Raw genomic sequence first — 72,089 nt, forward strand, 5'->3', positions numbered from 1 at the left:
GTGGTATGGGTCATTTAGACCAGTGCTTCTCAATCCTGGTCCTCGTGGGCCCCTGTCCTGCATGTTTTAGATGTTTCCCTGCACCAACACACCTGATTCTAATTAAAGGTCCTCATTCGCTTGTCACCAAGGTCTGCACAGCTCTGTTGATGACACAGGTACTTTTATCACGGTGTGCTGAAGCAGGGTAGCATCTAAAACATACAGGACAGGGGCCCACGAGGACCAGGATTGAGAACCACTGATTTAGACTATCACTGGGCATAAGTTGTTAACGCTGGCAACAATGACTGCATTTATATGCAGTCAATAACCCTTTTAAAACCTGAATATTAGCAATAACCCGGTTTTGCACGGCCATGTAAACACCAATAACCCCTTTGAATAACCCGAATTTGCTCATATTCCGGTTTTTAAAAACCTGAATATGACCCCTGGGTTACTCCTTTTAAAACCCGAATATTTGGTCATGTAAACGTCTAACGGGATTTCCCCATCAAAAGCAGCAGGAATCTGTTTTCTGCGAATGTTCCTTTCGCAAGGAATCCTGGTCTTTTGAGTCCAGGACGTACGATGTTCTCCGCGCGTCACTAGTTTGATCCAGATATCCTAATAATTAATCACCATGTATAGAGGGATAACCCTGTTAGCTCACGCATGTAAACGGAATAATCCGAATGTTTCAGTAACCGGAATATTAGCAATAACCCGAATTTTGACTGCATGTAAACGTAGTCTATGAGTCATCTATACATTATTGAAACGTTCTACATAAGTAATAAGTTATATTTACGTCCAACTCGTTATGAAGAAGGTTCGCCCAGAAATGAAGAACAGCTCAGTGGAAACCAGCATTTTAGAGAAACGGTGATACGTCGGCGAACACTGGCTGCATCATCAAGGCATGACAGGGCCTTTGCTTCATCTTTCTGTTGCTTCACAGCCCGTCTGTATTTACACAATATGAATAACAAGTTGCTTAAAGCTTTTGGACATAGGACAAAAAGACCCAGCTCAACAACTCCCTCTTGAATTTTCCACCAATCCCTTAGACTCAAACCCGTCATCCAACCTAGACCCAACTATCCAGTGAGCTGGTTCTCCTCCGGCTCAACCATGGCGGGTTGCTTAGAGAACTCCCTTCTGCTTCCCAACTTACTAACTAAAGTTTTTTTAAGTGACTCAATCTTTAATCATGTCATGCTGTGTATTATTTTAGTGTACTTATTATACAGCTGTGAGCACAGAACTGTACAATATTTATTGAAAACATGAAAGGAGGAACACTGGTGGATTGATTTACCAGACTGCTCTGACAGCGAAACTCGCTGATTTGCTTCTGGGAGTCCTGGCGCAGCGATCAGTGACCTACAGTAAATCACCTGGCCAAGCGCAGAGCTCCGCACACATGCTTTTCATATCTGCACAGAAAGAATGCACGGCGCTGAAAGGGCTGCGGCCACAGCGCTCCATCTCTGCTACAACACTGGTCAGGATCCCACCAGGCTCCGCCCCGACGGGGTGGAATTTAAAAAGGCACGTGGTGGATGAGGGTGTTTCTTGTTTGGCCGAGTTTTTAGCGCAGCCCAAGGGGGCCAAGGGGCCGAGTTTAGGCCCGGTCTGAGCTCTCTTCTACCCCTATTCCACTAAACCGGTTCCAGGGCTGATTCTAGGCCAGTGCTGAGTTTGGAACCGGGCTTTCTGTTTCCACGGACAAAGAACTGGCTCCGGGCCAGAAAAAACGGTTCCAAGGTAGCACCAACCCTTTGCTGGGCTAGAGCAGGGGTCGACAACCCGCATGCGGCTCTTTAGCGCCGCCCTAGTGGCTCCTGGAGATTTTTCAAAAACTTTTTTTTCCTTTTTTTCTTCTTTTTTCTCTTTCTTTCTCTTTTTTTTCTTTTTTTTTCCTTTTTTTTTCTTTTTTTCTTCCTTTTTCCTTTCCTTTTTAATCTCGACATTTCGACTTTTTTCTCGACATTTCGACTTTTTTCTCAACAATTCAACTTTTTTCTTGAGATTGTACTTCAACATTAATCTCAACATTTCGACTTTTTCCTCGTCATTTCGACTTTTTTCTCGAAATTTTGACTTTTTTCTCAAAATTTTAACTGTTTTTTCTCGACATTTGGACTTTTTTCTCGAAATTCTGACTATTTCCTCGACATTTCGACTTTTTTCTCGACATTTCAACTTTTTTCTCGACATTTCGCCTTTCGCCATTTGCCTTCATTCTAATACCAGACTTTTCATTTTTTGCGGCTCCAGACATATTTGGTTTTTTGTGTTTTTGGTCCAATATGGCTCTTTCAACATTTTGGGTTGCCGACCCCTGGGCTAGAGGAAAGCACTGCTTACGTAAGCGGAGGGGGCAGAGTTGTTAAGCCCAACGTCAATAGCAAGACTGGGAGATGGAGACATTTTCAAATAAACAATGAATTAATCTGGATGCAGCAAAGTGGTCTAAGGAGGAGACAACCTTTCTTTTAGTGTAATGGTCCACGGACGGTGCTACACAGAGCAAGTTCGTATAAAAGCAAATATGTTGTTGTTGCTTCAACTTTCGCGCAAACGCAGCGACGTAACTGACGTTTGCAGTGACGTAATGACGTGGCTCCCCTTAGCACCCTGGCTATGGAAAAGCAAATTGGTTCTCAGCTGGTTCGCAAGTTTATCGAGTTGTGAACCATCACCAGCACTGGAACCGGTTTGGTGGAAAAGGGGTATTCTTGCAGAAAAACATGACTACAATTACTATTTTCATTTCACTTTTCCAAAATGTGTTTGTTAAACGCATTCGGCCTCACATTTTCCGAGCTTTTGCACAAATGTTTCAGGATTGTGGTGCGACCAAGGACACAAAATACTCAGGGGTGTCTTCTGATATTATGTCTCTCTTTTTTTTTCTCCCCACGACAATTTCATTTCTTCTTTCTTATTCACCCCAAAACTTTCTGGACCCCCTTCTGTGATTCAGATGACAGAGCTCCACCTTAACGCTTCATGTGGGATGCCTGACAGAAAGCACTCTGCCTTACACTCCCCGAGGCGGTGTTGCCTGTTTCTCAGACGACATGAAGAAAAGAAACTCCTCTGTCTTTGATTGCTCCTGTCCGTGTGCGTTTGAGGATTCTTTCCCCCCACAGAACACAAGGGAGGCAGATAATAAAGTAATCACGGTACTCAGGAGGGGTGCTGCAACAAAAAAAAATGATGAATCATGATAAATCATGTGACAGTTCAAAAAGTCATTCCTGTGCCTATTTTGTCCCGACATCAAACAGGAACATCATGAGCTGGATTGAGTTTTACGAGCACAGTGTGCTGCCTCGGCTGCATGTTCCCCCTGGCAACGGGGCGACTCGTCTTTGAGCTCTGTTGACTTATTACCGTAGTGAGATGATGGTGTCTCTATTCCTGGCAAGGCTCCGGGAACCTATCATTTGGAATCCAGGATGCATTCAGGATTGCTGGTGCGATGCTGAAAAGAGGACAAGATTCTGAGATGTAAAAGGATGAAAAAACAAAAAACAGAGAGCTCTTACCGTTGGCCGGGGTGGATTATTTTATGCAACAGTTCCATCAAGTGGTAGCTCGACCAAACTACAACCATCTTGGTCGGGCCTGCAGCTTCAGTCAGGTTCCACTGACTGCATCTGCTAAAACTTGAAGAATCTCTTTTAAATGCGTTTCAGACATTATAAATGTCTGCTTTTTCAGACTTTATAATGTCTGAAACACAGAAATGAACTATATGGCAAAGACATCAAATGTTGATGTTTCCGGCGTGTGGAAAACCACATTTAAGCCCCCTTAAATATATAGAAAAATGTCCAAATACACTAAGACTGCTTCAAAAACATGAGGTGGGTGTGTCGAGCAAACTCCCTGAGCCCTGTTGGTGTCTGAGTGCAGTTTCCAGTGACACACTTCATTGGCTGCCAGAGGTTTTTTTGCCTTTCATTTGACAGAAATAGTTTCACTTTCAGAAGTGGAATGAGGAAGAGGTAGGTCTGAGTCTCTGCTGAAAATATCTGCCCAAAACACAGATAAGGGACAGAAAGCTAGAGTGTTAGTACATGTACTGTGCGTGCTGTGCCACGAGAAGGAGGAACGTTTTAAACCTATCCTGTGCTTGGATCCTCCACCTGGATAAGGACATGTCTTGATGACAGGATGTGAGGGTGGACGCAGCAGCAGGACTGTACAACCTGAGGACGCCGAGCATGGGAACTGGCATGCCAAAAGAATGTTTGCCCAAGAGCTTGTGCTCAAACGACGCACAGAAATCCTCAATGCTCTCTGCAGCAGCGGCTCCTCCGAACACCTGGAAAAGGTTCTGGATATACTTCTGGCGCAAGGGAGGCTGACGTGGGAGGACTACCAGGGCGTCCAGGCGCCAGGGAGGACGCTGTACGCCAACGGGAGGCAGCTGCTCGACCTGATCCACACCAAAGGTGCAGACACCTGTGGGCTCTTCCTCGCTGCTCTGGAACAGGTTCTCCCAGAGGAGCAGAGAGCTGCTTTCTCTGCATCAGGATGCTCCGCTTCTCTGGATGAAACAGAAAAAGCCCAGAGCTCCTCCGCTGAGACGCTCCTGACTCAAAGGCCGAGCCTGGTCTCCAAGCTTCAGGGGCGCGTCGATGGCGCTTTAGATGCTCTCGTTGAATCGGGCCACTTTTCCTCAACAGAGTACGATGACGTGCGGCTGCCCATTCACACGCCCGCACAACAGGTACTGTAACGGCACGCGGGCTCGATACACATCACTGAAATATCTGGACTTGTATGTCATACTGAAGTCAGGCTGTTTCAGGCTCCATACTTGTATGAGTCACAACTACAGTATTTGGCAATAAATATATATTATTACATTCATGAGTAGAAGCAGAGGTGTCAAGTAACAAAGTACAAATACTTCGTTACCTTACTTAAGTAGAAATTTTGGTTATCTATACTTCACTGGAGTAATTATTTTTCAGATGACTTTTTACTTTTACTCCTTACATTTTCACGCAATTATCTGTACTTTTTACTCCTTACATTTTAAAAACAGCCTTGTTACTCTATTTCATTTCGGCCTTTAAGAAAAACTATCCAGTTAAATTGCTCCATCCGGATAGAGTGAATTTGGTTGTGGTTGTGGCACAGATGTTCTTGTCCAGTTCTGTTCTGCCCTCAGATTCCTGCAACTAAACTTGGATGTACATTCCAATAAAGGTTAGGATAAATGATAATGTGCCTCTGAAGTTTGACTTTTTGCACCATTACAATACTTATAGGCAACTAGTCATCATATCTCCTGCTCTCTGAAACACATGTTAATGCTCAATAGTACACATATATGGTTCTTTAATATATTTGCATTATACTAAGATGCATTCATTTTCAATGGCTTTTGTCCTTAATTAATTTTTCCCCCTTACATTACTTGTACTTTTATTATTTAAGTAGTTTTGAAACCAGTACTTTTATACTTTTACTTGAGTAAAAAACTTGAGTTGATACTTCAACTTCTACAGGAGTATTTTTAAACTCTAGTATCTATACTTCTACCTGAGTAATGAATGTGAATACTTTTGACACCTCTGAGTAGAAGTACCTTCTTTACAAAAAATATGAAATTGACACGTGTGACTGGTAACAAATAACAAAGAGGAGTTTTACCTTGCCACTGTTTATGTAATAATTGCTCAGGGGTTCATGTTCTGGGTCTCTGGAAAGATCCTAGAGACAACTTCCGTTGTAATATATAAATAAAATTGAATTGAATTGTATTGAAAATACACTCGTCCTTTGACCTGACGTGACATTAATGTAGATGCAGGCGTGCGTGAGGCAGCGCCTGGGCTTAGTGGGTTAAAACGCACCAAACGTCACAACATTTACTTCTCCACCATGAAGGGATTTCCCCGAGGTCTTATTTCTGTGACACTCATATCCTTGTGCGTAACCTCATGTAAGCTGCAATACATCCTTTAAAATGGGATTTTTCCACTATGAATTTAAATCAGACAGGAAGTGTGGAAGGTGCTTTACTGCCTTTCGACAGAGTCCGGTTAGCTGCCTGGCCCAAAGTTTTGGCAAGAGAGCAAAAAGCTTTAAAATCCAAATGTTTATATGTTCTTTTAAAGTGGGATTTGGTTTTCTTTTGGAGTGGAGCTGTGTGAAGTATTTATAAGTAGTTGGAGTTTTACCTCCAGTGGACAGCGGTCACGGCGCTGGAGGGTTGGAGGTTCTGATGCCGAGCCAGGCTCATGGCTCATGCTGAATCTGAATGAAGGACATACAAGTGTGACATTTCGCCAAGTTAACCAACTCACACTCATAAATGTCATCGTGGTTCGAAGAAAACCTACATCAGACATATTTACACCATGTCACTTGTGCACTGTTTTACTGTTTTAATTTTCAGCATTTGTAACGTACTTGTAGATCGTTTCATGATTAATTATCACTGTAATGGAATCCTATTCACGTTTACAGTTTAGTTGCACTTACGTCTCTACAGTCTACAGTTTAGTTAAATACTCCGATCCATGATGAACATGCTGAACAATTGTGACATTTCTTTTTTTTTTGTCTTTCAAGAGAAAAATAAATATACTTGATAGGAGGAATTTAGTTTGGGCTTCACGTTAATTTGTTAAAGGATTCATATCCAAAAGGAGTGGCCACGTCGGTAACTTAGATTAAGAAAATAATTTAAAAAATAAAAATCTTTTTATTTGAAGGAAATTTTGCTGTTTAACAGATTTTTGTCCACATTTGCTTCATATGTGTATTAGGCCAGGCGTCTTCTTGACCACGTCAGGTCCAAAGGTGAATCTGCAGCATCACTGCTCCTGCAGTTCATTCAGCAAACACCAGAATCTGGGTCCTCACTGAGCCAGGACCGACCAGCTTTCCCCAAAGGTACGTTACCTCAGCGGTTATTTATTTATTTAGCTTTTTAACACACACAAGGATAAAAGTGTTATTCTACTGAAATGAAACCTAGCGAGAAGCCTTGAGGGGGAAAAAAAATCTATTTTTGGTAAAAAGGTGTATTTACTGCTTTAAACGAGTTATTTAGTTACTTGGTGAAAATCATTGAATCTTTTTAATGATAAACCTGCTGCAGATGGACTTTTACCTTGTTTTACTCTGAACTAAAATTAAATATTCAAAATGTGCACATTTCCAGTGAAAATAGGGAAGCAGTGACATTACAAAACAGAAGCATGAATTAAGAGGTTACTCACTGAAAAATGTGACCAGACTAGTTTTTTGTGTTCCACATTTGACAGAGAAGTGAATGAAGAGATCATTGTACTTATCAATACATCTGTCGGATCTGTCTGTCTGCTTCAGTGCCGTCATCTAAGTCGTCTTTGTTGTTATGCATGTCTTTTTCTGTCGTTGGTGTATATGTAGTGTCTGTACAGAAATGTACAGAAATGTACTATCAGTGAAGACAAATCTCCCTACGGAAAAATCAAACAATCAATCGATCAATCAATTAATCAACGCAGAAACTAACAATTTTCAAACACACATTTTTTAAAGGACATTTTTAACACATTTTTTGACTGGAAAAAGTAAAAATTGGAATATAAATAGAATAAATAACAACAACATTAAAGAACAAAAGAGAAAGTCCAGCATTTCACCACACATTTCAAGAGAATTACGATATGTTTTGGTTTTTTTCTGCTGATTTGTGTAATCTTAGACTTTTTTTGTTTGTTGCACAAGATTCTGTTTTAGTTTAGTTTTTCCTTTCCTTTTGTGTGTCGCCCACGATTCTCATGTGTTCACCTCAGTAAAAGGCCACGATGTGAGAAGTAAATTAAAGGACCCGTATCTGATGCACCATACAGAATAAAAAAACATATCAGATAGTGGCACATCTTACTGTTTCATAAATACATTGCCTATTTTAAATTAAATGGGCGGAACCCGTCAGATAAAAGTTTGGAAAATGCTGTAAAAATACAATAAGTCTTGCAAAAACACTTTGCATCTCGTGGGGTTAATTGGCAGCATGTCATATGATCCTGTTCATTGTGTATAAAAAGATCATCCTAGAGAGTTAGAGTCATTCAGAAGCGAAGCTGTGCAGGTTCACCTTTCTGGGAAAAGCTGCACCCAGACCAGGGCCCCTGACCAAATTGGGGGCCTGGAACCGGTTTGGTGGAAAAGGTGTGAAATGTGAAATGTTATTCTCAAATCTAGACAGACTGGAGACAGAGATTCCCATCTGAGTGGCAGCTCAGGTGTCTGTGCCACAAAATTTTATTCCAACAACATACTCAACTTCAAAGCATGCAGGTGAACAGGGCAGTGTGTATGTCTATGTGTGTGTGTGTGTGCGTGTATGTATATGATCATGCCTGTGTGTGTGTGTGTGTGTGTGTGTGTGTGTGTGTGTGTGTGTGTGTGTGTGTATGCGTGCGTGTGTGTGTGTGTGTAAATGTCTTTGTGGCTATGTGTGTGTGTGTGTGTATGTGTGTGTGTGTGTATGTATATGTTTGTGTGGCTGTGTGTGTGTGTGTGTGTGTGTGTGTGTGTGTGTGTGTGTGTGTGTGTGTGTGTGTGTGTGTGTGTGTGTGTGTGTGTGTGTGTGTGTGTGTGTGTGTGTGATTATCCAAGCTAATTGGGGCCTGGAACTGGTTTGGTGGAAAAGGAGTGAAATGTGAAATGTTATTCTCAAATCTAGACAGAGACTGGAGACAGAGATTCCCATCTGAGTGGCAGCTCAGGTGTCTGTGTCACAAAGTTTTATTTCAACAACATACTCAACTTCAAGTGAAGCATGAGTTTCCTTGTGTTTTGTCCTTTTTTTTCTCTTGCTCGCTCCTGCTCTGTGATGTCTTTTGGACGATATGTTGAAATTTCACCTTCTGTAGCTCCGCAGGAGGCTGCCTGCCCTCTGATTGGTCAGATGTTGAGTGCTGTCAATCATTGCGTGGTCAGATTTCAGGTCCCTTTTCTCTCCTCTGCCTCACGGTTGCGCATGTGCACTTCTATTGCGCATATGCACAACCATGCAAATGCGTCCCCTGACTGTACCTACACATTATGAAACAATTTCAGAATAATGTCCTTCAAGTGAAAAGTGCTGACTTTATAAAAAATCTTTTCATCTACAGCACAGTTCAGAAAATCTTCTAAATATTCTCAGAATTTGGAGAAATCTCTGTATGCACCGGATAAGACCAAAGATCAAAATTGCTCAATTTTCCCCAGTTAAGATGGTACATTTCCTCAGTTTTTATGTCTTTTTAAAAGAAAATGAGTGAATGACATTTACATTGAATGAATGAATGAATGAATGAAGTTTATTCAGTCATTGCAACACAAAAAACACCAAAAAAAAAAAACATTGTACACAGCATTAACTATTAAACCAAAAACATGTGTTGAACAATAACTGAAAAGGCATAGGCAGAAGCAAACTGCTGATAAAAGCCTATCCTATATTAACAACTTTCTATTTTTGGCTACCGACCTCCAGAAAACCAAAAAGAGAATAGAAAAGCAAAGAAACAACAAAAGGCAAAGAAACAATAGAAAAGCAAAGAAACATTGACAGATGGTCAATTGCACATTCTGTTTGGAATTAAACTTGTGTCAATTTTTCTTGAACGACCATTTTTCTGTTCTCCTTTTTTCTCAGAGCTCCGGAAATACCAGAAGAAGCTGAGCAGTTCTGTGTCGGCCCAGTCCTGCTTTCTCAGTACGTATGGAGGGACCAGCCACATGTCTCTGGGTGACATCTTCACTGAAGTCCAGATAGATTTACCTCGTAACAGCAACAGCCACAGCCCTCTGGGGCTGGAGGACGTGGTCAGCCCTGTGGGCTCAGTGAACGAGGAGGCCGATACGGTCCTGGTGTTGGGGGAGGCCGGCAGCGGGAAGAGCACGCTGCTCCAACGGCTGCATCTGCTCTGGTCTCAGGGGGCGGCCCTTCACGACTTTTTCCTTCTGTTCCCATTCAGCTGTCGCAGGTTGAACTCTGAGCAGAAGGAGCTGTCTGTTCAGGAGTTACTGTTTCAACACTGCTGCTGGCCGGACAGGGGCCAGGAGGAGATCTTCCACTTCATCCTGGACCATCCACATCTCATCCTCTTCACCTTCGACGGTCTGGACGAGCTCAAGGAGAGATTTTCAGATGAGTACAGGGTCTGCTGCCCCACCCAGCGCGCCCCGGTGCATGTACTCTTGTTCAACCTAATCCAGGGTTCCCTGATGAAGGGGGTGAGGAAAGTGGTCACCAGTCGTCCAGAAGCAGTGGACCCCGGCTTGAAGAAGCACCTGCACAAAGAACTCCTCCTAAAAGGCTTTTCCCCATCTGGTATCGACTGCTTCGTGAAGAAACATCATAGTGATCCAACTGTTGCTGCGAAGGTTTTGGAATCTCTGCAGGCAAACACGGCTCTGCTCGGACTGTGCCACAGCCCCGTTCTCTGCTGGATAGTGTCTCAGTGCCACAAGGAGCTGCTGGGCTGTGGAGAGGGGGGTCCTCAAACAATCACAGATGTTTACATCTTGATCTTACAGCACTTTTTACAGCACCAGAGCCCCCTACAGAACAGCAGGGGTGCAGGTTGGCTGCAGGAGCACCTACAAACAATCCTACATCTAGGGCAGCTGGCGTTTCAGGGGATAGCCAACAACTGTTATATCTTTTCAGCTTCAGAACTGGAGACGTGGGCCGTGACTGAGAAGGATATCAGCACGGGTTTTCTCGTACGAAGCAAAAACATATCTCCAGCAGACTGTGCACATTATGAATTTCTTCATGTGACAATACAATGTTTCTTTGCAGCTCTCTACATCGTGTTGTCCGGTAACACGGATCGTTGTCCCATTCCTAAACTCTTTGAACTGCAGAATACGAGGAAAACATGCGTGAGAGGTGCATGTTTCCGAGCCTGCTTCCATTCTCGTTACGAACAAGAGCCGTCTGTGGGGAAAGGTGCGACTGCAGCGGAGACGCCAAATCTGCAGATCGCAGCCACCTTCGTGGCTGGACTGCTGTCCCAGCGGCACCAGGGCCTCTGGCTTCACTGCTGCTCCGATGCTGCGTTGCAGAAGAAGGGCAGACAGGTGGCACGATGCCTTTCCAAAGGGATGCAGAAACATTTCAGGTCCATCCCACAACCTGTGCAGGGGGAGGCGAAAAGCATGCATGCAATGCCGGACTTTGTCTGGCTTATCAAATGCATCTATGAGAAGCAGGAGAGCAGGATCGCTAAAGACGCCATGAGTAAGCTGGAAGTGGACCACCTGAAACTGACTTACTGCAACATTGGACCCGTCGAATGCACAGCTATTGCTTTTGTTCTCCAACATTTAAAGAACCCAGTCGGCCTCCAGCTGGACAACAACTCTGTAGGGGATGTCGGAGTGGAGCAGCTTCTTCCCTGCATGCACATTTGTAACTCCTTACAGTGAGTGAAAGTGTAATGCTCCTTTTGTTAAGTTTCCATCATTTGGTCTTTGTAATTTGCATTTTACATCATTACACAACTGTGCACATTATTTGTTTTTGTTAGCCTCAGAAATAATAACATTACGGACGAGGGCATCCGCAAACTGATTGCTAAAGGTATCCAATGTGACAACTTCCAGAAGATTGCGTAAGTATTGTCAAGATGATTGCTGTTGCGGTGTTACAGATGTCACGTTGCATAGTCACTGTGGTTTTTCTCTCCAGCCTCTTCAACAACTGCCTCACTGATGGCTGCACACAGCACTTCTCTCATCTTCTGAAGACCAAGCAGGATTTCCTTTCTATAAGGTCAGCACACTCAATATTTGCCACAGTCGTCACATTTGGCTATATCATACCGCAGCACTAACAGCTTGTGTAGTGCAAGGGAAGAGCAGGTTCACTCCCTCCCCCTTATTTTCAGGCTGGGCAACAATAATATTACAGCAAATGGAGCAAAGCAGCTGGCAGAGGGACTGAAATTCAACCGTTCACTGCGATATTTAGGGTAAAATGGTTTTCATTTTTTTTTTTTTTAGCAAGCAGATTTCTCTGCACTTCTGTTATTAGTATTCATCCTGACCTTTCTTGTGTTTGAAGGCTCTGGGGCAATAAGATAGGCGACGAAGGGGCAGAGGCCCTTGCCAGTGCTTTACAGAGCAGCAACTCTCTTGTTTGGCTCAGGTAGTATTTCCTGTGAACACCTATTACGTTTTCTTTAGTATGGAAACTAGCAGAAAAAAAACAAAACAAGAAAAAACGTACACATGAAAATGCTGTATAAGCATTAAGTTTCAATACAGCTGAACCTTGTTAATGAGTTGCAGCTTCTTTGACACTGAAGTACTTCTACATGCATGTATTGACAGCCTGGTGGGCAACGGTGTGGGGACCGCAGGAGCTCATGCCCTCTCCAACATCATCAGGAACAGTTCATCCCTGGAGGAACTCTGGTATGTGTTGGACAAATATTGTTCTCTGTTACATTTGGATTAACTGAAATTGTCATTTGAGCACCCAAAGTGCAACAGTGCTTAAAGTGCCCCGCCTTCTTATTTCCTGTTAAAGGTTAACGGATAACAGCATCACCAGAACAGGAGTGGAGTCTCTGATTCAAGCTTTAGAGAAAAACACGCATGTGAAGTCAGTGTGGTACGTGATGCGGCAGAACAATACGCCCATAAATGTATTGGCTGAAAAAGCTTTATTTCCATTTTCAGACTGTATGTTGATTGTCAGTGAATACTTTTTCTTATTTCTTTTTCCTTTGTTCTGCAGGTTGATAAACAATGACCTTAGTTTGGAGGAGATTGAAGAAATGAAGAAACGTGACTCAAGACTGGTTTTCTGAATCTGTATGCCATCATTTAAGGACTACAATGCACTTAAGCTCTGACTTTTGTATGAAAGAAAGGTTCTGCCCAAAAAATTGTTAGTGTAATTATGTGCAATTATTATGTAACATGTGCAATTATTAGTTTTATAATCTTGTATTTGACTAGTGTTTCTTTGTACATTTCCAGATACAACTATATTACACCATACCACATTACACCCGCACTTCTACTGGTACAGTAAAGAGTACACATAATATATATATATATATATATATATATATATATATATATATATATATATATATATATATATATATATATATATATATATATACAAATATGAAATATTTCTGATTCACCACTTTATCTTTTATTGTGATAAATGATTTCCTCCACATCCAGAGATGCAGGGCAGAATTAAATTGGGCTGCATTTGGCCAGGATACAAACAGTTGAATAAACTATAAGCCATACAGTTAATAAATATAATAATTAAAAAAAAGAAACCAGGTGAAAGAAAGGAGGCAATCATAAGTATGTGTGTGAATGTGCAAAACAACTGTAGTAAATAGATATAAATAGATATATGGAAGCAGCCAGTCTGGCTGAGGCCTACACAGCGTATTGCACAAGAATAAAAAAGAAGAAGAAGAAGAAAGAGGAAGAAAGTGCTTTTTTATTTTTATTTATTTATTTTTTATTATTTCATTTTTTTAATTGGTGTTAGAGTCTGAGGTCTTTGCAGGTACTAAAAAGGTTGTTCTGTCTGGCAGGCTGCAGTGGTAAATTGCAAATCCACTATTAGGGTTAGATTCTTTTATGAATAAATAACTCTAATATCACATAGCCTATAAATATGTGGAACATGTGCACAAAATTGGATTCTCTGATCCCGAAAAAATATATGCAACTTCATTTTGCATCTAATGGAAGACTATATGTAAAGGGTGCCCTTTATACTAATATTCCTGTTTCAGACTCTTCCCTCTGGCCTGAGGCTGCGGTCCATCAGGACCAAAACCTCACGCCATAAAAACAGTTTCTTCCCGACTGCAGCTGTCCTCGTCAACAAGGCCCTGGTCCCCCCTCTCCCCGTCTACCACAGACTGTCCCCCCAACCCACTCTACGTTACATTAACGTAAAGACTCCAATCCTGACCTTATGCGTCACATTAACGCACATCCCAGGTCACCTTTGTACATTTTTTTTCCTACAGACTAATTACTCCGGAACTTTAGAACCAACTTGTTGTACTTTTTTTTTCTTTAATATTATTTGCTCTTTTGTATTGCACCAATCACCGGAACAAATTCCTTGTGTGTGTTAAACTACTTGGCAATAAACTTCTTTCTGATTCTGATTCTGATAACCTTTAATTGCAGACATGGTTGAATCTCAGAGTGACATGTTTGCATAAGTTTTAATTAATGAAATTTAACTTTAATTTAGTAATGTTTTGCCTTTCATTTCTGCAACTTGAAATGAGAGTTTGCTCTCAGCATCATCTGCCCTGCAAGCTGCTGCACACGCCAACCAAAAAATATATACAACTTCATTTTGCATCTAATGGCAGACTATATGTACGTACCTGTATGGGGTGCCCTTTTTTAGTTTCCTTTATACTAATTCCATTCTTTTAATTAATGAAATTTAACTTTATTTTAGTAATGTTTTGCTTTTCATTCTGCATCTTGAAATGAGAGTTTGCTCTCAGCATCAAGCTGCTGCACACTCCAACCTAACGGCGACTTCTGCCATTCACGATATATAGATATATGGAAGCAGCCAGTGTGGCTGAGGCCTGCTCAGCATTTTGCACAAGAAAGTGCTTTTTTTTTTCTTTTTTTTTTTTTTATTATTTCATTTTTTTTTATTGGTGTTAGAGTCTGGCGTGTTAAAAAGTATGATGGCTGTTGGGTAGAAACTGTCATGGAGCCTTGCACTTCTGCCTGGCAGGGAGCAGAGGTAAGTTGCACATCCACATCTATTAGAGTTAGAGTATCTTTATGAATAAATAACTAAAATATCACATGGCCTACAGTATGTGGAATATGTGCACAAAATTGGATTCTTTTGATACAGAAAAAATATATAGGCTACAACTTAATTTTTCATCTAATGGCAGACTATATGGGGTGCCCTTTTGTAGTTTCCTTTATACTAATATACCATCATTTTAATTAATGAAATTTAACTTTAATTTAGTAATGTTTTGGTTTTCATTCAGCAACTTGAGATGAGAGTTTGCTCTTGACATCATCTGCCCTGCAAGCTGCTGCACACTCCAACCAAAAAATATAGGCCTATACAACTTCATTTTGCATCTAATGGCAGACTATGGGTGCCCTTTTGTAGTTTCCTTTATACTCATATTCCATCATTTTAATTAATGAAATTTAACTTTAATTTAGTAATGTTTTGCTTTTCATTCACCAACTTGAGATGAGAGTTTTCTCTTGACATCATCTGCCCTGCAAGCTGCTGCACACTCCAACCAAAAAATATATACAACTTCATTTTGCATCTAATGGCAGACTATGGGTGCCCTTTTGTAGTTTCCTTTATACGAATATTCTATCGTTTTAATTAATGAAATTTAACTTTAATTTATCAATGTTTTTCTTTTCATTCAACAACTTGAGATGAGAGTTTGCTCTTGACATCATCTGCCCTGCAAGCTGCTGCACACTCCAACCAAAAAATATATACAACTTCATTTTGCATCTAATGGCAGACTTGTAGTTTCCTTTATACGGATATTCCATCGTTTTAATTAATGAAATGTAACTTTAATTTAATAATGCAATTTGAAATGAGAGTTTGCTCTTGACATCAGAAACATCATCTGCCCTGCAAGCGGCTGCGCACTCCAACCTAACGCCGACTTCTGCCATTCATGGGAAAACCCCTAAGGACCGGGGCTTGAAAAGCTGACAGCCTATCAGCGCTCGAGAAAACGGCGCTCGACCAATGGCAGCGGGAGGGCGCGGTGACGTCACGCGCCCACCGCGGCGAGGTCGTCTCCGTAATAAGTGGCACAGATGCAGGGATTCTCTCCGGCATTTCATGCATTTTAAAAGCCCAACATACACCCCCCCTCAATGATTTCAGCGCACTTTAGAGGGTGGCAGTCTGCCGCCGGCCTGTTCGCGGCTCACCGGCTCGCTCGGCTCACTTTGGCGTGATACTTCTCTGGTTAGCATCAGCTAGCCCCGGAGCTAATCAGAGGTGGTCACCGGAGTAAATATTGAGTGTTTGTGCTGATGTCTGGCTGCTGTCGGGGGTGAAATGACACTGATCCATGGGCTGTGAGTGACCTGACACGTATCCGAGGTAAGCTGCCCGTTTCCCTGACGTGGGACGCTGTTTGTGTTTAGTTTGCACTTCCCTCTGATAAAGGGCCTTTTGAACGACAGCTCCTGCTGAAACACTTAGTTATTGTGGTTTCTATCTATCTCAAACATGGGTTTATTCAACTTTTAAGTGCATTGTTTGTGTGATTGAAAGCTGGGAAATAAACACCTGTCATTGTCAGTCACGTCTTTTTGACAACCTGCACTGCGTTTTAGGCAAGGCAAGTTTAACCAGTAAATACCTCAAATACCTCAAGTATTTTTGAAAATATTTGTACATTTTTTGTAAATATTATCCTTTTTTTTGTGATCACATTTTTATTTATTTTTTTCCTTTTTCTGAAAAAACAACATGGTGCAAAAAAAACACCAATACATAACAACAAAAAATGAATAGATAAATGTAATAACAAAAAAAAAACAAAAAAAAAAGTAATGCCCATATTATTAAGTATAACAATGCAAAATTAACACATAAATTAAGAGCAAAAATAAATAAATGAAAATAAAATCATAACCCCAGACATTACCCACCCACCCCCTGGATCCTAGCAGCTCACATCACATCAATGTGTTTATAATATAACTTTTAACATGGTATACTTAGTTTTCCTTTATCACACTAAGGACATAGAAATTATGTATAATGAATAGTTCAATATATCAAAATCTAAACACGACAGAAACTAAATAATTCCTTTATTTCCAGGCTTATCAAATGCCTTCATACCTGCTGCTGCTTGTTTTTTTTTTTTTTTTTTTTTTGGTGTTTACTATTTTTTTCTCTCTTGTACATACTCTTTTTCTACTTTTTATATTGCTCTTTTTATTATTTAACCACTTATTGGTTATTTCTATTTACATATTTTTTTTTGTATAAAGTGTGTGTGTGTTTTGGCTGCTGCACGACTGAATTTCTCCTCTGGGGGATAAATAAAGTCTTCTATTCTATTCTATTTATTTGTATAGCACTATTGAGGTGTTATGTCTTAATCTTAAACGAAGTTAGGACTGTCTTCCCTCAGGATTGAGTCCTGTATATTCTGTTTTCTCCTTTTATTGCTTTTTATTTATGTTTCAATCTCTTTGACAAGCACTGTGAATCACCTTGTTGTTGAATCGAGCTATAGAAGTAAACTTGCTTTACCAAAGGTCAATGGGACTCTGTTATCTATCTATCTATCTATCTATCTATCTATCTATCTATCTATCTATCTATCTATCTATCTATCTATCTATCTATCTATCTATCTATCTATCTATCTATCTATCTATCTATCTATCTATCTATCTATCGCCTGCTGCAACACTTAATTTTTGTGTTACCCCCCACAAACATGGGTTTATTCAACTTTTAAGTGCATTACTTGTGTAATTGAAAGCTGGGAAATAAACACCTGTCATTGTCAGTCACGTCTTTTTGACAACCTGCACATAGGGTTGCCACCTTTCAGAAATAGAAATAAGGGACACCCGAATTCAGCAGCGCAGGAGCCAAAAAAAAGCCCCAAAACTTCTAAATTGCATAAAAAAGTGTTTATTTTATATGAAAAAACAAAATGCTTTGATTTAAAGTTGAAAGTGCTTTAATAGCATTGAACTTGCCTGACTGTACAGACAGCCAACCATACTAGTATCTGAAATATCCTCCTATTCTATTTATGTCCACATCAGCCCAGATGTATAATATATACAGGTGAAGAATATGGTGTAAAAGTTAATTTATTTCAATAATTCAACTAGCAAATAGTGTAAAAGTTAATTTATTTCAATAATTCAACTAGAATACTGTGTAAAAGTTTATTTATTTCAATAATTCAACTAGAATACTGTGTAAAAGTTAATTTATTTCAATAATTCAACTATAATATACAGAGCGCAGCAGGTCCTGTTGTCCTGCCACAAAGATTTTGCTGGCCTTAATGTTTCCTGTGTTTTTATTTTGTTCAGTATTGGTAAATTTAGTGTTGATGTGTGTGTGACAGACGTGTGTATGGGCGTTAATGAAAATACAGGACAAATCGCGTCCCGTATTAGTTCAATACGGGACGCAACATTTTTTTCTCAAATAAAGGACAATTCCGTATTTTACCGGACGGGTGGCAACCCTACCTGCACAGCGTTTTAGGCAAGGCAAGTTTATTTGTATAGCACTATTGAGGTGTTATGTCTCAATCTTAAACGAAGTTAGGGCGGTCTTACCTCAGGTTTGCGTCCTGTATATTCAGTTTTCTCTTCTTTTATTGCTTTTTATTTATGTTTCAATCTCTTTGACAAGCACTGTGAATCACCTTGTTGTTGAATCGAGCTATAGAAGTAAACTTGCTTTACCAAAGGTCAATGGGACTCTGTCTGTCTGTCTGTCTGTCTGTCTGTCCTGCTGCAACACTTCGTTTTTGTGCTACCCCCCCAAAAATGGGTTTATTTAACTTTTAAGTTAATCACTTGTGTGATTTGAATTCTGAAAGATAAACACCCGTCATTGTCAGTCATGTCATTTTGAAAACCTTCACAGCGTTTTAGGCAAGGCAAATTTATAAGGTAATTCAAATAGCTTTACATCAACATTAAAAACAGCAAGACACAATTAAACAGTAAATAACAAATAAAATGATAAGAAAAGAGGTAAAATAATAAAAAGCACAAGTTGTTCAAAAATAACGTACAGCAAGTAAGTATTACATTTAAGAGTACGCTTGAATAAACAGTAATGTTTTTAGCCCTGATTTAAAGGAGCTGACAGTTGGAGCTGACCTCAGGTCTACAGGAAGTTTGTTCCACCGGTGAGGAGCAGAATAACTGAATGCTGCCTCACCTTGCTTGGTTCTTCTGGTTCTTGGGAACCACAACAAACCAGATCCAGATGAACCTCAGGGGTCTGGGAGCTTCATAGGAACTAACAGATCCAGCATGTATTTTGGTCCAAGACCATTCAGTGCTTTGTAAACCAGCAGTAAGATTTTTAACTCTATCCTTTGACTCACTGGAAGGCAGTGTAGTGATTTCATGAACGGTGTAATATGGTGCAGTTTCCTGGTGTTTGTAAGAACTCTGACGTTAAGGCCTGTAAAGATGCCATTGCAATAATCCAACCTACTGAAAATTAATGCATGAATACGTTTTTCCATGTCTTGTTTGGACAGAAACCCCTTAATTCTAGCAATGTTTTTCAGGTGGTAATAGGCAGATTTAGTGATAAACTTTAGATGGTTGTTGAAGTTCAGGTCTGAGTCAATAATTACACCAAGATTTCTGGCTTGATTTGTAGCTGTCAATGACATGACAGCTACAAATCTGTCTGTCTTTTCTGCATTTAGCTGGAGAAGATTCTGGCACATCCACTCATTGATTTGATGAATACAGTTACTCAATGAGAGTAGGGGACTGTAGTCATGTGATGACACTGAAATATAGATTTGTATGTCATCGGCATAAGTATGATAGAAAATGTTGATGTTCCATAATCTGAGCTAGGAGTAACATATAGATGTTGAATAGAAGCGGTCCGAGAATGGACCCTTGAGGAACCCCACATTTAGCACTGACAACAGTGGCCAAATACTTTGTTTTGATGCATATGTCACTTTTGAAGAAAACAACGTCACTTTAGTAAAACGCTTAAGATAAAACGCCTAAATCCGCACTAGCCTCCGCTGTCATGGCTGATGTAGAAGCAGGGTTGGCTTCCTGAAGTGTCGAGTGACTGAAGATGACATCCGAGGTGTGATCAGGGGAAATCCAGCAGTCTGGCATGAGCAAGTCAACAAGATGCTCACTGTGTATTTATAGTGCATTCAAATCAGTAGACATGACTGATTACACACCAGGCCCTGCTGCAAACAGGGTCGATGCACAGGAATGACTGGGCTGTGAGGGAGTATGTAGAGCCAGACAGTCGAGTCCTGGTGGCTCTCTCATCACAAACCACAGGAAGAAAAGTAAATTTCAGACGTGTGGGTTAAAGACCAGTGAGGAGCTGAGACGATCGAGACCTTTTGTTTTACCACTTTTTTGAAAACATTCGTCCCCATCCAGCATTATTGAGATATTATGTCCTTATCCTAAAGTTCGAAGTTCCGAAGTTAGGACTGTCTTACCTCAGGTTCAAGTTCTGTAAATTCTTTGAATCACCTTGTTGTTTGAGTTTGTTTTTTTATTTCGGTCCATTTGGATACAACATAGTACAACATAAAAAAAGGTCCAATAATTTAAGAGGCACCGAAAAGTTATAGGCTGAAGCCAAGGCTTATTATGCCTACCCTTTTATGAACCTCGACTCAGGAGGTTTTATACAAAACAAAACTAATGATTTGGGTTCAAACATTGAAAAAGAATGGATATATTGGACAAGTAACAGGTAAGCAAAGACAAAAAAACACAGACGAAAACAAAACTAAAAAACATACTATAAATTGCAAAAAGTGATAAATTAAGTGGTTCTTGGCAAGAGACTGTACAGCGCGGAGAACAGAGGTTAAGAGTAGGGTGTGAAAAAAATAAATAAATACATTTTTAACATACCAAGTGGCTTACAGGGCACCTGGTATGATGTGGTGCTGCTTCACCACACTCCTCGGCTAAACGGCCGTGGAGAGCGGTCATGCAAACACTTGCATCATTTTGCTACTATCATGGTATTATTATAATATTATCATATCAATGTTTTATATTTATTTAATATTTTATTTTTTGAATTTGGTTACAGTAGTGCATAGTTTTAGTTCATTTTCCAAATTATTCCATAGCTCGACCCCCTTTATTGATATACAGTTGTTCTTCGTATTGGTCCGTACACCCATTTTCTTAAAAATACATTATGTTGAATTGGACTATAGAAGTGAACTTGCCTTACCAAAGGTCAATGGGAATTCGTAACCCCCCTTCTTATTTGTGTCTGTCTGTCTGTCTGTCTTTTTATTTTGATCCATTTATAATACTTTTTGTAGCATTTTTTTTTTTTTTTCAATGGAGGGACAAAAAAAGTAAAAAAAAAAAAACTTTTATTTTCTCCATGTTCATGAATGTCTTGGCTTGAATCTGTCTGACGTGTCCCTGTGTTTCGCTCCAGACCACCAGTCAAGCTTGTCTTGGCGCTGGAACCGCTGCCTGCCATGCAGCCATGAGCTCGGCCCTGTGGAGCCAGGAGAAGCCCAGCGGGGGCTTCAGGGAAGACTGGCGCTTCTACATGGTTGTGAAGGAATGCACCGTGGAGAAGCCGGCCCAGAAGACCCTGCGGATCCCCCGCGGTAGCCTCGGCCAGTCCTGCCAGGAGCGCAACAGCCTGGGGCGACCGCTGCCGCCATGCAAGGGCAAGAAAAGCCTCCGCATCCTGGACCAGACCAACGTGGTGCTGAGCCTGGACGAGCGGGACGTCTTGGAGCTGGACGAGAAGCTGGCCGAGCTGCTGTTCCCCATCACCAACTGTGAGGAGCGGTACGCCCTGCTCTGCGACAAGTCGCGTCTGGATCGTGTCCGGGACATTGACTGTGGTTCCAAGGTGCGTGTCCAGCTGCGCACCGGGGACGACCCTCTGCCCGGCGTGGTGCGCTTTAAAGGCTCCCTGCTCCCCGACCGAGCCCTGTCTGGGATCTGGTTCGGAGTGGAGCTGCTGGTGAGGACGCTTGCACTTTATCTCTATTTATTTCTTTGGGAGAAGGAGACTTTGTAAATTCTTACTCCGTGTTTTCTTTCTATTTTGCATAAAATTTCAACCATAGTTAACGTATATTAATATTAGTATTAACAATTTTGAAATATTTGTTTTAAATAGGGGACATATGAGTACAAAAAATATATCAAACAATTTTGTTGATTTTGGAAAAAGATCAAACTTTTTCTTTCTGATGTGTAAACAACAGAGGAAATAGTTTTAAATATTAGAGCCACAGCTCATAAACGTGTAAATGTGGAGCTGAGGATGAATTGTGTTTCAGAGGATAACTTCCTTTATACATAAAATACTACTTGTTGCCTCATCAGTCCAGGAAAAGGCTTATTTATTTATTTATTTATTTATTTATTTATTTATTTTCCTACTAGTCTCTAGGTTTTAGATAAGGTGCGAGTGTAGCGGCATTAAAGTGGAGTCAGATGAGTAAAATTGGGGATTTGAACCTAAATTTTGAAAACAGACCCGGATTTCCCCAAATCTCTTCACACACAGGTCTGATGGCTTTGCAGCTTTGTGTGAAGGATGTTTTGATTAATTCAGATGCTCTTCATTGTGCATTTTCATTGTCATTTTTATAATTACTGACCTAATTGCAGATCTAATATATGAAAATAAAAATATTCAAAAAAAGAACCTTGCATCTAAAAAGGTTTATTGAATGAAAATTTGAATATTCAGATTTAATCTCAGTGCATTATATCACAACTATACATATATTAAAATGTGTTAGTACAGGTATTAACATAATTTTTTTCTCTGGCAGCAATATCATTTTATTTCTGGGATATTATTATTATTATTATGATTATTATTAATCTTTTATTATTAATCTCTCTTTAATTGATTTATATCTTTGTGGCTTCAGATTTAAAGAAAAAAGAAAGTATACCTATGTATGACTTAAAAATTCTCAAGTTGTTTTCCACATTCTTTTAAGTGTGGGTTAATTTACTTGTATTACAGCTCTATAAATGTTGCTTTCCTCTTGTGAAAGCCGAACAAAGCTGCAGTGTTGTGACCAACGTGAATGTAAGCAGATGATGACAGCATTTCAATTCCGTTCATGTAATCTCAACACCAAATCTGAGTTCTTGATGCCATGCCATTAATTCAGGACTGCATGCACAGTACAATCAGTGATGAAATACAAAGGGGGGCTTATTGCAGCACAAAGTTGTTTGTATCCTACAAAGTCCAGCCATAGTCATCTTGAGTGGGCTGATGGAGCAAAAGCATCCAATTACAGCTCAGAATTAATGTTACGCAGTATGTTTGAATGTCAAATGCTAAAAATCAGAGCCCACATGGAGGGAAAATATACACGGAAATATGTTTGAATACAGCTTGTGAGAACATGCAGGGTTTATAATATGAATAAATGTCATGGCAGTAAGTAAAGTCATTTTCCTGCTGCAGTAATCAGTCAGATGCTCCAGCAGCTTCAGGATATTGACTTCCTTTCACGGAGGAATGCTGAGCATGCAGCCTCACTACCTGCTCTCCTTATTATGACAATAAGTTACCCATCTCTCTTGTCGCTGTTTTGCCTGGCGCTCTGAAATTGTTTCCACCATCCTTCTGCTGCCTTCCTGTTCCAGGAGGAGGGTCGAGGCCAGGGCTTCACCGAAGGCTCCTACCAGGGCCGCCAGCTCTTCCGCTGTGAGGATGAATGTGGTGTGTTTGTGGCCCTGGACAGGCTTGAACTCTGGGAGGATGATGAGGATGAACACTTGGGGGAACTGGAGGTGGATCACGTCAGGCTGGTTGAAGACGATCAGGACAGTCCTCCACTGGAGATCAACTCCAGGGTCGTGGTGCAGACCAGAGAAGGACCCGAGAGGGGCACCATCATTTTTTGTGACCTGCTACCAGGAAACGAGAGCCTGGGCTACTATGTGGGAGTGGACATGGTAAGTAAAGCTCCCCATTACTGGATTATTATACCAGCTACTATATAGCAGGAGGGATGTAGGAACAAGTAATACTTTTGAAGTGCTCTGCTGTGATGAAATCTTTTTAAAACTGTAGAATTTGAAGCTAACCTGGAAACTAAACTGGATTATATGAATTGGTATATATTTAACTGTTTTTCTTTATTAAGTGCTTTGAGATGACTTTTGTGAGTTGGTGCCGTGCAAGAGAAGTGATTTGAATTACAACAATAGGTGATGAAGAAAATCCACAAAAATCTTAATTAGTGGTATTGCCATTTTAAGAAATGCATAAATATTAGCATCCCTGCTTAGGCTACTGCCCCCGAGACCCGAGCCCGCATCAGCGGAAGAAGATGGATGGATGAATCTAAAACATTTTTCTCCTGTGCTGAAGCAGATGTGCAGTGACAATATAATTTGTGCAAACTGCAGGATAAGATTGACTTTCAAGCTAATTTGGTTTGACAAACTGTGTTTGAGTTAACGCTGCCAGGATTCGTTCTGTAAGCCAGACGTGAAGCTACAGCAGGGTGTCTGAAGTAAGATAAAAGGTCAGAGTCTGTGCAGACATGGTCTGCAGCTGTCCACTCGCATGTAAACAGTAGAATGGGAGGTTCTCCTACTGAGATGTGTGTTGTCGTAACTGGAAAGGTTTCAGAGTAAGCAAGAAATATTGTATAGGAGGCGCTTCATGTGGCAAAAACACTTTTGTTGAGAGTACACTATTTATTATTATATTAGTATTTATTTATTAAACAGTATTAATATTATATTATGTATTTTAGTCACTATCAATACAACCTGCATTGTTGTTAGAGCAATCAGCTCTAACAAGATGCATGAATAAAAAGCAATACACAAGTAGGCCTGAAAAGAGTTGCACTGTGCAACTCTCGCTCTGTACACGCGTGGGCTTTCACGTTCGTTCTCTGGCTGTACTCCAACTCAGATTCAGACATTCGTGTTGTCACACGCTCGACATCTGGATGAAACTCAGAAAGTGAGATGCAGGTGTGAAAAAGGCTTTTGCTTGGCTTTAAATCAACCAGTCTGCCAGATTTCTGCCACTTTTTTGTCCGTCATTTGTTTTTCTGCATCCATCTTTTATGTGTCTGAGTTTTAGAAAAGAGAAAAGAAAATGATGACTGCCTCAAAATATTTAATTGTCTTTTTATTATTTTCAATTTGGGCCAATAAAACTATTGTACCACCAAACACGCCATTTAAAACCTATTGTTGTTTGGCGAGGCTCTACTCTTACTGTACAATTTTATTAAAGGCCATAAAAAAGCTTTAATTTCATTATTGTTGACTTAACATTTAAGTAGATACCTGTTTATAATGAGCGATTGTATTTATCAGATTTATTGGATCGTATATGTCATGACTTGTCTATTTTTTATTTATTATTTTTATTTAAGGAACAAGTCTTGTTGTCTTGGACTGCCATAGTTTTGCATCCATGGCTACTGTTGTCAGGCAGCAGTTGTAGTGTAGTCATGGTGAGATTGAAATGCATAACTGGGGCATTTGACTGCTGATCGCTAGCAGCAGCAAGTGCAGCTGCAGCAGCAGCCCACTCAGTGCATCTGAGCCTCCCACACAAAGGCAAGGCAGTCACGCGGGGAGTGAGGTAAAGACTTAGTGCTGTATGACCCAACTGCATGGCAAGGGGCCAGCAAGCAGCTGAGGAGAGCCCACTGCTCTGCCTCACTCTGCGTCCAGCCTTGCCCTGCCTTCACAAGCTACTGGCACCGGCCTCGCACTCATCTCACACCGTCCATCTGGAGAAGGATCCCGGATCCTGAGCAGAGGAGGAAGAATAGCAGAGTTGTGCCTGGAACGAAGGTGGAGTCTTCAGGGGAGGATCCGAGTTGGAAGAGCAGTTGTTTTTAGGTGGTGAAGAAGACAAGATGACCACATTGGATTATGCTAGCAGAGCTGGAACATCTTTAGGTTGAGCTGCAAGACAACTGGCTTGATTTTTAAGATTTGGAAACATACGAGGAAGTGGAATCTGCGGCATCAACTTTAATAAGCGTAACAGTGATGAGGAGTGGCTGAGAGGTTTGCAAGGTTGTCATGTCTCCAACTCTTCCAGGACAATCCTATCGGGGACTGGGATGGTGTGCTTGATGGGAAGCTGCTCTGTAATTTTGCCAGTTTGGAGCACACTCGACTCGTCCCCATCTGCGACGTGATGCCAGGTGAGTCGCGCTGTGTTTGCACCGTATGTCAATGTCATTCAAAGTTTTTTTTTTTTCTGGAAACATTGCGCGGTCCCTCCCTCGGACCAGCACCAGCTCCTGCTGAGCAGTCGGAGTTTGTGTTTTGCTTGCAGTGGGAACAGAGAGCCTTTTGTGGCGATGGCTCACTTGTTTTTGAAAGTCAAGTGAGATACTCTGACTCTTTGTTCTCCACAGTGGCATATTGATTTGTTTATGTGTTCTGCAGCCTCCTCTCTGACGCATATTCAGGAAATCGTCAATATTGACATTGTTAATTTGCTAAATCTGTTTTTTTTTTTTTAAACATTCCTTTAGTGCTCGCTGGATAGGACACAGTACATAGATTTTTTTGTTTTGTCCAAACAGGAATAAAATGCATCCATTAACAAAGTTTGTCATGTACTTGACACTTCAGAGAAAAGAAAAATCTCCCTGTGCAGAGTGAAAAGCAGGGTAACCTCTTATGCTACCTGCTTAGAGTTGTATACAATATATTCTGGCTAAAGTATCATACGGTACAATAATCACAACTAAGGGAAACTTTTTTTATCATATATTTTAGTCTGTGGAGGAAACTCAATGGATAAACGCATGAAAACGTAGAAGTTAAACCTGAACTCTCTTACATTGGACGTGATCCTGAAAATGTTTATTGCATAACAGTCAAACATGCACAGAGGAAAGTTTTGTGGCTCTAATGTGAATGCTTGTTTCCTGGGCAGAATATTCCATGCAGGACCAAAGGCTGCAAAAGCACAGTTTTTCCCCCAGAGGCACCAACAGCGACAAGCCGTCCTCTGGCCAAAGCAAACCAAAGAGCAAAGGTACTGCGCTGCGGTTGCAATGCTAAGATAAGATGCATCAGTTTGGTTTGATGATAGTTCTCAATGCAGCTTTTCATCACAAGTGTGTGGCGATCAGAGCAAAACTTTAAAGGAGCAATGTGTGATGCAAGGCTGAAAATTAAATTCATACTCCAGTCAGATGGGGGCAGCATAGCTGCCAAAGTACGTTGGTCTACTCTCGCATAAGAAACCTAACCCGAATCCTTTCTTATGGCGCTTTACCACTAGCACCTACTCAGCCCGACTCGCCTCGGTGCGGCTCATCCTGGCTCCACCCGTTTTGTCCCCGTTTGTTTTTCCCACAGCCAGGTGAGAAGTGGGCTGGTTGGAGTGAAGCTGCTGTGACGTACTCGATTGCGCAACCCCTTTGTTCGTGTCGGCGCAGATGAGAAATCAGCTGGAGCCGCGAGCGGCTGAGAGTAAAACAGAGCTCCTGGTGGATCTGATCATTCCTTATCACCCGTCTACATCCCTTTTTTAATTCTCTCATCAGCCACCAGGTTTATGAACATCTGCACCTCAGAGTTGGATCACCAAACAGATGTTTGCGCTGTATAATAAAATCGCAGCGAGTCGCTCTCGCGCTGACTCCCGCTTCCTGATTGAAACATCTGATGGCCCCGCCCCCCGACCAATCGGTGGCGTGGAGGGTGGTGACGTCAGATATAGTGCCGGCTCAGCCCGGTTAGAACCTCGGCAGAATGGTTACAGAAAAAGTATCTGCTTGGCTCCACTGAATTAGCCTGAATTATGGTTCCGCGTTACACCAACGCAGAGCCTACGGCGTAGGGTACGCGGCGACGTACAGCGCGCAACTTCATTTCTTTGCTGGCCATGAGCCGTCTCCAACGGCATAAAACACTTACGATATTTACTCTGGTTTCTGTCTTATTTTTATTTGCTCTTGTTTTCGGTTCCAAACAAGGCTTTTTCACTGTTCCCGAGAGCTTTGGCCATCTTTGCTGTTTCTGTTAAGCTGTCCTAAAATATTACCTGATGGGCGGTGCCTACATGATAGACACGTACGACCACAAATCGTGCAACTTCTTCGTATTATCCTGTTGTACTGAGGCTGCTATGTTGCTCACTACTGCCACCCATGGCAGAAACTGGCATTACGAGACTGGACTGCCGAAGCCAGTTACTTAACACACTAACTCGGCAGATATCTCAGCAACCAAATACACAGTTATCATTTTGAGATATAACTGCACTTATTTCTTCTCGCTCTCTTGCTGTTTCTAGGTTATTTGGGATATTTGAACCAACAAGCTCATACATTGCTCCTTTAATTGTGTAGATTAAAAATGCTTCTCAAAGGCAATTCTTAAAAAATGTAAACACTTTATGCCAAGCAAAGAGAATAACAGCCTACGCACCACTTTTGATGGGAAGTCCTGACTTGCAGTTACTTAATAATTGATCTTTCTTCTATACAATCTCCCTTCCCCCTTTTTATGTGTTATTGGAAGATAAATTATCCTCAGAAACACTCGACTGTACATTTCCAAATGAAGAGTATCTCTTTGTGTTCTTTATTGTCTCATGTACTTGTGTTACTTGCAGGATTAGGTCATCAGTGTGCCAGTAGGAGCAAGTCTGAATTTTACTATACTTTAAATGGCAGCTCTCTTGATCCACCCCAGTCCAAATCCAAAAGCACATGGTACATTGATGAAGGTAAAGACTCGTGGGATGTCAACCATCTTACCGGCAAGCTCCTGTTTACAGGCTACAGAAGAATCTCTTTCCATTCGGGCACTTTTCTTGGTGCTGCTTTTTTATCATTTAGTTATTAGACATGTTCATTCTGGTACTGTTTCATTTAATTTAAAAGCAAAATGTCCTGAAATTGTTGCAGGTGACCTGATTCGGGTCATTAAAGCCTTTGGAAACAGAAACTTTTTAAAGTACCTTGAAATGTATGACTCCAAACTTTCCTAAATATATGACACGTGATTGCTTTTAATTTCGTTTTAAAGCTTTTTGATAGGTTCTGACTGTACGAGTAAAGGTTTATACTTGTTTCAAATATAAATGAATTTGAGAACAAATCTCAAGATTTGATTTATATTAATGATTTAGTGTCATATTCTTAGTTTTTGCATCGTTATAATATTATAAAACGTAATTCATTCACAGTCATTATTTTATTCATATGCGTTTTTTAATAGCTGATGTAGATTTATTTGATTTGACATTCAGCTCACAAAATCCACATAAGACGTAGGAGATTAGTGTGGATTAGCTCAAGGTTTCTCAACCTTTGTAAGAAATCCGAGGGGGCTGCATATTGACACGGTCTCTGAGTTGGTGTGGAGTGACATATTTGTGGAAGAGAGGTTGAGATGAGGGACTCAAACCTTTCAGTACCAGGATGGATTTGTCTAAAAATCTTAGACATGTGATTGTAGCTTTCCAGAATGAACCTGAACTCCATAAAGTGATCGGGACTAAGTGAGTTGTTCTCCTTAAGAGTTTCCTCTTCTGGCTGATAAATTGGTGTTCGGTGCAAAATCTTCTTGTGATTGGTGTAATGTAATAACTGAGGGCTGGGACCTTGATTTATTTATTTTTTACTCTTCCTCTCACTTGAAGAGATCGACTCGGTCAGTGGTTCCAAAGTTCTGGACAAAACCATTCAGATTCGCCTCGCTCTAAGTAAACGTGAGCCTCGGACAGAAGCCTCGGGAGTAGAAACCCAGTCTGTAGTGTGTTACAGTAGCTTGCCACAAAGACCTTTCCACCCTTCATCACCATTTTAGTGTTGTGTTGTTCTGGCATGGCATTATGGGTGTTCAAGAAGGCTTTTAATAATGCTCCGTGCTGCAAACGACACCTTCACCGTTTCCTTCGCCGTCTTTTGCTGCGGACTTGGTCAGTTTATGAAATTCTGAAGCGATGCGAGAGTGTGACGGAGCATTAGTAAAAGCTTTCCTTGGTGGTGTCAGAATCGGTGGAGTCACTCAACACCTCGTCTTTTTTGTGTTTACACTGGTTCAGGGACTTGGATTCTGTTGCTCATGTTTTATGAAAGTCCACCGCTCACATCATCACCATCGCTCCCCAGTTGTGAAGCAACTTCATGATTTGAAATGAGTTTCTTCTTCTTTTTTATCAGACAGTTTGTATGTGATTAAAGCACCATGCTTTATTATATTCTGAACCTCTGATATAGATATTACATGCAAATGCTCAGAAATTGAACTGAATATACACACGTACTCTACAAATGAGTGTCATTACAAACCAGAAACGGGTGGCTGCAGAGGTGTTGCAGCGCTGCTTGATGTTATCGCTGTCTGTTGAATTTAGAAGGTCAGTCATGAATGCTGACGTGCTGTTTTCACAACTGCTCACTCATCCTGTGATCGTGTGCTCATTTATGATTTCTTTTTTCTTGCTTTTTATGGTTCAAGTCATGTTATTGCTGTCATGTAGTCTGCAAAAAGGCTTTTGGGGTTTTTAAATGCAGTTATTTAACATTTCATACACAATCTGTTCTTGGCCTTTTTAGAGTGCTCCTTCGTCTTTATTGTGTTATTTTCTTTTTTTTATGTTTTTGTTTTGTTTTGTAGAGCCTTTCACAACATATATAGATTACCTTCCTGAGTTCTTATGAAACATTGGGAGCATTAAGTGGGCGTAATTGAACTAATTAAGAGATTTCTAAAAGTAACATCATCCAGTTTAAAAACACTTCACTTATTTCTTTAAAATTCTACATTTCTTTAAACAGTTTGTGAAATTCCTTCTCATAAAAACTCAAACATTTTATTTATGAGGGTGTAATATTGTGTACTGAGTTGCACCCGTACGGAGAAGCGGAGCCAGACAGTGTGAAAGCTGATGGAGAATCGTTTCTTTGACTTCTCCCTTTTATAAATAGTTGCTTTGTAAAGTTCCCAGTTCCACTTAAAGGATTTTCATTCATGGATTTGCATAAGATGTTTCATTTTAGACCAGTGCCAGTACATAATGAATTCCAGTGACGACATAGTAAGCTTCCTTTTTTACCAACAGTTATTTATTTATGTGTATGTATGTATATATATATATATATATATATATATATATATATATATATATATATATATATATATTTTTTTTTTTTTTTTTTTCCCTCCCTTGTCTGCATATATATTAAGGGTTAATACCAAGTTTGGTAATCCCAAAATCCACATGTATGCATTTTGATTTTCCAACAAAGGTTTGTTTATTTATTTAGTGTGTGTTTACCTAAAAAGTCAGACCTGCTGGCTGGTGTCCAGTGATTTCTTCACAAATCTTGTTCTTTATTTCCAAGCACGTAGTTTCAATATGACCAGTATTGAAAAGTCTGCTTAGTTTCACAAAGTACTGGTTCACATTTTATCTTAGCTCAGTGATTTAAAGATGCCTGGTTCAAGTATTATCAAGTATAGGTATAATATAGTATATAACCAAATATAGAACATTATTTCTTCATTGATCGACACACTCTGAGCCTTGAACATAAAAAGTCAACTAGGAAAAAAGTATGCAGCCTGTAAGAGCTTGACAAGAAAATATTACTTAAGATAACACATTGGGATGATTTGTAAAAAACACAAGTCAAAATGGAAAAGGTGTGTGTGAAAATTAAGTCCACCCTTTCTGCTTCCCAAGGATTAAGAGGGTAAGTAGCAGGCAGGAGCTCCTGATCCAAGCGATTTCATTAATTGATCATCAGCAAGTGTGGTCGTGTCTAGAAAAGCAGAGGTTTGGGAATTTGCTGTTCTGGAGTTTTCAGGCATCTGATAATACAATGCCAAAGAGGAAAGACAACAGCAATTATCTTAAGAGACACAGATGTTGCTGCCAGTCAGTCGGAGAAGACCCATAACTCTGCTTCAAACAAGTTTGGAAGACCATTTTTTGTGAGAAAGATTATTTATTATTATTAAAAAATGATTTGCTGTAGAGATAATTGGCTAGCTTCCCAGCAGCAGCCATCCCACCAAGGTTATCTAAAGGTCAGACTGTGCAGTGGTTAAGAAAAATAGCTAATCTCAAGAATTTTTAAGATAAAAAAAATTAGAATCTAACTAAAAACATGTCGTTACGACCTCTTTATTGACCTTTTTTAATTATTCTTTTCAGATTTTTCACGCATTAATATTCTATTTTACTCTTTTCTTTTTTCACTCGTTTATTTCCTGGGGGGCGAAATCATCTTCTACTACATTCTTTTGTTTTAGTCCGAGAAATCAGCTGACTGCCAGAATTTTAAGTTCTAACTTTTCTAGTGATTTGATGTTACACGATTAGGCAAATAGGGATCTTTGGTTCACTTCCTAAAGACAGCTCTCTATGGCTTTGGACTACATATTGTTAATTTAAATATTATAAATGCTGTTTTTTTTGGTTTGTTCCCTGCAGTTGGAGAGGATCCCGCCAAGTCGCTTACTGACACGCCCCCAGACTTCAACCAGTCCTCCCCACCCTCCAGAGCCCCGGCCTCTTCCTCGCTGTCTAGTGACAAATTCCTCTCGCTGCCCTTCAGTCTGAACCGCAAGACAGGGCCCATTGACAGTATGAGTCCTGGGCCTCTCTCTCTCTCCGTCCAGTCTGTAATGGGAGAGCAGCCTGAGCCCCCATCTCCTGCTGCCCCTCCTTCGCCTCGGCCTCTGACGCCTCCGCGAGGGCAGCCGGGCCTGGAGGTGGGCTCTCTGGTGGAGGTGAAGGAAAATCCCCCTCTGTGCGGCGTCATCCGCTGGGTGGGTCTGCCTCCCGGTCTGCTGGAGCCTCTGGCCGGGCTGGAGCTGGTGAGACATTACAGGAAATTAAACTTGGAAATTAGATTTTATAAAATGATAGAAGTAGGGGGGAAAAAGAGAAACATCAGATAATTGGCAGTTTGTTTTACATGATTGAACCAAAGCTCTGCTCCATCTGCGATGAGGTGAGGTTCCAGTTCATCACAGAGCCAGAACTTCACAACTGGCTTTGTTTAATCTGAATAAAGAGAAGAATCTGTGGTATTGCAGGGGCTTTTGAGTGTCTGCTATTTTTTCTTAGCTTACCTCATTGACCCACTGGATTCCCTCCTGTTTGCTTGGCAGCTCGACAACACTAAGGGAAGTTACTGTGTGCAGGAGAAAAAAGGAAGAAGCAAATTTCCTTAAATGCTTTCTTTTTCTTGTTATCGCAGTGGACCATTAACATTTTACAAGGTGTGAGTGAAATACAAATTGTCAGCCAGGAACTGTTGCCAAAATACATGAATCACTAGGACTGGCTTTTTTTTTTTTTTGGATAAAGGCACAATAGGAGACACAGAAGTTTAAAAAGCTTTGTACTAATATGCAGTAATGACATCACGCCACCTCTCACATCTTCCTCAGGAGGAAGAGTGCCCCGGCTGCACCGACGGCACGTTCAAAGGCACTCGATACTTCACCTGCCCCCCTAAAAAAGCGCTGTTTGTGAAGCTCAAGTGCTGCCGGCCCGACTCCCGCTTCCCTTCACAGCACCACTCGTCCAACCCCATCGAGCGGTGCAACTCCATTGGTGAGTCGGTGGGAGGAGCCTGCAACGGATCGCCAGTCCAGGGAACTCTGTGTTTACTGTACTGTCTGCGTGTTTCTGCAGCGTTTGGGGGTTATCTGAGTGAGGTGGTGCACGAGAACACACCTCCACGCACAGAGAACGATGGTCTGGATGTGATGGTGGGAAAGAAGAAGGGCATTCAGGGCCACTACAACTCCTGCTACCTGGATTCCACTCTCTTCTGGTCAGTGCTCACCGGGTCAGGCGTGACCTACTACCACCCATTTTTCTGATAACGTCTGTACACTTTCAGGTCTACACTGGCTAATGATTAATCGACTGATGTCGTTTTTTTGTGTACTCTGTCCTGCAGTCTTTTCTCCTTCAGTTCTGTTCTGGACACGGTTCTGTTGAGGCCACAATCAAAGACCGACGTAGAGTATTATAAAGAGACCCAAGAGCTGCTACGCACAGAGATAGTCAACCCCCTGCGCATGTAAGGCTGGCTGTGATGTCAAAGTGATGTCAAATTTGTAAAATGGAAAGTAGTTTTTTAGTTATTTTTATCTCAAACATTAAATCCGCTGTCGTTCTCCATCCTTCCCAGACATGGGTACGTTTGTGCCACTAAAGTCATGAAGCTCAGGAGAATTTTGGAGAAAGTTGAAGCAGCGTCTGGGTTTACTTCTGAAGAAAAAGGTCTGTTTTTATTTCCTCTCCTCAACGGGAGTTTTATGCATAAATCCTCCACTTTTCTGTGCTATATTCCTCTTGAGAGTTTGATTTTCTGTTTTATAATTTAAAGTATTTTTCGCACTATAAGGCGCACCGCATTATAAGGCGCTACAGTAGAGGCTGGGGTTACGTTATGCATTCATTAGACCAAGGGTCGGCAACCCGCGGCTCCGGAGCCGCATGCGGCTTTTTCATCCTTATACTACGGCTCCGAGTGGCTTGGGAAAATAAATTACAAAAAAAAAAAAAAAAAGTATTTAACTGAAGTGTATTTTATTTGTGTTAGTTCTTTAATATTTTAGTTCAAAATTGGAAGATTATTGTGATCTTGACATATTAGAATAAATATATTTTATTGTTTTTCGTCGCTCAAAATACGTATATATATATATATATATATATATATATATATATATATATGGTTGCGAGACCTGTTGCAGCTCAATATTGATCCATATATAAGGCGCATGGTCAGCTTTTGAAAAAATGTAAGGGTTTTAGGTGCGCCTTATAGTGCGGAATATACGGTAACTGGTAAAGTTTTTTTTGTTGTTGTTCACTGCACCAATATTTTGTGAAATTGAATGTTTTGTTCAGAAAAACGGTCAATAGCAGCTGCCTGGAAATATTACCTCAAATCTCACCTGAGCTTGTTTCCCCAGATCCTGAGGAGTTCCTCAATATCCTTTTCCATCACATACTGAGGGTGGATCCGTTGCTCAAACTGAGGTAAGGTGAAGTTGGCTTTGGAAGACCAGTTGTAACGTCTGCAGTTTTACAGCTGTGTCCAAAGCAAAGTCTGTAAAAGAAAAAAAACCTTCAGAAACCAACGGGTCACGTGACCTGTTTTTTTCTGAAGAGGAGCCTCAAAGCCAGTTGTTGTTGTGGAAGCCAATGGGAACACGCCCAGCATTCGTCAATCAAAGTTGGCTATCAGGTCCTTCGGCAGATCCCCTCCGAAATATCTCCAGAGATGCCGGTGGACGTTTTCAGCAGAATATAACGTTTATACGTTCTCGGCGGTGAAATCAAATATTACTGTTACCCAGCGCCACTTAGGTGACACTGGGTTCGTGCAAACGGCTGTTTGCTTCGCTCAGCGCGGTAGCATGATGATTACAGTTGAGGAAGTGATGACGGCTAGCCATTGGCTGAGCCAACTGTTAATCAGTCATATTAGAAATAAATGTAATGCTTTTATTTGAATTTTCCCAGTGTGGTACAAAAAGTTCACCCTCAGTTATCATGGGTCTAAAATCCAATGATTGGGACAAAAACCAGCCTGTAAATATGTTTATTTCTGCTCTAAAGGTGGACATTTTAACACACGAGTTGGTGGAGATTCACTCTGATGAATCTTACTTCTGCATGAGACTCCACCCAGAAGTTAGATGGGTGTGTGTTGGTTTAAAGCAGCAGGTCTTGGAGGGTGTCAGAACCCCTCCCATGAAAGATACGCCTCTTTTGAAATTAGTGATGCAACTTGACACTACGTCCTTCTGAGGAACAGCAAATGCAGCCTGATGTGAAACTGAAAAAGACATATAATGTCCCCTCTACGTCACACGGATCTCCTATGAAATAACATCAGATTCAGTAGTTTGTTTTTGCTTATAATGGCATTCACAAAATAGTGATGTACTAAATACAATGAGATGAAAAGCATGACATCACAACAACTCCAGGCATTTTGTATGTATTTGTTCATTTGTTGGGGAAGAAGTTGCATTCCTGTATTGACCTGATGTGATAGATTGTGTGACAGCAATGATGCTATTCACATTACTGAGAAAAATGAGCCAATTACTGTCTGAAAATGTACTTTATATGTGATGATGAGCCCACTGTACCGTACATACCGCCACAAATTTAGTTTTACTGTTTATATGATCAAAATTGCTGATTGATGGAGCTATATGTCACCATTTAAACCCTTGAAGAGAAAAGCCACATCATACCTGCAGGGTTCTGTGCAACATCAACACTATTGGAGAGCAGAAAGCATTGCTTGCAGGTTTGTTTGTCAGAGTCAAGCTCCTTAAGTCAAGCGCTTAAATTTAGATTCAAATGGCCTTGAAAAATTTTGTCCTCTTAACACAAAGAAAGACAACAAAAAAAGGTTTTGCCCTGAACTAAATATTGTCCATGTCTGTCGTGTTTACAGAAAGCTCAGAGACAAGTACTTTTCCTTTTTCTCTCCGTCTAAACCCCGGTGATAGATGACTTATCAAGGTGGAAGCAGACTCGTGATTCTCTACCTGCGCCTTCGTAAATCACCAGACTCCATTCAAAAATCCTGACATTTTAGAAGAATCTTGCTTTTTTTTTACTTTTTTCAGCCTTGTTTTCAGCTGGTCTGTAGTTATGTTGTGCTCTCTGACTTGTTGATCCTGATTCTGGCAATTTAAGCTGCTGACTGAAGTTTACTATGAACCGGTATGTTTGAATCATTGAACATACTTTTTTTTTTGTTGTTGTTTTTTTTTAGTCCCTGTCTTTTATGTTCACAGTGTCTTTTGGTGGAGAACGGCAGCAGATGCTGCAGGAAATAGTTTATCTCCTACATGCTTTTTGAGGATGTGTAGCTGCCATTATTTGTCAGCCTCTACATCTGCTCTGTCCACATCTATTGTTATAAATACACGAGAAAATGAAGCAGCAGTAGTTACTGGCTTTAATACATCTGTAGGAAATATATTGGTTTATGTTTGAGTATTAACTACATGATTTTATACTCAAAACATTCTGGGAAGGACAAGATGCATGGTGTGTTTAACTGAATAATTAGTTTTTATTTTATTTTAATTTTTTTTTTAAGTTTATTTGCACATAAAAATATACAACAGTTTTAAAAAGTACAGACGAACAGTATGTAGAAAAAAAGGAAATAAAAAAAGAAATACAATATATCAGAAAATGTGCGGAAGGAACCAAAAAAACCCATAAGGGCTTGTCGAGTGGTCCTCCTATAACTCTACTCTAACTATATTCATCACTATGTGAATGCCACATAAATATCCTCTAAAACCATCCAGCTACGTTATCGTTTTTCCTGCAGAAATGAAGATGTGACTGAAATGTGAGCGTAGAAATGAACAAAGACTCTGCTGTCGTGTTGCAGGTCACCGGGTCAGAAGGTCCAGGACTGTTACTTTTACCAGATCTTCATGGACAAGAAGGACAAGGTTGGAGTTCCCACCATCCAGCAGCTCCTGGAATGGTCCTTCATCAACAGCGACCTGAAGTTTGCAGAGGTGAATTTGATCTTTCTTTCTTTCTTTTTCCTACGACTGAGTACTAGGGCCAAACTAAGACAAAAAAAAAATGGAAATTACGAGAATAAAGTCGTAAAATGACGAGAATAAAGTCGTAATATTACGAGAATAAAGTCGTAATATTACGAGAATAAAGTCCTAATATTACGAGAATAAAGTCGTAAAATTACGAGATTAAAGTCATATTGGTGCGAGAATAAAGTCGTAATATTACGACTTTATTCTCGTAATTTCCAATTTTTTTTGTGTTAGTTTGGCCCTAATACTCCGTCGTATTTTCCTCCTAAAGCCTCACAGTTTACTTTCTCCCTCGGAGCACTGACCTTTGCAAACGCTGCTTTAATTGTTTCATAATTATTCCGTCTCTCCGCTCTCACCCGGCTCCTCAAGGCTCCCTCCTGCCTCATCATCCAGATGCCTCGCTTCGGCAAGGACTTCAAAATGTTCAACAAGATTTTCCCTTCTTTGGAGTTGGACATCACCGACCTCCTGGAAGACAGTGAGTTACTTTCCTCTCCGGCCTGTCAGTGTGATGTGCAGATAAGAGCTGATTCACATATGTGTCATTTGGTCATAAAACTCCTCCGTTTCATTTCTCCCGGGATGAACCAACAGACTTTTTCTTGCTTTCCAAACTGTCCTTAACTTTTTTTGAAGAAGCTCGCGGCTGCAGAGCGTGTCCGCAGTGATAAAGATGTGTGCTCTCTCATCCAGCTCCGAGGGAATGTCGTATCTGCGGAGGCCTGGCTCTCTACGAGTGCCGCGACTGTTATGAGGACGGGGATATCACTGCTGGCAAGATTAAGCAGTTCTGTGAAAAGTGCAATACACAGGTATACAACAGAGGGCGTTTTTGCAGCTTAACTTGAACAGAGACGAGTTAGGAGGTCGCTGCCGGGTTCGTCCATCTGGTGGCGCCAAACCCAAAGGAATCACATTCTCTCTAAGAGGCTGTGCAATGCAACACAAGTCACACAGGCAGTGCATTTATCCTAGCAGTGTTAGAGTTGTGATCTCCTCTGTATGTTCTTTACAAACATCTTCTGCTTCTCAGAGGACTGAGGGATAACTTTTGCGAGCCGCTGTGTTTATCTGTTGCTGTTCTGATTTAGGTTCACCTCCACCCGAGGAGGAAAGCCCATCGACACGGCAAACTGTCCGTCCCCAAGGAGCTACAAGAAGGAATGGGGCGTCAGGGCAGCTTTCCCCGCCAGAGGATGGAGCTGTTTGCTGTGCTGTGCATCGAAACCAGTCACTATGTGGCCTTTGTCAAGTACGGCAGTGCAGATTCTGCCTGGCTCTTCTTCGACAGCATGGCTGACCGCGACGGTGAGGCCCGCAGCTCTGTCATCGCAGCCAAGTCCGAAGGCTATGAGGTCGCGTTGTGTTGCCCTGACCTCAAAATTAGATGTCAAGAATGATCAAATATGACAAAATATTAAGATTTCTTACCCACACAGGAAACGGCATGGGAAAACTGGAGCTACTAGGTTGTGTGTTTCTCAGAAATCCATTCCCTTCAAATATTTGTCTGATATTATTTAAATAATATATATATTTGTTTTAAATGTATCGTTAAATGCATAACACAAGTGAGTGATTTAAGTCGGGGTCATTTAGGATTGGTCATGTGATCCTGACTTTGCAGCGTTGTCATGGTTTTGTGACGATGTTGTCTGTGGCTTTGCAGGAGGGCAGAACGGGTTCAACATCCCGCAGGTGTCCCCCTGTCCGGAGGTGGAGGCCTACCTGAAGATGAGCCCCGAGGAACTGCACACCCTCGACCCCAAGAGCATCCAGGGCCAGGCGCGCCGCCTGCTCTGCGACGCCTACATGTGCATGTACCAGAGCCCCACCATGAGCCTGTACAAGTAAAACCCCCCCGAACCTTTCACTCTTCCTCCCCCTGCCCCTCTGCCAGAACGATCTCAAGAAAGACCAAAAACTGACAGATAAACTATTGGAAGAGGAGCTGCCCAGCAGCCGGGGCGCCGTCCGCAGTCAGCCCCTCCACCCCGCCTCTCCGCAGAGTATTTCCATTTCTGGAGGACGGGGGGGGTGGAAGAGGGCGGGAGAAGCCTATTTGCACTGTGCATTAGTTGAAGTGTTGTGTTCTTCATGTAGTCCTATGTAGCTTTCCTGTGTCTCGAAGCTGAGCATCGGCGGTGGTTAATGAAGCAAAGGTAGGCATTATGAGGATTCCCTCCCCGCTCAGGGGAGGAGGGAGAACACGTCGCGTCGCAGTGGCTTACAAAACACATGTGCAGCAAAAACAGGATGAGCTTGTGGCGGGACCTCGCTCACCTCATTAACCTTAAGAAAACAGGAGTCCTGCTATTCTTAATCACTGTAAAAGATGGGAGCTTTTCCATAGTGCACATTAAGGAAGCGACACGGTGTGCGAACCTCCTCCAGACTGTTTGTGGTGTTCCATAAACTCGTGAAAAATCTCATCGTAGCATCAGTTTCTCCGGATCCTAATCAACAGTGTAGATGTCCACCAGGTGTGCAGTCGCATCAAGACCCGGCTTCTCTGGTTTGCATATTCCCTCATCACGCTGTGTAAATGTCCTTACTGTATATGTTTTTCAGAGTAAGATGTAGCCATTGCATTTTACCCCATCCTCGCTCAACCAGCGCTACACTTTTGCTCCAACCCCCAAGTGGGCCTATCAGGAAACCAGTTTTCTTTTCTTTTTTTTCTTTTTTAAACCCCTCCTTTTGAAGTCAGAGTGAGTCCTAATTTGTTGGCTGGGAGACGTGAGAGTTTTGTAACAGAATACAAATGTGCTCCTCTGCCGTGGCTGTACTGAGAGGCCTGCACCGCTAACGCGGAGTAGGTGGCAGATAAATGCATGAAGACGGACTCGTACAATAGTTGCTGTTGTGACGCCGAGCGGCGCAGCGCCCCCGAGCCTCCGCCGGGTCAACGAGGTGAACAACTGGGAGGAGTCTGCCTGTTTTCCTTTAAGGAGTATCTGATTATGAAGAATTGCAGAGTTGCTCATTGTCTCAATGAGTAAATCTAAATGTTTCATGTTTACAAAAGCCTTTTTTTTTTTTTGCTTTGTTTTTTTTCTGCCTTTCTGGCAGCTCTGATTTTAAACTGAAGCAAGCATCATCTTGCGCTGCCTTTTTATGAAAGTTTCACATGCAATATTTCAAGGCTGTTACCAGATAACGAAAACTAGTATTTATTTCACACCCATCATACCGCGCTCTCATCTGAAATATAAAAGGAAAAGAGGGGAAAAAAGAAACAGGGTTGATGAAACTATTACATTTGGGTAGTTCTTGTCCTTCACTGTATATTTAAGTGAGTTATTGTACTTTTACGTTGTCTTATAGCAACTACTGAATGTTAATAGTGACATATTGATCAGTTAATGAATTATGGGAAATGAAGAGGCACAAGGGATGGCAACATTATACATTGATATATGTATTTAAAACAGAAATTTTATTAAAACAAGAGGAAATCTCTGTTTCCACTATATCCCAGATTTAGAGCTAGATCAAAGGGGGTTAAAGGTTTTCACATATGACATAAACGTGGATGAACTGCAGGGTTTCTGACGCCCTGACAGAGGAAACTCCCGTATGAACTTTTTGTGCACTGCTGAACTGCTGAAGCTTGTCACTGACTAAAGCCTTGTCCTCTGACGGACCGCTCAGAACGGACGATGGGATTTTGTAATGGGTTTTATTTTTGTTGTTGCATCTGTACAGTGTAAACATATGTAACAGGTGTAAAATTAATGTCAGTGATGTTCTTGTAAATGTTAACGAAATAAAGCCCACTTTGAAGGGTACGCTGGATGTGGTGCGAGTGCGTCATCACGAGCTCCACAGGTCAGAGTTTTAAGCAAAGCGTCGCCTGGAGTTCGAGGATTCATCCGTAGGAACTTTGGTGCTGGCTGTGGGGGGGAAGTGTCGGGATGTTGAACGCACCCTCATAACGAAGCCTCATTAATGTTACATAAGGCTGGACCTCAGACTTAAGTTTGTAGATCCAAAACAACAAACAAACTTTTCTCTTTCTACTATAACTTCATCACGTGACAAACATCCCTGAGTGTGACGGTTGAACACTTCTGTTACCACAGGCAGAACTTTGCCTCACAAAGGGATAAGTGACAGTTATTTTCCTGCCCTGATGAGTTTACTTTCATCTCCTTTTTGCTGTGAGTATGGCGGTGATTAATAAAAACAAAAAAATAAATACAAAAGCAGCATTTGACCGAAAGGTTTTCAACTGGACATTTTTTTTTTTTTTTACCTGCCTCAAGCTGTAGTCTGGCAGGTGTCAATATACAGTAGACTACATGTATACAGTAAATTATATATATATATATATATATATATATATATATACATACATACATACATACATACATACATACATACAGTATATAGTAAGTTCTATATAGTATACGGTGCGTTCTATACAGTATATAATATACAGTATATAAGATAAGATAAGATGAATCTTTATTGTCTCCCTTAGGAGAAATTTGTCTTGGACACGAGGCACGGTGACAATCATACTCCGACAAACATAGAGACACCCCTGAAGTCTTTGCCCAAACAGAAGAATCAAACCACACTATAATTAACCCACATCAGTTCCCACTCCCAGAAAACCCATTACACAATACCCCTGAGTAGAAGGAAAAACTTATTGCATAGTATATACTTTATAATATATTATAAAGTATATAGTATAGTGTGTTCTATACAGTATTTAGTATACAGTATATAGTAAACAGTGTGTTCTGTACAGTATACAGTATATAGTATACAGTGTGTTCTGTACAGTATACAGTATATAGTATACAGTACATTCTATACCAGGGGTCACCAATCCTGGTCCTCGAGGGCCGGTGTCCTGCATGTTTTACATGTTTCGCTGCTTCATTGCACCGTGATAGAAGTGACTGTGTCGTTAAGAGAATTGTGCAGACCTCAATGACGAGCTGATGACGATGATTAATTAGAATCAGGTGTGTTAAAGCAGAGAAAACTCTAAAACCTTCAGGACACCGGCCCTCGAGGACCAGGATTGGTGACCCCTGTTCTCTACAGTAGATTACACTACTATTAGACCGCTACCAAGTGTTCCTGTGAGTTTCACTAAATGGGTGAAAAACGACATATTCAATGTTTTAAAATGATTTAAGTGGCCGTACTCTCAAGTTACTACATTTTCCTGCCGGTGACTTGTTTCTATGTTGTGTTAATAGAGAATATGGAGACTACAGCGACAAATTTTTATTAAACCTCTGTATTCCCCTCTCTCTCTCGAGAGAGAAATGCGATTCTTTACTGATAGGATTACTATGATCGAGCCCAATTACGCCCTCTGGATGAAGCTCATCCAGAGAGTTTGAAACATCACAGCGATACGGTTACTGTTCGTTCCGCTTACAGGAGGATGAGAAAGATTAGTTCCTTTCTGTTTTGACCATTTGGCTGGCTTTAGTCGTGTATATCTGCCCTCTATGTTCAGATTAAATCTACATCCAGTGACCCAATTCCTCAGACAATCTCTGACAAAATGATACCCAGGGATAAATCAGCATGTGTTACATATACACCCCCCCCCCCCACCCCCTCAACAAGATTCCCACTCCACATCACACCCTGTTTAGTTCGTGGTGGAACTTGAAAGCAGCTCAGCAAGCTGACTTCAGAAGTGCCTGATAAGTATTTGTCAACAGAACAGCTGGCACACAATGCCCTCATGTAGCTTTATGCCACAGCATATGCCAGCCGCTCGTAGTGTGTGGTAATTTAGCCGGGGCTGGTTTCTATGAGAACAGATGGGCTCAAGTATTGTTATTCTCGCTCCAGCTCAGGGTCCCTGGGGGGAATCACTAAATAAAATCAAAGCAGATGGACCTCTCTGGGCTAGGCTGTGTTTATGATAAACAGCCAGGACAACCAGTGTCCGTCTCACACCTTAACCCTTCACCGGCAGCCGTACTGTACTAGGAAGTCACCTGCTCGGGGCTGCACCCAAACAATAGTCAAACCCAAACAAATAGCGGGGTTTGGAAGGGAGAACGTTATGATTATCTGTGTACCGTGCAGAGTTTTATAATTTCAATGCACAACAGGAAGCCTCTCTTTACCCACTTGACCTTAAACTGTAAAATTCTCTCAAAACAGAAACTTTTATTATTTTGGTGCAGATTTACAAACGTCTGGGTTGCCTGTTCTTTCTCACCGAGGACTGTTTTGTTCTTTTATAACCTTGCCAAGATTTCACTGCTGTGGTTTTCACTTCCATGTCATCGGACGCAGGCCTTGGTGGCAGTTTGGTCACAGCAAACATAATCTCGGAAGCTAATCGCTTGTGTCCTCTTTTGTTATACAGTACATGGGAATGCGGAGCACTTCACACTTAGCATTGAACTCTAAATCTGCTTTCATTCCCATGGGAAAAAGACGAGCGGTAAACAAAGGAATCCTATCAGCGGCGAAGGAAGGTAAATGTTTAAGGCCGTTCAGACAAAAGGAAGGCAGTGATTTCCGGCACTAAAGATGAAAAAGAGTGGTGCATGGACGGTTTTAAGCCAATCAGTTCTAACTCAATATACCACTTCGGTGTTGTTTTAACTCCATCATGGTAACTGGTTTTATTTAGTGTCTTCAAAGGTCAGTTTCTGATGAAGTCAAAGTAGCGTAATCAACCTAAATGTTTATTGCCAAAAGTATTAACTCTGCAGTTACTCAGTCACTTCAACGTATCTTAAAATCTTTGCTTTACTTTTTTCTTTTCTTCAGGCTTCAGAAAACAGTTATTTTTCACCATTACCCAGATCAATTTACTTTCCTTGGACACATGCTCCTCCAAAATTACACCCAGACATTAAGCAGATCTATCTATCTGATTCATCAGTAGACGAACACGAGTGCCTCTGGCTCGAGTGCTGTCAGGACACAAAATGAGCATTTCTGTCTTTACTTGTCCTTTGCTTTCACAAATCACTCTTCTACAGGTTTTTATTACTTCTAAAGCATTCCTTAACCCCAAAAATGTATTCTGAATACATTATGATTCAACATCCCACACTGCAAAAACTAATTTCTCAGAAAGAAAACAAAAAATGTTGCGTTTCAAGAAAATTAGGATGATTTTAGACCAGTTTTCTTACCACATGGGCAAGATATTGTTGCTTAAAATAGGACGGTTTTGACTAAAGTTATAGAATATTAGGTGCGGTTTTTGTAGCGTATTCCACATCTTATGTGTTCGGCATAAATTACAATGGTGCATGGACATTTTTAAATTTCTGTATTAATGCATAAATACAGTCATCAGATTTACACACAATAAATAAAATAAACCAAATTGGAAAACATTTTGAAAACAATGTATTAGTCAATTATGCACTGATAAAAATTGCAATATTACATTTATGTCAGTGATATAAATACACAAACTTCTTCTCAGCCTGGACAAAGTTACAAAAACCCCAGCTGAAGAGTTTGATTATGGGTTGAAGTCGTGCAGACAGATGGTGAACACCTGCAGGGAATTCAAGACCATTGTTATCCTCGACCGACAAAGATTATTTTAACAGCATCAGGGAAGTAATCATCCTCAAGATTACAAAGGAAATCAAAACACCCCTCATGCTGCTAACATTGGTTAATATTGTTTTACAAATCAAAGGGAAACATTGTGCTCCAACTTAGAAAACATTATTAGGCTCCAGCACTTTGTTTAGTCTGGTGGTGGTAATATCATGATTTGGGCCTTTTTTTATTGTTTTTGAGTTCCCATCATCAGTCGAACAATGAATTTGGAATTATATTAACTCATTTTAATAGAAAATGCCAAGTCTGACTTTCAACAAGTAATTAACATTCATGCATACAGCACCGTTCACTGTAACAGAGTGCTTTACAATGAAATAACAGATAAAATAGGAATACAAAATACAAAAACAAACCAAAGTGGTTTAAAAAAAAAACACAACAGTGTAAAACAACATGAAACATCACTTAAAAGTCTTTATGAATAAAGATGTCTTCTAAATGTGTCCAAATCTATAAAGCGGAGAGACGGTGGTGGAGAGTTTCAGAGTCTGGTTGCTGCCAACCCAGAAGCCCCATCGCCACGCGCTTTAGAGTGGAAAGGAGGACTCTTGAACTAAATCCAGTACACAGAAGAGCCTGAAGCAGAGAAACCTATGAGCAGCATGACGCATCTGCATGTAAAGCATTTTAATTCCAAACTGATGTGCAGGACTAATCAGTGTTTGCTGCAAACACACCGCTGTAGTTATGGCTACACAATCAGGTGCAACCAGATACTGGAGGACGAGATCCACACCCCCTTTCCAGTCACATACTGTACGCACCACTGGATCATTCAGAGGAGATAAATGAAAGTTTGAGGCACCAATGCCGAGAAAGGTTCCTTCCTTGTATCTCACAAATGCAGAGAAATCACTTCTACTCGCACTATATTCATTAAATCCCCCCTTTTTTTTTTAATAAATGCATTGTGAGCTTAACATTTGTGCTCAATCTGAATAAGGCATAAGTCATTCTCCCACATTTTCAGAAAGGACCTGGCCGCTTGGTTGAGGAATTAATTGCCTCTAAAGCAACAGCTACCAGATGTTGTTGCTCCTAAGAGCCAGGTGTGAATAAATTACATATGCAGAATGTGTGTAAAATATTTAAAGTCGTATCTTTCAGTTAAGGTGTGAAGTGTTTTTATTGCCCATCACTGCTTTGAATATGGCGGGAGGAGAGGCCGGCGGCCCCCGGTGGGCCTGCAAATCTGGAGCTCAGCACCTGTGGTGTTAAGAATATGGATAGTGAGGCTGAGAATGAGGCTTGGCATGGCGACGTGTTGTGGTGGGGTTGATGCATGGGTGGGGGGGGGGGGGGCGGCTTCCTTCCACCTGTTCGCCTTCCAGTTCCCTTAAGGCTGCCACCTTTAACACTGCATTATTTACAGACGCTCTCTGGTTGAAGACACAAGCTGTTGTCTGCTCCTGTGTGTGTGTGTGTGTGTACTAGAAGTGTGCTTCCTGTTAGCTTTTGCCACTTTCCACCCGTGGGACCACGTTAGCTGGTCTTAAGTGGAGACGGAGGAGCAGCAGATCAGCTCAGCCTCCTGGTACACTTTTCAAGAAATATCTGAATGGCGCCACAATTTCTACTGCAACTGAAGAAATCACCAAGTCAGCACGTTTAGTGATCATGTGGTATTCTGCAGGTACAGTCAGGCCAGCTGACAGTCTTGCCTGGGCCCCGGACAAAATAATCTAAGATGGGCCCCCCTGCGCCCGGATCTCTCCTTCTCCCTCTTCCTCACCTTCTGCTCTTCAGGTTTTTATACAAGCTAATGGACGTTAACATTAGAGCTAGCCAGTTAGGTTAAGTTACAAGGTTGGTAAACGTTGGCTGCACTGTTTCTTAACTTTCTCTACGCGGTCTTTATTAATTTCAGCTTCACCGTCACCCCCTTTTTAAAATATTTGTGTAGAGAATCTCTGAGGCCTCTATTTTCTTCTTCTCTTCTTCTCTTCTCTCTTCTTTTCTGAGCACCGGACTTGTGCTGACCGGACATTTTGACCATTCTAATGGTTGAATTAAATGATAACGTCAAATTTTGATCAGCGGCCAAACAATTTTTGTGTTGGGGGTTCTTGACCACAAGGACAATTAGGAAGAAAACAAATAACAAGCTTTTATGTAACTCAAATACATATTTTTTCCACAAATAGGCATATTTTGAAGCATTTTGAAAAATGATTCCATAATTTAATGACTTTTTTTTTTTTTTTCCAGTTCTGGGCCCCCCCCCCCCCGTACTCTGGGCCCGGGACAACAGACCCGCCCCCCCACCCCCCCCTCCCTATCGGCGGGCGTGGGTACAGTAGCAGATATTTTCCAAAGCTAAGTAAGACTTTGACTTGTGTATCTCTTACTTGCAAAGACAGTTACAAGTTATGTCTCTTTGGATCAGAGAACTATATAAAAGGGTTTAAACACTTTCAGAAACATATTTTCACAATAACAGACAGCATGTGTGTGTGTGTCTGCTGGTTTCTTGTCTTCTGTCGCTTGCAGACAGCGGTGGGAATTGAACTTGTGACCTCCTGCTAATGGAGTTGTCATTTCAGCCTGCCATTTGATGCTCTTAAGGCTATAAACTCCTCGACTCTGGCAGCATGACTGTACCATACTCTCAAAATAAAGATGCCCAATTCCAGATGAAAGCCTGAAATACATTTCTGATGGTAAATACCGTATATACTCCGGTTCTAGACTGAACACAGTGATCTTCTGTGAACTTTATACTCTTATCCACTGTAACAAGTGAATGAACTTTCTTATTTATTTCTCTATTTACTGATGAAGGGGCGACTTTGATCACGAGCCCTCTGGTATCCTCATCAACATTATATTACAATATGAAGCTAATAAGTCAGAGGTAAAAGCTGAAATTTGTCATATTTTCAATAAATAAGTGACACAAGTTGCCTTTCAGCATGGAACTCTTTCCATCTATCCTGTCCAAGTGTGACGACCACTTGATACAGACCATGAGTGTTGCCTTGAAATGACTCTCTGCCTGCTGGACGGACAAGGTGTGCTCTGTACAGATAAATGCATAAACAGCCCTTGTACCCAAACAAAGGCATCAAGCAGGCATTTCATTAGACCATTGTGTGATATGGCAAGCTGCTGCTGTGAATGTATTTATTAGTTTGAGATACATGCCTTTTCCTGTTGTTCCCGGGGCAGTGGATAATGCCGGTTTTGTTCGCGGCCCACTGTGAACGGCGCCTCGGCTGCCAGCTGTCAGGGCTGATACCGTCTCATTTGGATTCCCAGCCTGCTCGCTGAATGGCTAATTAGATTTGCCATTTTCAATCCACTGATTGCTATACATAGCGGGACAAAAGGGGCTGACAGCACGCAGCATTCAAATCCGACTGTAACAATTAATAACTATAGTAATTAACATGTGTTTTGGGCAGCATTGATTATGACGTTACCTGCAGAACGGATGGCCTGGGCCCTGCCGTGTCATTAAGAAACACAGATATAGATTGTTATTAATAAATTGCTTTCCACAGCTGAGGGGGAGGTTATTAATTACACAAATTAGCGAGAGCAAGGGTAATCAAGTTAAAGCTGTTTCGTTCACAATAATTGATCTAATTTTTACTGACCATTGCTGTTCTGTGGTGTCACACGGCCCCGTGTGAAGAGAAATCACCTCATTAACAAAAGTTTAATCCTAATCATAGTTCTTGGTCTGCCTGGCTTTAAGGTCATATCTGAATGTCAGAACCATTTGAAATTGATTGCTGGTAAATTGAATCAATGTCATGTTAGAGAAAACAATAACACCTAATGGATGAGGCGAGCTGGCACGACACAAACAGGTTGATCGGGGAGGAGTGGGAAGGTGTGGGCGTGTGGGAGCGCAGGGAGTTGGGCTCCAGTCTGCCACTTTCATAATTCATTATGTCCATAGTAAGTGAAATGTCAGTATTCTGGGCAATTAGCAGCTGCTGCAGGGACCTGTTGGTGCTGGCGGGGCGGAGGGAAGGAGGGAAGGAGGGAAGGAGGGGGGAGACGAGGATGAAGCAGAAACTACAGTGAACTCATGCAATCGAGGCAGTTTCCAAACTTTCTTGCTGTCCTTTTGTGCAGTCATTATTATTCTTAATTACAGTATAACTGAGGGAAAAAAGTAGTTTAAATATCCATCCATCCATTATCTATACCCAGTTTATCCTTTGCAGGGTCACGGGGGTCTGCTGGACCAGCTCATTTCAGGTGAGAGGCAGGAGTTACACCCTGGACAGGTCACCAGTCCATCGCAGGGCCACATAGATAAACAGACAACCAGACACACTCACACTCACACCTACGGGCAATTTAGAATCACCAATTAACCTAATATGCATGTTTTTGGACTGTGGGAGGAAACCGGAGTACCCGGAGGAAACCCACACAAGCACGGGGAGAACATGCAAACTCCACACTGAAAGGCCCCTGCTGTGTCTGGGAGTCAAACCGGGAACCTTCTTGCATTGTGAGGCAACAGTTCTAACCACTAAGCCACCGTGCTGACCTAGTTTAAATATTAAACATCTTAATTCTGAGTCGTCATGGTATTGTCGGTGTAAATGCATGCAGACGCCCAATTTGATCAATTTTCAAATATATTCACCATTTGCACCACAACTAAATAAACATGACTGTAAAAGTCACAGAAATACAGAAGCACAATGTTCCATACTGAAACAGAAACATTCATCAGAAATCTGTTTAATTTAATGGTTTCAGTTTGGGAATAATGGCCATAACAAATGTCAGTGTGTGAAGAAAAGAAGAGGAACCTGCAGTGGTTTAAAAATAGTGGGAAGAATTTATCTGAACTTCAAAAGTGCACGTTGTCAAGCAGCTACTGTATGTGAGAAAGTGCATGTGGTTCCTCTAGTGAACTCGAATAAACAGAGCAAATACATGGTATATTTAAAGCAAAAGTTAAAAGTTAAAAAAAACCTGCTGGTCTCTTTTTGGCACATTTTCGCTTCTTAAAACTGGTAATCACTCCTTTTGTGAGCATTTTAATCGGACACTGTGACTCTGGTATTTAATCATTTTAGTTGTACTGTGCTCTGTTTGTATCCCGGTTCTCCAGCACAGCAGTTTATGTTTTGCGACAGTCTTATGTCACGAGACTGTGTGGGATGATCTGAAACTCTTGAATCTCAGCTACACTTTGCACCTACAGTACTTCTGGACTTTGTCAAAGTGGCTACAGCTCTGAATAAGCTTCTTGCAGTCTGTAGGTAACCGTCTCCATGAGGCATTTTTGTTTTGTGTGTATTTGTGTAAAGTCAGAGTCAGACGTATGAGCGCAATGACAGAGTTTTAATGAATTTTTTTTTTTTTCCTTTTTCACACAACCACAATGGATTTAAAGTATAAATCAAAGGTTAGACCAGGGGTCGGCAACCCAAAATGTTGAAAGAGCCATATTGGACCAAAAACACAAAAAACAAATATGTCTGGAGCCGCAAAAGATGAAAAGTCTTGTATAAGCCTTAGAATGAAGACAAACACATGCTGCATGTATCTATATTAGTTAGAACTGGGGGAAGATTTTGTTTTCATTATGCACTCTTGGAAAAAAGTCGAAATGTCAAGATTAATGTTGAAGTACAATCTTGAGAAAAAAGTTGAAATGTTGAGAAAAAAGTTGAAATGTTGAGAAATAAGTCAAGATTTCGAGAAAAAAGTTGAAATGTCAAGATTAATGTTGAAGTACAATCTAGAGAAAAAAGTCGAAATGTTGAGAAAAAAGTCGAAATGTCGAGATTAAAAAGGAAAGGAAGAAAAAAAGAGAAGAAAAAGGAAAAAAAGAAGAAAAAAAGGAAAAAAAAGAAGAAAAAAAGGAAAAAAGGAAAAAAAAGAAGAAAAAAAGGAAAAAAAAGGTCAAACATTTTTGAAAAAGCTCTAGGAGCCACTAGGGCGGCGCTGAAGAGCCACATGCGGCTCTAGAGCCGCGGCTTGCCGACCCCTGGGTTAGACTTTCTTTAACTACGGCACTTGCCATCAGCATCGAGGCATATGGCTGAATATGAACAGAGAGTGTATCCCTTTACATCTTCTGTCAGCAGTCACATCATCTATAAACACCAGTGAGTCGTTTCCATTGGCCATACGTGATACCATAATACCGCCTCTACCACGTTTGACACATTATGTTGGATGTCTTGGTTCATGAACTGTTTCTTTCCTTCTCCAGCTTTCTCCACCCAGCATTTAGGTACAAGTTTATAGATAGATTTATGTGTATTATTTTCAACCTAATGATGCGTTCTTTTACTTGCATTTAGATCGTCTTGGACTTCTTGGACATCTTTCTTTAAGCAATCAGGGAAAGGACCACACCTGGCCAGTTAAGCACTTTTTAGCCCCAGTTTGCTTAAATTGCCTGTATTAATACAATGAAACATGCCATATTTTTCTGAAACCTCCTTAATTAAAGCTGAAGGTTTACATGTTCACTATCAATAATGATTAAAATAAGAAAGTCTGTCATTGCCTAAATACTACTGGACCTGACTGTAAATCTGCAGTCTTTTCCAGCTCTGCACTTGATCGAACTGACCTGACCTTTTATTTTGGCTATCAGCTCCAGACAATCAGGACCACCAAGTGGAGGTTAAGAGGCCTCATTGTATCTTGTTATATAGTTATATGGTTATATAGGTACCTTCAGGACCACTGAACTAATAACTTAAGTGGGTGTGTAGACAGTTTTTAACCTTCACTCTACATATAATGAGTTGGTTTCTTGTTAAAGAATCATATCATTGTCCAATACACTAACATTTGTGTTTAAGACTATTTCTGCTATGACATTTACATTTGTTGAGCAAAACATGCATAATATAAGTCTACAAATAGCTCTCATATCTGCTCATTTAGTAGATATTTGACATTTGGCATCAATTTTAACTGGCTGTGCCACAACCAACCCTCAAAGTGTCTTTCTCCTGATCTGGAGAAAGAACAACACAACAGGCAGGTGACTGACCAGAGTCAGCTTGTTCAGACAGACTAGCAAGTAGTTTATAACGAAGCCTGCAACTCAGAACTTTGCCTCTTTGCCTCTTTGCACATCAAGAAAATAAACACATCAGATTTCTATTTCCCCACCACCTGGCGAAACAGCAGCCATCATCCGGAGCGTGTGAAAATTCACACTCATTTTTCACAACACATCCTTTAATATGCACTGCTCCTTTTTTTTTTTCTCCCCTACCTCTCCTCTCCTGCATATGGAATCCTTCCATTCTTGGCTGCCAAACACCAAAAGATATGCAGCCAATCATCTCCAAGCGATGGCAGTTACAATTTTCTGTGCACAATTTGCTCCCTTAAGAGGAAAATTGCTTTCAATATAAGCTGTGTTTGAAAGACAACAACAATAAAAAGATACAACTGTAATACCGCTGCCTCTGTCAGCACTTGTCTGCGACAGCTTCGGCGGCGGCGTATGACTGGGGGATGAGGTGCTTACAAGTCAGCCTTGTAATATCAGCATCTGTGTGAGACAGTCCCGGCAAATGAATCCCACTTTGAACATAACAGCTTGGCATCACGCGAAAATGGCTGCCATGAGCAGCAGTTGTCAGATATGCTCTTGCCATTGTGATGGTGAATTGTCATTTATTATATGTTGTGCCTGCCTCTGTCAGCTCCCGTTGAGTGTGCGTATTGATTTGCCAGAGCAGAAAGGTGCAGAGGTCACTTTGATCAACACTCTGCGGCACACGGGAATCACACTGAGCTGACATTCCATTACCCGAGAGAAAAGGGGACTCAAAACAAAGAATATGTTAAGGAACACTGGGCTTCAATACAGCAATATGACTATAATTAACAGAGGGCTGGCTGGCTTATGCTGAAACGGCTCGGCGCTGTCTGCTTCTGGGGACCATTGTGCTCCGGAGACAATTGCTCTGTCGCGCTGATGTTACTTACTCAACCTTTACGCTTAAATAGTCCTTTCAATGGTTTTGTTGCTTCTTCAAATCAAATTTATGTATTTCTTTTCCATTTTTATTCATATATTTTTATTTTAAGTGCTTTGAAATAAGCAGTTTGACCAAAGGAGGGGGAGAAAGTGATCATATTTACATTTGGTTCACTGTATTTTCTTGTGTTGTTGGTGCTAGAGTCTTGACGACAGACATCTAAACATTTCTGTTCATTACGGAAAAAAAGGATAGATGGATAAATAAATATATGAATAAATAAATAAATAATACTACCAAAGGCCCACCAGTCCAAGAGTTTGACCCGTACAGACATCATATCTTATATATTTGGAAAGTACCGGTAAGTAGAATTATTTCTGTGAGTATTTAGGAATTGTCTGATGTCCCACTCGACCATCTTGGGGACTTTTAGGAGATTTTAACTAAAAAAAAAAACAATCTGAGGTTTTTCTGACTTTTCAACTGAAGAAGTTTGTGAAAAATCGGAGTCAGGTTGCTCTTTTCTACGCATTCCATGTGAAGCCTACGAAATAGTGCTTGTTTTGTATGTTATAGACATATTCTATTTTATTGGAAATTTGATCGATTTCTCTTCTTTTATTTGTAGTATCTTATTTTTTAAGTTCTGAGTTTAAAAAAAAATGTTTTTCTAATTAATGTATTTTACAGTTTATTTTTTTAATTACACGTTTCATCTGCCCAAATAAGGAAGTTTGATGAGTTGAGCGTTTGCTGCACTGAGGTAATTTTAGCATGTGCTTGATGGCTTATTTAGCTGCAATATTTACTTTAGTAAGTGATTTAAAGACATAAATAAAATAAAAACTTGCTTGTCTAGTTTAAATTCAAAGGGTGTCAAGATATGATTTCTCTGTCAAGAATGTTATTGTGCAAGCATTAACATCAGAATTGGAATACTTTATTTATCCCCAAGGGATTTTCTATTGTAGCTCCATTTAACCAACACTTAATAATAATTGATAAATGAAATAAAAACAAAAAAGAACAGGCTATAAACATTCAACAAGAGCTTTTATGTCTTTGATAAACCTTGTAGTTGAGTTTCTTTATCTTCAAAAACAAAAAAAAACAAGACGTGAGCAGCAGAAATGACAGAAGCAATATGGTCTTTATTAAGCAGCCACTGGGATTAATTAGGAACATGATGATGATGGTGTTCACTCTGACTGCTCTGTTACAGACGCGGAGCGTCTCTCGTTGCTCCTCTTTGAGCTGCTTGACTGGCATTATTGCGTGGGTCGGCCTCGCTGCTGTCTGTCGTGTCTGTCAAAGTCATGAGAGGATCACTTTATCATCGTTTGTCTGCTCTGCCTGACGCTATTGAGTAGGAGGGAGCCCGTAGGGAAATGAGGGCAGGCTGTTGTATTTGCTGTATGCTTCATTTTTACTTGGTTGCTAGCTTGGCTTTATCAGGATTGTTGATCCGAGCTGTCAAATGGCCTGGTAAGGTTTGTTGCACAGCTCGCAGAAAAACCAGCAGACTGGCCTGATGTGGTTTTACTCCGTATGACGCCCCGTCAAGTCCTCCGTGGCACAGTGACAAAGCCGCTCTGCAGCGTCTTGCTTTATTTACACACAGACTGACACTCACAACATGCATCACCAGCTCTCGCAGTGCAGCTCTGATGTCCACTGATTCACCACATAGCGCATAAAGGGCTGGGAATTACTTCGCAAGCCTTCTTTCGTCACTTTCAAAATCGACAAAATATTTATTACTTTGAGGGAAAATATGAAAACTCGAAAAGATAATGTTAACACGGTGATGACAGGCGTGATAAATTATATAAAAGTCAATTTGTTTAAAAAAATCTCTAAAAAGAGATATGGATAACGCTTCAACTTGCATCCAAGTGATTTTACTGTTTATGCAACAATCTCTCTGAGACTGATGAGGAATGTAAACCGGTACTTTGGATGATCTTTCTTTAAATATATCATTAAGTGTATGTGGTGGTAATTATCAACATTTTCTTTTGGGAACTAGTCAGGACTTCAGGCAGGTTAGTCTACTGTAGTACCTCAACTCAACTCAACTCAACTCAATCTTTATTTATATAGCAGTTTAAAACAACCGAGTTTGACTGAAGTGCTGTACAGTTAAAAAAAAAACGCTGAATAAAATGCATATATTACAAAGATAAAATAAATAGAAGATTAGAGTACAAAATACAACAATACAATTAAATAAAAAAGAAGAGTAAAATAATACAAAATTAAAATAAGTTTGAAATAAAATGTTGCCAAATTCACTAAAACCAATCACAAGCCAGGGAGAAAAAGTGTGTTTTTAAAGCTGATTTAAAAACCTTAAGTGATCGTGCAGATCACCGCCCCAAAGGCTCCGTCACCTCTGGCCTTCAGTCGTGTTTTGGGGGCGACCGGTAGCAGCTGATTGGAGGATCCCAATGACCTGACACGGTCATTTTAAAGGCTGCAGACAGTGCTCTAACATCCCTAAAATGTTCCGGCATTAATGTTGCCATCACAGAAGCGTCAATGACCTTTGCCCTGGACATTGATACAACCCCATTTTTTCATAGACCTTAACTTTTTGACTTTACTCAACAAAATCTAATTACTGCACCCAGATAACATGGTTGATATTAGGCCAATCCTTGTACGCAAATCTTCTTACAGGACTGAAACTGACGTACAGGATGTATGACATAAACAGGGGCCTGACCCTGTTTAATTAGCAAAGATTTTATTCAGTGATGTATCAGTTGTTTGGTGTGTGGCCTAATAGGTCAATTTAAACGAGCTGAGAGTGGACACTTGCGCCACCTATTGTGATGGAGTGTGACGTACTTTATTCATTAAATCTATTCCCTTTGTGTGCGTGTATATCGGGAAAAAGAAAGGAATTCAATTAAACGACCAAGTCAAACTCGAGTCGTAACTAAACTGTGCGTGTGAATGTGCTCAGGACGGTTCCTTTTAGTTTTGGTTAAAAGCACACAGTATTCATTTATCCCCAAAACATGGAATAGTGTTTTTCCAGGCAAGTTAATCTGTAGAACCTTGTTTTAAAGCTTTCAACAATTTTCTCACATATTTGTCGACAAAGTGGAAATCCTTGTTCCATCTTGGATAATACGTTTGTACTAAATCCTTACATTCAACCGTTGACATCCTCTGTTTGAAGCATTTCTTGGGTATGTTTTGTTCCCAGCACTAAATTGCTCCCATTCCAACCTCCGTCATAATGTGCTGCAGGCCCAGAATGCATGAAAGCGTATTAGGAATTGAAATAGCGTTATCCTGTTCCAGATAAACAAGCTGAGCCTAAATGCTGATGGTGTCATCACATTATGCAATCAGTGTTTACTCCATGAAGATCATTTTAAGCAACAAAAAAAACATGCCTATTAGAGTCTCAGCAGCTTGATGAATAATAATAAATGAAGTCTTTCATAGAAATCCTTTGGGAGACATAAAGGTATGTAGGAATGTTGTGAGTCCATTCAGTAGAGGTTGAAATTCAATATTTTGGTGTGAATATAGATAAATCGTGCAGTTTACATTTGTTTTGTTTCCCAACAGAAATACTTTCTGGTGGGAAAAAGCTAAGAGCATGCGAACAGATGGACAGACAGACCTTGAATCCATCTTGGCTAATCAAGCTCTAAAAAAAAGATGTTTTTGCACCACAATCGGCTGATTATACTAGAAGTGTGCATCATATAACAAGATGGCACAACACAGACAATTACTTCAACATCATCATGCAGAGACATAATTTACAGAGTCTGAATAGGAGAAATCCCACGGCTGTTCTGGTGCATTAAACTGAAGTGAAACTGAACGACCTCGCAGCCCAACTGAATATTTAGGCGGTGACCAAGTGGAATGAGGTTAATGAGGTCTGTTTGGTACCAACGGGATGACTCAGACAAACTTCAGCCTGCTTTTGAAAGATTATCACGAAGGGTTCAGTTGGTATTAGTAAGGAAATGGACGATGGCACATTCATTAGACAATAAGGATGATTCAGCGTCGGTTAACGTCATTGCCAGTCAGCCAGCACACTACCCTGTGCTGAGAATGCTGTTATAATCCACTGGGAAGATTGTAGCTACAGATTCTGAAGCAGGTTTTCCCCACTACATGTCCGACGTAAGCCACAAACAAGTTCCCTGATGTCCAACTGTCGTGGGAGGAATCCAGGCCAGACAGCTGGTCACGGGTGTTTTAACTGTAAAGTTAAACGTATTTTCTCTGTCAGCAACACCATTAAAGAAAGGCTCCAGGACGGAAAAGCACGTGTGCACCTAATGTGATAAATCTTTGAGATACAATATAATGGTGCAGCCTCTTCACAGATATAAGTTGGGATGGAGGAACGTAACGTTCACACACATCAATCCCGGCAGAGACACGGCGTGTATTACACACAGCTCCGGGAGAATCCACAATGCAAAATTGATTAATATTTGCTTTCAAAATGACACGGCTTGATGCATGGGGGCTCTCCACGTGTAAATGAACACTTTAAAGAAGATGAATAGCCTCGAGCGGGGATTGTAAAGTTCAAGCAGCAGATTTGCATATTCATAATGCGAGTCACTGATAATAAGCCGGGCAGAAGGAAGTAAATGCAATCCGTTTGTCAATGTACAATTCTTACATTACAAAAGTACGTCTTATTAGCTTCTGTGAAGTGATATGTTCAATTACTTGCCACAATAGCGGTGCTGAAGATGTATGGGGCTGCGTTTTGACTTTATAATACAATTTAGATGAAGACAGAGACACGAGACAACTGATGATTCATTTAGGAAGGCGTGCGATATGCAGTGAGAGGAAATACATTTCAAATCAGCAACGTAAACATTTGGCTGCTCTTGACTGAGACAAGGTGATTAGAGTTATCTTATCACTTGTAAAGTATTCATAAAATACTTTCTGAGATTAAGGCCAGAATAATTACTAATGATCATAAAAGGTCTTCAAAGCCAGTGCAGGAAAATAATCAGACATTTTATTGATGGAAACACTTGCGAGCAATGTGACATTTATTTGGGATACATAAGTGCTATAAATGTTTACCTTGATTCCAGGTGAAATCTACACTACGATGCAACCTGGACGCAGCATCGCTGGTGTAACCCGGGATCATCAGGTGTTTCAGGTGTTTCAACATCAAGGTCTCACAGCCGTCTCAGTGCTTTCCTCAGCAGCACCTGTGATGTTCTTGATGGCTGAGCTGCAGTGCAGGTACCTGGTATTATTATCATAACCTTTATTTAACCAGGAAAAAGTCTCGTTGAGAATAAAAATCTCTTTTGCAAGAGAGTCCTGGCCAAGACAGGCAGCATCACAAACACAAAGTTGCACAAACAAACAATATCAAAACAGTTCAAAACAAATCAGAAGTACAGATCACAGACAAAATCGGCAGTCAAAGCATCTGCAGCCAGTTGTACTTGCTTCCAAGTCTTTCAGAAGAACCTTAAAAGCCTCAAGTGACACCAGATTATTCAATTTTAAAATTTTTCTCTAAGTCATTCCAAGCAGAGGGGGCAGCAGAGCTGAAAGCCCTGCTACCTTGTCCAGTGCGGACCCTCGGTACAGTCAATAAAAATAAGTTCTGCGACCGAAGATTCTGACTCCCAGTGCTTTTTTGAGAGAGATACCTCCCCAAATAAGCTGGAAGCAGGCCAAGAATGGCCTTATAAACAAAGACATGCCAATGATACAGGACTGTCCCAGAAAATTAGAATATTGTGATAAAGTCCTTTATTTTCTGTAATGCAAAAATGTCATACATTCTGGATTCATTACAAATCAACTGAAATATTGCAAGCCTTTTATTATTTTAATATTGCTGATCATGGCTTACAGCTTAAAGGAGCATGAGGCTCCTTTTAAGAAATGAGACTCTCTAGTGCCACCCTTCAGCATGACGGCCGTTGGGGGTACTGCAGCCAACAGTGAAGCCAGCACGGGAGAACGGGGAGAACGCGCATGCAGCGTCATGTGACGTCACATCTGCAGGACAGCGCGGGAAATTTGGGCCCGAATTGCAGCACATTTTGCAGCACACAGCCTGTTCAAGGCAACGGAGAGATACACTAGAGGGCTCATTCTTTTGGGTTTGGAACGCTTCATCTGACATTATTACTAGAAAACTTAAAACGTATATGAATTCTTTTCATAAATCCTGCCTCAAGCTCCTTTAAGAAAAACCCAAATATCCTATCTAAAAAAATTTGAATATTCTGGGAATCTTAATCTTAAACTGTAAGCCATAATCAGCAATATTAATATAATAAAAGGCTTGCAATATTCCAGTTGATTTGTAATGAATCCAGAATGTATGAAATTTTTGTTTTTTTAATTGCATTACAGAAAATAAAGAACTTTATCACAATATTCAAATTTTCTGAGACAGTCCTGTAATGTCTACGAGTGGCCAGAGCAGAGCAGCAGGTAGGCTATATATCCAGATATCCGGCAGGTACAGGACTCAGCAGAGACGCGACCAGCCGACCTCAGTTACGGGCACCTGGTACCTTCATTTCCTGCTCCGGCATGCGGCTGAAAGCTCTTTGTATCTCAACTTTTTTCTTTAAGTATTTGGCTGATTAAGAATTTCGTCTTTCCGTGGATGGACGGCTTATTTGTGATGGTTGTTGTTTTATTTGTCACGGCACGGCGCGGTCAAACTCCAATAAGGCTGAACTTCGACTGCGGCCCACGTGTGAGCCCACCCAGCGGCAAACTCTTGCCTTGCTTCCCGCAGACACAAGCCGTCATGGCACACGGCACCCGGCACCAGCAGTGAGCGCTCTCAGAGAGCAGCGGGGCTTCTGTTCAGAAGAACCGATACCCTTGCAATCAACACTGACCATTAAGACATCCATCAAAGACCCCCACGGTGGTTCCAGTTAATATGTCTGATTACCTCCAAAATATGATAAGCCTTGACTGATGCCTTTTCAAAAGCCTTTGAATACAAAAGCCTTTTGGCGACATAAAACCATGTGGCCCTTTATGGAGATATGAAGCAGTGCTCGTATGAGAAACCGGATATACTTCGGTAGCTTGGGTGATATCATTAATGACGAGGAGCATATGCTGCATGAAGCCATCGCTGGAGAAAGATGATCCTGACGAAACAAAACACAATATATGAGTAATTTAATATGTGCCATATGCCAGCCATACATAAAGCAACACCCCTCTGTGCTGACGTGAAAAATGAAATCAAATTTCACAAACAACGAAAGGCAATTAAATTAAAATGCTTAACAGGTGTGCAATACACACCGTTTCTTGAATGGGATATTCTTTTTTCCTCTTGCTCTTCTTTTTTTTTGCAGTGTTTGGCTGACACTGAATGCTCCCACTCCTCTCCTTTTTCAGGAGGTAAACCACCTTTTTTTTTTTTTAAAGCTCCTAAACAGCTCATTACGGTCCTTGGCAAGGACCTGGCCAGGACTCAAGCTGTTAAAACACACTCTGCTGTGCCGTTGCAGGCCGGACCGGGGGGGGAGTCAGTCGTCTGGGCTGCTCCTGATCTCCTCTTCCACGGAGAGATGCAGGAAAGTGCGCCGCACACACTCGCCCCCAGACGCACTTTCGTTTTATGTACTGCACCACGTCTTGGCATCAGGAGTTAGGACGTTCATTTAGCACATGAACTTTGCTAATTCAAACTCTAAATGGTTTCTATCTGCTGAGAGAGAAAGAAAAATGCAAGAAATCTCCTAGTAACCCCTTGTGGTGCCAACTTACACAACCTTAAAGCCCAACAGACACACGCCGCCAGTGTGCAACACATGCACCCTCCATATCTAATAAGAATGTTAGTTTTTATAATGAATTGGACATAATACTCTAACAGTAAACAGATCCAGATTTAATTCAATTTGATGAAATGACTCCGACTGCTGGAGAATGAAACAATTTTTGTTCATGCATTTCTGCAGCTGATGTTGGCAAGGACAGGCAAGCGGCTCAGACCTTGTGCTCCAGCCGAGCCATAAATCTCCATCCCTTTAACAAGAAGAGACAGGAACCAATTTGTGAGATTTATGTTTTTTTGTTCTCTCAAATATGAATGAAGAACAGACATATCTGTGAAGCAATGATGAATACACTAAATCCAATCAGAGTGGAAAATTAATTTTAACGGGCTTGTCGTTACAGTTTAAGCCTCGTAAGGAGCTACTCCTTCTGTCATGTTAATTCAATTCCCCGCCACGATGATCTCCGCAGAATGCCGAAACTTCTGAGCCATAAAAAGAGGCTTTAAGGGCGAGCATCGCATGTTTGAGAGGGAGAGATATGTCCCGTAATTGAATAATAAACAATGTCTAAATCGCATTATAGTCGTTCAGTGTAATTGGATTAGGGGGGGAAAAATGCAAGTAAACCTCATAATAATAGTGTATAAAGAAATGGATTGAGAGCAGTATGCTGGTCATTGATGGGACAGGAAGGGTCTGTGCTGTGCAGCGCTGCGGGCCTGTGAATGTGGCACTTTCACCCCAGTCTCGTCTGCAACAGAGCTCTCACAGTCAGGCCGACGTGCACGGACAAGCTTCCTCACACATGCACGCAAACAAAAGTCACACTCTGACCGACCGCGAATCAAAACATGCGACAGTAAGTGTCAGCTTCAGGTCCTGCATGTCTAACCCCCTTCTTTCACAGGCCCCCCGACTCCCGTTTCAGCTAATATTATTACAGCAGAATCTTTGATATGTTTATTCTTCCGAGGTTGAGAAAGTAGTTTTTAGAAAATCATGTTAAAGATAAAAGACTTTCTGACCTAATTATTTAAATCCATCTCTCATGACAGAGGTTGTTGCTTGGGGAAAGTAAAAACCACAAAACCATTAAACAATGTTAACGTATTGAGGTGGAAGAAAAATGTGAAACGCTCAATCCGATCATTACGCTCGGGGAGTCATAAATGTGGTGGAAATAAATCAATGAGGGAAATGCGGCAACTTTAATTTCAGCAAACATGTTAATTTACTCGAGATAAATATAGTCAACGGTGAGGGAACATCCAACCTGAGGCAAAGGTGAAAACTCTGCCCTGACGCTGAAATATTTCTTCAACATTAGCGTATGAATAAGAGGATCCTCGCGTTTCCAGGGCCACCAGCCGTATATAAGTCACATTTCTGACGTTTATGGGACCTCTCGCGCATCCACTCACTCATTAGTTACTCTCTCACACACACAAATATAACACGAAACCACAGGAACCTTCACCCCTTCACCACAGACTCACCATTTTTCCCACTGGAGGAATTAAGCCAGACATCCTGTAAGAGCGAATACCTCAGCTCTGCTCACCCAGCATGCCTTGTCGTGCATGGCGTAATCTGATAATATCAATCATAATTGTGTTAGATGTAATCCATCTGACTTTCGGTTTGTCAGGGTCAGGGTAGGAAGCAAGGCCCCACTTGCCATCAATTATCAGACATAAGAGAGTAGAGGATGGAGCTCTCCTCCATAAATAATATGGTGTGGCCCCGGCGCGGCCGATCGATGCCGTACAGTTCTACTGTCATGGCTTTAATGGCAGCTAGCTTTCTCGGCTCCGCGGATCAATAGTGTGTCTCCTCAGGGCTCAGTCTGGGTCCAGGTCATGCCTGGCGACGGGGACGTAAATGACACCTCTGTTGTGATTGGAAAAGTGCAACCCTTTTGGCTTATTTAGTCCCACATTTTTTTTTTCTTTCCCACAGCCGAGGAGGAACACCTGTTGGAACGAGGGGAAACCCGTCTCCCGCGATCTGCCGCTCCCGCTTTTATCTCCCCCGTGAACATATTTGAGCATCTACCTCAGGGCCGGTTCTAGAAAATGATGACTAGGGCTGCATCTCAGATCAGAGGGGGTGCACATGCCTGGCACGTTATTCAACACTAAATTATGCATCTTCCCATAATTTCAAGCGGAATAATAATAGCAAAACAAGAATATTTGAAGTGTATTTCAAGTGCATTTTTGCAGCAATATCGCTGCAGAACAAAGAAAATGCTACATTTAGTCTGGACTACCTCACCCATCAGACAATCTAGCAACAGAAAATAAAACATAGCAACAAAAAAAACCATAAATATACAAGACTGTCTCAGAAAATTAGAATATTGTGATAAAGTCCTTTATTTTCTGTAATGCAAAAATGTCATACATTCTGGATTCATTACAAATCAACTGAAATATTGCAAGCCTTTTATTATTTTAATATTGCTGATCATGGCTTACAGCTTAAGAAAACTCAAATATCCTATCTCAAAAAATTAGAATATTCTGGGAATCTTAATCTTAAACTGTAAGCCATGATCAGCAATATTAAAATAATAAAAGGCTTGCAATATTTCAGTTGATTTGTAATGAATCCAGAATGTATGACCTTTTTTTTTTAATTGCATTATTCTGCATTACAGAAAAATAAAGGACTTTATCACAATATTCTAATTTTCTGAGACAGTCCTGTAAACTTGCTTGCGTCGTTGTGCTTGAACCACTTCCGAATATCCATCGTTACTTTGTGTTAACGGAGCAGCAGAGAGCAGCGCTGGCTGATTTATGGTTCCGCGTTGCACCAACACAGAGCTTACGGCGTAGGATACGCGGTGACGCGAACGTATGGTGCGCGTCGCTGCATATCCTACGCCGTAGGCTACGCCGTCGATTTAAAGCGGAACCATAAATCGGGCTGACGTGCGCGCATTGTCAGTTTTCTTTTCGTCTTTTCAACTGAGCATGCAAACACATAAACTGAGGGTGCAATGCATGCTTTTGCACCCTCGTAGACCCGGGCCTGATCTACCTGCACATTTTTCTAGAAGAGAAGTCCTCATGCTAGACTTTATTTAGTCTTTCCAGGACGTGTGAGCGGTGGAAGGTTCGCCCTTTAAATTCCAACCAGGCCGGTTTGAAGTGATGTCTAATTGAAAAACATGAAGAGGCGCAGCTGCTTAGGCTGAATGTCAATGCATGCGAGAGAATGACGGGCAGCACAGCAGGCGACCGGGCCGGGACTGCTAAGCCAAGACTTACGAGACACATAAACAAACACGCACAAACCCAGTTTGCATGGCGACACCGACCCAAAGCCAAACTAGCTGGTATCACCTACAAAAAAAAGAAGAAGAAAAAAAAAACAAAAAAAAAAACCAGGGTCCAACAGACATATAAAACCGAGACGTGGGGGAGATGTCTAAAGCTTCAAAGAGACACAAGGTTGAAAACATGACCCGGGGAATCATCACGAGAGCCCGGAGCCCGGTTGCATGTAAAGTTCTTAAACAGTTCGTTAACTTCCAAGTGTCCCTCCTCCCCCCCGAACGGGAGTGTAGCATCAACATGAGGATTAAAGAAATCAATTGAGAATATAAAGTCTCTGTTGGGGGAAAACATGTTCTCAGATGTCAGTGTCACATGTGAAAATACTGCAGCACTTTGAACAGACAGATGCGAAACACGAGTTGCTCGTGTCACACAGAGGCCAGCGCGCTGACACAAATCTGGCCACTTTTATGGAGGAAGTGGCCGGAGTGAAAGGGCTGGTGTGGGAGAAGTAAACTGCTCTGGTAATTAACACAGATATGGATCAGTGTGCAGCCCAAGTTTAGACTTCACTAAACTCGCTCTTTATGGTTTTTTTTCTCCCCCTTTTTCGTCTTCTTTTATTTTGAAATGTCTCATCTTTGAGGATACAGACGTTTCTGTTTGATATTTTTTGGCCGAGGAAACATCCTGATGAGAGAGAAGCCACCCCCGGTGTGACATTCAGGATGGGGAGGAGGGGCTGTCAGCATGTCTGACTTTGATGTTAACACAGTTTCATCCAATAAAAGTGTGCCACTTTTGCTCCTCTAGCAGTTCAAAAACTTTTACGAAAAACATTTTACTGAGCTGCCTCGTATTAAACAGGTTTAAACAGATACTCTGCTCATTTATACAAGGCTGTGATGCAATAAAAAAGAGGGAGAAAGAAGTCATGCCATACTTTGGAGCAATGTTTGTTCACTGTCAACAGCCTACATGGAAGAGAAATATGCAGTAAATGGCTCACAGGGCCCTGGCAACCCCAAAAAAGTCAGAGAGGGACAATTCAAATGCCTCCCTTCCAAACGCTTACAGGGAACAGGAAGAAAACTTGTGTAAACTAAGTATAAACAGCTCTCCAGAGGCTGTGCTCATTGTCCACAGATGTTGTTCCCTAAGAAGTCATGGAGCGTGGAGGGTTGTGGTACTAAAAGAGAAGCAGAGCGCGTTTCTGCTCCATTGCCGCCATCGCCCACTCAGCCTGAGTCTGCCGTGGAACTAATGGAGCTTCCTCTGGGCTGCTTTTCCCCTCAGATGGGCACAGCTGGGGGAGATCCGCCACCCAACGGTGGCTGTGCTCTGCCTGCCTCCACACCCAGACGCCTCCTCCTCCCTCTCCTCCTCACCTAGCCGTGCCTCTCTCTTCAGGACCTTCACCTCCAGTCTGCTGCACACAGCTCACTCCCAGAGGTGGACAGAGTACTCGACGCCAGTACTTGAGTAAGAGTACAAATACTACTGGTCAAAATTTACTCCGTTACAAGTAAAAGTAGCTCAGTCAAAATATTACTCGAGTAAGAGTAGAAAAGTACTTGTTTTTAAAGGTACTTAAGTATCCAAAAGTAAATGCTTTTAAATTTACTTTAAGTAAAAGTAAGAGTAAGAGTAAGAGTAGATTTCTTATTTTCCACATCAGTAAATTACTATATTTTTTCTAAATTAATTTAAGGATCTTTTAACTCTTGTTTCTGAGAATTAACTCTTTGAAACCAGCTGCACTGATGTGCTGCTTTTAGAACCACAATGTTATATAAAACCTGCAGAAACACCAAAAACAAATCAAATGAATGGGATCATAAGAGGACAGCAGATGATGCAGAGTTTATTAACAATCATGAACTGAAACCAAATGAACCTGCAGCATCCAACTAAGTCTGGATCCCCCTCAAAGACCACTGCTTTACAAAAAACTACATCTCTGCTTTCAATAACTCAATGTTGAAGTCACTTAACTTTACAGGAAGGACATGTACCAGTACAATATAGCAATATAGAGCGTAACAAACTGTCTCCCAACGTCTGTCTGAGAGCGTGCACTGTGATAGGTCTCCTCCTTTGACAAAAACAGCTTGAAAAAAGAGCAGAGCTGAAAGTAACGAGTACTTTTCAGCCTTCCTAGAAATTTACTTGAGTAAAAGTAAAAATATTTGTCTTGGAAATGTATTCAAGTAAGAGTAATAAGTACCAAAGAAATCTAATACTCAAGTAAAGTAAAAATCCTCTGGATATGTACTTAAGTACAGTACTCAAGTAAATTTACTCCGTTACTGTCCACCACTGCTCACTCCTGACAGAATCCTGCGTGGGAGCTCCGGACCACCTCGTCGACGGCTGTCAGGCTCATATCTCCCCCACTCGGAGAGAGGACAGGGTTTTGCCTCAACCGCTTTTTACATTGCAGGCCCTCACTCCCCCCCCCCCCCCCCCCCCCCCCAATGGAGGCCAGGAGACAGGCATGCTTAAATAACACAGCCATTTAACAAGGGCAATGAAGCCGGCTCTGTGTGGTGGACCATGGGGTGGTCGGCCTTTTGATATGCCTTTGTAGAGGAGCCCCATGGACTCCCTCAGCCCTCCACCTCGCTGACATTTTACATGGCCTGGGAGACGAGTCCAGGAAAATGAGCCCGTGTCATAAAAACATTACAACGGGGGCTGTGAAGTTGACATACAGGACTGTTTGATGTTTTAACCCCGCATTCTTGTCAGCTCCAGGAAAGAGAAAGAGAAAAGTCTCGACTCTGCTCTATGTTGTCTGTTGCTAACTGAACCTTATTAACCTCAGACAGACAGAGGTGCGCCACGTCTGGATGATGCTTCCATCTAAACGGCGATAATAGTCAAAAACCGTACTAATGTTCCCGTCTGGTTGCAAACCATTCACCGAGGAAAAACTTTCAACTATCAAACCCTCTGCTGTGACAACGATTCGCACGAGGAAAGGAAGAGCCATGACGGTCTCCCTCGCCTCTGTGTTTGTGATGGATGGTGCGTGTGTGTGAGCAGGTTATAAAAAAGTGTACTTCCACACCGTCCGACTTGTAAAACATAGCAGGGGCTACACCCTCTGCAGCCACACAGCAGGATCCAATTAGGACTCTTATCTACTAATTATGTCCCTTACACATCTGCATTCCTGAATTAAAAGAAGCCCGCTGTCCTTTCTCCGAAACAAGCACTGGAATTAATGAGATTGCTCTGTAATTGAACCTCTTCATGGGTCCCTTGGCAGGGAAAATACGCTAAGTTAAATTTGTATTAACAGAGCATCAATCATAGCTGATCAAACGATAAACAGTGTTGATGATCACAGGCGCAAAGTGGTTGCACTTTTATGTAAATGTGTGTCCACCCCGGGATCAGGGTTCTGCAGCGGCGAGAGAGGGAACCGGCGCCCGGCTCCGCCACTGAGGGGCGCTGTGCTCCAGATCACTAACCGGGACTGGACCGAGCCTGGGACTACACAAACACAGCACATGTGTGCATGTTGAACGCACACAAGCACACACGGTTGCAGGTAAAGGGTGAGCCAGATTTTATTTTAATTTTTTTTTTTGAAATGCTGCTTACAGATTAAACTGGAAAATGTCATATTTCTTCTAACAACTTATCAATATAATAATTTTCCTGGGTTTAACTGAACAATATAAGAATATGAAGATACTTTTGTACGCTTCCTTTAAGCCGAGTTGTTATTAAAAATGTCCCGTAAGCTCAACATTCCACGTGTTCATAAATAAACCACATGATGATTCAACTCAAGGACTGGACTTATCACAGATGCACAAGTTCAGGTTAAGCCTGAAACCGGCTCACACGGAGATGCATGTTGGCCTTATGAGATGAATTTGATCTCAGGATAAACAAAGTAACGATCTCCTTATGATAAGAAAAAGGGTTCATTCATTTTCCACGAGCATTTATTCCATGAATGCAGATCAAATCAACAAACCTTGTGCAATTTGACCTCGGTGGAGTATCTGAACTACACACAACTAAACTAAGTACCAAAGGTTACGAGAGGCTTTTAATATTTTACTTAATGGAAAATTATATAAGCTAAGAAAGAAGGAAGAGTCTCTTGGTATCATGTGAAAAGACCTTTTTCTACAGTATATTTAATTTAACATCACTAAAATAAAGAGACATCCTATTAAGCATATAAATATCTCTTATGAATTTATTTATTTCACACAAAGGAAGTTTTAATTGTTATATATAAACATTCAACTCCATTCTGATAACATTGTGTCTTTTTCTTTTCTTTTTAATTTTATTTCTTGGACTAAAAATGTGTTTTTACAGGAAAACCACGCAGAGATGATTCAGGGAGCTCGGTCAAGCACTCAAGTGTTCTCCGAGTTTAACAGGTGCTTGAGACTTAAGAGAGGCAGACGTGCTTACGGTGCGGAGATTAGCACAGGTATGCAGAGTGGAGTCAGCACTTTGAAAAACACCGTGAGACTTAGACATTCGGGACATAATTCAGTACCGTTCACAGCGAGTAAATGACTGAATACTGTGTATTTTAAAGCCATTCATAATCATTTTGAAACACTTGTATATTTACTGTAAATCATCTCACATAAATTATTTTAAACATTTTGATTATGTCTTTTTTTTTGTTCTATATGAGCTTTCCATTTCTAATTTGAAAATTGGCTTTCGTCACTGTTTTCAGCTGCCAATATGTCGCTGGAAGCTGGTGATTAATAATTGTTAATGAATGTGATCTTTAACCCGGACCTGGTCCCACAGACACACAGCTCCGTCTCACAAAGAGCTGGTGGTGGAGGAACGGCCGGTGTGGAGGTGAGGGGAAGGGGGTCGAGGCTTTCTCGTAAGGCTGAGCTCACTTTATTAGCATTGATTGCCTTTATTTTATGTATTTTGTCGCAGCTAATGGCATCGATCAGAGCTGCAACCAACCAAACCTCCTTTAAAACTTTAAAAGAGTGTCTCTTGTCCTTTCTGTTAAAAAATATCACAAGAAAGTCTACAATTGCAGATGCTTTAAACTGACGTTTCCCTTCCAGTTATCCCCTTTATCTTAGACGTGCAACTTACAATCGCAACACAGATTCTGACTTCTCGTGTAAAACTGTCCTTTTAGCAGAAAATTAAAAATTCTACCTGATTCCTGTTTCACTGTGACGCAAGCAGAGCGGCCGACTCAGCCCGAGGAGGAGCGAGGGGGAGAGGAGACGGATTTGAGGAGTCCCTCTGTGTTTCCTGTCCCCCACATGGCCCTGCGTGTCGTCAGCGCAGCCGGGAGCAGCAGCTACAGGGATCGACCGGAGTTCACATGAGCCCTCCATGTCAAACAGGATCCCCGCTGAGGAGGCCAATAGCAATCAGCATGCTAAAGGTAGCACAGATGCACGACCATCTCTGAATCACGCCTGAACCAATTTACCCATTACAGGGGTCAGTAATGGGCAGGCCGGTTCGATGTTTATGCAAGATTATAAACCACGTGGAGTCTGGGGACGGATTCAGAAGCCTGACACGTCTTCCACTGCGGGCTGGAGAGCCAGACGTTCACATGTTGCTATACAGATGTTTATCTGCACCGGGTCAAGTGTCCGTTAGCTTTATAACGTTAGGATGGGAAAAAAAAAAGCAGGTTTTATCAGGTTATCTTCACATTTTTAAAGAATCAAATCAATTCATTCAATTATTGGATCATTTACAAAGTCAACAAACCAACTTTATATCAAATATTCATTTTTGAATATTATATTAGAATAAAGACACACTGACTCTCTTTTGCTTGGCTTTGGTCGCTGGAAAATTGTGCCAGTTCTGGGAGAACTTTAGATGTTGGGAACAGTTTGAGCTGAACGAAAGCTCACGACAGAGAGAAAGAAAAGATGGCTGTTGAGATTTAGGTGCTTTGCCGCTGACATTAGTCTGAGTCTCTGGTGTGACATCCGAGCTCCAGATCAGAGGGCGTGCGCGGCGACGGGCCTGAGCCTTCCTCATCAGCTTATGGTAATGTTGGGAATTGTGTGACTGCTCCAACAGAAAGCCAGCTGACAGGCACTGACATGGCCTGCCTGTCACCTGACACCTGCCAATAGGAGGGGGAGGGACGCACACACACACACGCCCACGCAAATATAGAGAAACACACACACACACACACACACACACACACACACACCTGATAATCATTGAATTATACACAGTGCGCCTCTTTCACTAACCTCTCCTCTCCCGGGACCCAGCTGTTCATGAAATACCTCCCAGTAAGACAGTGGGGATGGAGGAGAGGGGCAGCTGGGGGAGGCTGGAGGAAGGGCTTGAGAAAAGGCGAACGAGAGAGAGCGAGAGAGAGAAGGAGAGAGAGGGAGAGAGAGGGAGAGAGAAAGGAGGAAAAAAAAACCCATCACGCCTCACTGGCTCCCAATACCATGCACATTTTTAAGAGAGCCAAAGTGAAAAGATACAATTTCACTCAATGAGGCGGGCTGCAAAGCCCGGCACAAAAGAGACAAGATAGTGCAATCTAGAGGTCACTGACACTGGCTCTGCTGTAATTACTACACTTCCTTTAATACTTCTGCAGCGCTCCTGCCCCCATCTCCATTCACATCACCTAAACACACCCCTGCTCGACACAAACATGAACATAAGAGTCAGAACAAGTGTTCACTGTATTGTTTGAGTTCAGCATTGTCTTCATTCATTCAAAGCTGGGATTTTTTTTATTTTTTTAACATAAGAAAAAGGTTTTTTCAACCCTGCTGGAAGATGTAGTCACTTATTTGATTTCTCACTTTAGCGGCGGGTGATAGACGGCTCAGAGGTGCATTAATAGCAGCTCCTGGGTTTCTTGGCGTCGGCATTTGTCTTCAGCTCACGTGAAGGTAAAATTCTTAAATCGCACACAGACCAGCTCAAGTGGACGTCAAAGGTATTGCAGACCTGTAGGTTTTAGTCTGGCCTCCAGAAGAACTTTAAATGCTATTATTTGACCTTTTTCTTTGCTCGGTCAAAATATAGAGCTGCTGCGACTTTCCCTCTAAGTACAGGGTCTCCCGACACATTATTCCAACCTGCTTTTCAATTTGTAGTTGAAGTTCAATTTTGCAATTTTCAAACAGGAAATTCACGCCAGTGTTTCAGCTTGCTGTTTGCACGCACCGCTTGACAGTTTAGCATTTTTCAAATTCAAATTCTCTCTGACATGAGAAATGAATGAATGAATCCCATCAGAAGTGGCGCGATGGCGTGTTTGTCTCGAGCTCTGTTTTTAACCATGTGTCTGTGCTGCCATTTTAAAGGATTGCAAGCCTGGTGAAAGGAAAGGGCTGCAGTCAACAAAACGCATTACATACCGCGCCCAGCCAACCACTTAGGATATCTTTGAAGATGAATCAATCACTATATTATAGTGAAGGTCCACAAGGTGCCTGGCTCATGATCGAACACTTTGCACTTCATAGCAGTCTGCGGGGCATTGATGCTCTGATTGATCGCAGAATGGAAGTGACTGGAAAGAAGAAAAGGATTACGCTTGTCAAACGCAGTCAATACACCAGGCCGGTGGTCAAATGTTTGCAGTAAATCTCAAATAGTGTCTGCAAAGCTAAAAAGGAAAAACAGGCAAAGAAAAAAAAAAAATTCATTTGCTCTGAGGACCATCCTCCTGCATCCCCACTCAAACTGACAGGCCTGCAAATATGCGGTGGGATGAGTAGCCCAAGGCTTTAGAAGATTAGCAATGCTTTAAACATCAAAACAACCCTTCCTATTATCTCGAGAGGGACCTGCCATCCAAATTCCAACTCAGACCAAAGAACGCAGCGCTTCATACACAATCAATATGCGTTATTGTTTCACTGTTGCAAGATTTGAAGAGTTGTTTCATCGCTCTCTCCCTGCAGTACAGGTATTAAGTCTTGCCAGGTTTTTGAAGAAAATTATGCACACGAGCATCAAATCCCTGCTTTGACGCGGCGTCGATGTTGGAAACGGGTAGCAATGATATCTGCGAGTCCGCCAGAACTCAGCGGGACGGCTGCTGAGTTTAGTGTATTCACTGCAGC

General features: G+C 41.3%; 2 protein-coding genes across 2 annotated transcripts; both read left to right on the top strand.

Moving 5' to 3' along the window:
* Positions 1-4,064: 4,064 nt before the first annotated feature.
* Positions 4,065-12,977, top strand: nod2 (nucleotide-binding oligomerization domain containing 2). The gene is made up of 10 exons (XM_061711137.1): positions 4,065-4,732; positions 6,786-6,912; positions 9,659-11,435; positions 11,541-11,624; positions 11,702-11,785; positions 11,901-11,984; positions 12,077-12,160; positions 12,346-12,429; positions 12,545-12,628; positions 12,755-12,977. Exons 1-10 carry the CDS (start codon positions 4,166-4,168, stop codon positions 12,825-12,827), a joined length of 3,048 nt encoding a protein of 1,015 aa, XP_061567121.1. The 5' UTR covers positions 4,065-4,165; the 3' UTR covers positions 12,828-12,977.
* A 2,849-nt stretch (positions 12,978-15,826) lies between these two features.
* Positions 15,827-41,182, top strand: cylda (cylindromatosis (turban tumor syndrome), a). Its single transcript, XM_061745762.1, has 17 exons — positions 15,827-16,147; positions 21,236-21,778; positions 23,437-23,748; positions 25,874-25,979; positions 26,723-26,824; positions 28,412-28,525; positions 32,246-32,631; positions 33,211-33,376; positions 33,458-33,599; positions 33,729-33,851; positions 33,963-34,054; positions 34,753-34,819; positions 37,212-37,344; positions 37,756-37,864; positions 38,080-38,198; positions 38,478-38,694; positions 39,056-41,182. Exons 2-17 carry the CDS (start codon positions 21,287-21,289, stop codon positions 39,238-39,240), a joined length of 2,865 nt encoding a protein of 954 aa, XP_061601746.1. The 5' UTR covers positions 15,827-16,147; positions 21,236-21,286; the 3' UTR covers positions 39,241-41,182.
* The last annotated feature ends 30,907 nt before the right edge of the window (positions 41,183-72,089 follow it).

Source organism: Cololabis saira, chromosome 2 (genome assembly GCF_033807715.1).
Source record: "Cololabis saira isolate AMF1-May2022 chromosome 2, fColSai1.1, whole genome shotgun sequence".
Classification (NCBI taxonomy): Eukaryota; Metazoa; Chordata; class Actinopteri; order Beloniformes; family Belonidae; genus Cololabis; species Cololabis saira.

Bases quoted from the DNA above. Each gene is read 5' to 3' on its own strand.
- nod2 (XM_061711137.1), top strand. From the start codon at position 4,166: ATGACAGGATGTGAGGGTGGACGCAGCAGCAGGACTGTACAACCTGAG. The intron at 11,985-12,076 runs GTAAAATGGTTT...TTGTGTTTGAAG, and splicing joins CGTTCACTGCGATATTTAGG to GCTCTGGGGCAATAAGATAG. The intron at 12,430-12,544 runs GTATGTGTTGGA...TTCCTGTTAAAG, and splicing joins TCATCCCTGGAGGAACTCTG to GTTAACGGATAACAGCATCA.
- cylda (XM_061745762.1), top strand. From the start codon at position 21,287: ATGAGCTCGGCCCTGTGGAGCCAGGAGAAGCCCAGCGGGGGCTTCAGG. The intron at 23,749-25,873 runs GTAAGTAAAGCT...CAACTCTTCCAG, and splicing joins ACTATGTGGGAGTGGACATG to GACAATCCTATCGGGGACTG. The intron at 33,600-33,728 runs GTCAGTGCTCAC...TCTGTCCTGCAG, and splicing joins CTGGATTCCACTCTCTTCTG to TCTTTTCTCCTTCAGTTCTG.